Source organism: Bos indicus x Bos taurus, chromosome 27, assembly GCF_003369695.1.
Source record: "Bos indicus x Bos taurus breed Angus x Brahman F1 hybrid chromosome 27, Bos_hybrid_MaternalHap_v2.0, whole genome shotgun sequence".
Lineage (NCBI taxonomy): Eukaryota > Metazoa > Chordata > Mammalia > Artiodactyla > Bovidae > Bos > Bos indicus x Bos taurus.
In genome coordinates this window covers 35,680,682-35,750,897 of record NC_040102.1, presented here as the reverse complement: position 1 = coordinate 35,750,897, position 70,216 = coordinate 35,680,682, and the positions used below count along the sequence as shown (strand labels likewise).

The 70,216-nt window shown below is 51.8% G+C and overlaps 1 protein-coding gene and 1 long non-coding RNA gene across 2 annotated transcripts; both read left to right on the top strand.

Moving 5' to 3' along the window:
* The first annotated feature begins 852 nt into the window (after nt 1-852).
* LOC113884991 lies at nt 853-3,580 on the top strand. The gene is made up of 3 exons (XR_003509088.1): nt 853-1,595; nt 1,701-2,050; nt 3,541-3,580. It is a non-coding gene; the product is annotated as an uncharacterized LOC113884991 (long non-coding RNA).
* Nucleotides 3,581-24,667: 21,087 nt separating this feature from the next.
* Nucleotides 24,668-68,243, top strand: SFRP1 (secreted frizzled related protein 1). The gene is made up of 3 exons (XM_027529841.1): nt 24,668-25,424; nt 30,454-30,531; nt 64,825-68,243. Exons 1-3 carry the CDS (start codon nt 24,899-24,901, stop codon nt 65,145-65,147), a joined length of 927 nt encoding a protein of 308 aa, XP_027385642.1. The 5' UTR covers nt 24,668-24,898; the 3' UTR covers nt 65,148-68,243.
* Nucleotides 68,244-70,216: the final 1,973 nt, after the last annotated feature.

Sequence of the window (70,216 nt, the reverse complement as noted above, 5' to 3'; positions counted from 1 at the left end):
CAGGCACGTGGCCGGGCTCTTGGAGAAGGTCATGGGGCTGGGGTTTGGTTTGTACCTGGGGATCCTGGGGAGAGCTTGAACAGATGGGGTCTCACTACCTCTTAAGCCATCATGAGGGTATGGCCATTCAGGCCTCCTCTGTGTGTCTGGCGCTGACCTTTGAGCTGGGGCAGCAGAAAAGTCACAGGCTTTGCAGTCAGATGAATCTGATTTGGCCCCTTACAAGCTCTGTGCCTTACAGTTTCACTTCATGCCTCTGGACCTCAGTATTTCGCATCTGGATAGGAAAGTATCTCATCTAATAGGAAAAGTAAACCTTTTCCTAGCAAGTGTGGGCTTGCTGTGAGAATTGGAAAGAATAAATGAAAAGTAGTTACCCAGGGTGGGTCCCTGCCAAAGGCAGTTCTGGGATGAGGGGGTCGTCCTGCCTGAAGCCTTGGGGACACAGGGTGCCCCCAGGCTCAGGGCTGCAGGCTTGGCTCTGGAGTCAGACCCCGTGGGCTCCAAGGCTGGTTCCAACACTTATGAGATGTGTGACTTTGAGAAAGCTACTTTTCTGGGCCCTGGTTTCCTTATCTGTAAGGGGACAATGTCAGTCCTTAAGTCATAGGGATTAAGTAAGGGATCTCGGAGTATGATGGAGCTGGCACTGTACCAGGCTAGAAGCATAGTTTGAGGGGGCTGGGGGAGGACTTCACAGGCTGCCCGTTTTGTCTCCTCTCTCTCAGTTCTGTCTCTCGCCAGTGGCGGGGTCACTGCTGGGGCAGAGGCACTGGGGAGCAAGCTGTGGGGCGCGGGGGGCTCAGGGTGGAGGTGCCTGCCCCATACTGCAGAGGGCAGGGGTTCTCAGGGTGTGACGGATCAGAGCATCTCACCTTAAGAGGCCCGGAGAGCTGCAGACAGAACTTTCTGGGAGGGACAGCCTGGGGCCTGGGGTGTGAGAGGTTTGGCATGCAGGTGGAAGGGGAAAAAAATTCAGCTCTTTTTTTAGCTCCTGGGTGTGTTAGAGCATTATTAATATACTAATACATTATCTCCATTAGTCTTTGTGGATTCCCGAAGGTATGTTATTGCGTTTTTAAAATTCTTTTTTGGCTGTGTCATGTGGCATATGGGATCTTAGTTCCCTGACCAGGGATCAAACCCATGCCTCTGCAATAGAAGTGCGGAGTCCTAGCCACAGGGGAAGTCTTGGGTATATTATTATCACCCCGCTTTGCAGACAGGGAACCTAAGGCAGACTGGTTTCTATCTGCTGAGGTCACATGGAGAGTGGCTGAAGGGAGAGGGACTAAGCCAGGTGTTTGCTGGGCTCCAGAGCTCCTCCTGGGCAGAGGCTGGGCCGCGGCCCCAGTGGCTTCGGCATGATCCGTGGATCCTCCAGTTACCAATGAGGCCAAAGCGAGCTGTGTGACTAGGGTTCAGCTAGATCCTTGGGGTGTGGCTCCGCGAATTGGTCAATCAACAGACACAGGCAGACTCCAGCTTCTAACGCAGGCTCGGGGCAGCAGGGGAAGGAGACCTGCTGAGCTTGCCGACTTGGAGCGGAGTCACCAGCTCGGCGTTTGCTGAAATCACCTCTGAAACTCTGGATGGTAAGGCATCACAAACCCTCCCTTTTTCTCTTCTCCTGAAACTGTTCTTGACCACAATTTCTACTGTCCGTTTGTTTTGTTGGGTTGTTTCTCTTTCTCCTGCAGAAAGGACACTCAGATTGAAAAGACAAGACAAACAAAAGCCTCAGTGAGATAAGAATTGCGGCTGATGGAGTTCTGGCTAACTGAAGCATCCTGCGGAAGGCAGCTTTTATCCCTGTCACTCAGCATCGGTTTAGTGTGTATCTGCCGTCGCCACTGACAACCAGCGAGTCCTGTGTGTGGTCACGTTACCTTCTGGGGTGTGTCCGTACCAGGGGATAAAGGGGCCCAGCAGATGGGTCTGTCCCTCCCTGATCTCCTGTAGGGTCAGTGGCCCTTGGAGAGGAAGAGGACCTCATGGGGCCGAGCCAGCCCTGCTCTGCCTTTGCATGTTTTCTGCGCAGTGATCCCAGGTCTGTGTGATGGATGCGGCTGAAATGGGTACCAGGTGCGGGGAGGGGAGGGAGGGAGCCATTGAGAGAAGGGCTGCATGTCTGGCATCTTCAGTGGGCGAGGCCTCTCTGGTTAGGAGCTGGCTGTCCCCAGGGCCTTTTGTTTATCGTTCATTCCTGTGTCTTCCTTCCTCCTTTCTCCTTTCCCCTTTTTCCATCCACCCATCCATGACACTCTGTAAGAGATGTGGGATGACATGTATAAGACGAGGTCCCTGCCCTTTAAGAGCCTCCAATCTAGGAAGATGGGTGTGTGTGATAAAGACACACACAAAGCAAAGCAGGAAAACAACAGCAGGGCTGTAGAACAGAGCATAACGGGCTTTCAGGGCAGAGGTCTTGCTGATGCGGTCAGGAAGAGAGGTGAGCGAGTTGAGCCTGGAGGGGTAGGTGACGGGGTTTCAACTGATGGAGGGAACAGGATCAGCCTGTCAGGGATCAGAAAGAGCAAAGGTCAAGGTGGGAGGGTGGGAAGCCTGTGGGTGTCCAGGGAAAGGGGAGCTGTTTGGTTTGGCCTTGGAGGAGGATGAGCGAAGATAAAGATGGGGGAAGTTTGGAGCCAAGTTGCAGAGGGCCCTGACTTTAGGCTTTGCTGGGAGAGGCAGTCAGGATCCACACAGGGTTTCTGGCTGGTGGGTGCCTGTCCTGAGCGGTGTTGACACATAGCTGGCAGGGACTGCAACACCAGAAAGGGCTTTCCGTGGCTCTTCTTGGATGCCCGGGGGCGAGTCCACACCCACTGTTGCTCCCTGACCCAGAGGTGCCTGCCATGACTTGCCCGGTCACTCCTCCCCTGTCCCAGCACTGCAAGCCGCTCCCATTAAGGTGAGGATCCACAGAGGAAGCCCCGCCAGACTTGACTAGATGACTAAGTGATGGGTCACCCTTATGGAAGGAAAACATTGACCAGAAGAACCTGTCCAAGGGAGGCAGAGTTTGATACAATTAAACTTTGTCAGAGACAGAGAGGCATCGCTTGGTAGATGTACATGTCCCAGCCATGACCGGAGAAGGCAATGGCACCCACTCCAGTACTATTGCCTGGGAAATCCCATGGGTGGAGGAGCCTGGTGGGCTGCAGTCCATGGGGTTGCTAAGAGTCGGACACGACTGAGTGACTTCACTTTCACTTTTCACTTTCATGCACTGGAGAAGGAAATGGCAACCCACTCCAGTGTTCTTGCCTGGAGAATCCCAGGGATGGGGGAGCCTGGTGGGCTGCCGTCTATGGGGTCGCACAGAGTTGGACACGACTGATGTGACTTAGCAGCAGCAGCAGCAGCAGCCGTGAGGGTCCTTTTTTTTAAAAATGCATTTTATCAAAGTATAGTTGTTTTACATTGTGTTAACCTCTGCTGTACAGCAAAATGATTTCAGTTATGTATAGTTATATACAAATATGCACACATTGAGTTATATATATGTATACTTACATAGCTATGGTTTTTCAGAATTGAACCATAAAGAAGGCTGAGTGTTGAAGAATTGATGCTTTGGAATTGTGATACTGGAGAAGACTCTTGAGAGTTCCTTGGACAGCAAGGAGATCAAAGCAGTCAATCCTAAAGGAAATCAACCCTGAATATTCACTGGAAGGACTGATGCTGAAGCTAAAACTCCAATACTTTGCCACCTGATGCGAAGAATCGACTCATTGGAAAAGACCCTGATGCTGGGAAAGATTGAAGGCAAGAGAAGGGGACAACAGGGAATATGCTGGTTGAATGGCATCACCGACTGAATGGATATGAATTTGAGCAAAGTACCGGAAATAGTGAAGAATAGGGAAGCCTGGTGTGCTAGAGTGCATGGGATTACAGAGCTGGACACGAATGAGTGACTGAACAACAGTATATATACAGATATATATATACACATATACGCATTCTTTTTCATGTTCTTTTCCATTCTGGTTTATTACAGGATATTGACTCTACTTCCCTGTGCTGTAGAGTAGGACCTTGCTGTATCCATTCTCTCCATTTGATAGTCTGCATCCGCTAACCCCAAACTTCCACTCCATCCCTCCCCCACACTTCCTTGGGAACCACAAGTCATGATTGTCCTTTTGAATGAGAGGTGAGCTTAGTTCTTACAAAACTTTAAAGAGTGTGAAAAGGTATTTTGTCCACAATAATTATCTGTCCCCCACCACTGCCCTAGGCCTTGGGCACCATTAGGCCTTCTTCTGGTTCAAGGACTACACGGCCCCCAGTGTATAAACACTTACCTGGGAAGGGGAACCCACAGAGCTCTGGGGTCCTGACACCTCAGGATGAATGGACTCCTCAGGACAGCAAATCTGTATGCTGCCAGCTTCCGAGGACCAGCACCCAGGACTGGGTGGATGCAGAGTATTTTTAACAAACACTGAACAAGCATCTACTTGTTAAGTGTGCCAGCGTCTACATCGGAGCTGGGACTGGGGAAATAAAGATGAATACATCTCAGTCGCTTGCAGTAGCTGTTCAGAGGATCCTGCAATCTGGTGAAGAAGAAGCATCGCTAACGTTCTGCAGGGGATGAGGACTGTTGACAGGTGTTGTTAGCTTCTCCATGCGTTACCTCCTCTAAATGCATTAATGCACCCTTGTAAGAAGCTACTAGGATTGTTACTATTTTAGGCTGAGGAAAAATGCTCAAAAGCAGGTATACATCGTGTTAAAATCAAATGAGGGAGAGCTGGGGGGGTGGGCAGGGGTTGGCGCGCGACCGGGTGCGGACTTAGCCAGATTCCAGCATCCACGCTGAGTCTGCAGGGTTAACAGATAGGAAGGCTGTTCTAAAACCCGACCTCCATGGTGAGGTCAGGAGGAGAGAAGCCAGCCAGACCCTGGGGCAGGAGAACAGAGCCGGGGGGAGGCAGGGCAGGCCCTGAGGTGGCCCAGGGTGGGTGGCACCCTGGGCCCACATGGTGCTTGGTGCGTGAGAAGCACTTGGTCAAGGCTGGAGGAATTTGCTCTTTTTCTCTCATCAGTGAATTCTGGGGGCAGGATCAAAGGAAGGATGGTGGGAGGCCTGCCACCCCACTGTGGGGTTGACTCAAGTGGCCAGAACCCAGGTCCTCTTCTCACGGAACCTGCCAGCCTGCAGATTTACGAGAGAATCAATGTAATCCCTTCACTCAGAGGCCATGGTAAACTTTGATGCAACCCTAAAACTACGTGGAGAATAAAAGCTTCCCCTGGTGGATCCTGGGAGGATGCGTGTGTGTGTGTGTGTGTGTGTGAGTGTGTGTGTGCGTGCACTCAACCAAGCTCCCTCAGTTCCATGCAAACATGCGGGCTCCCTTTTCTTGGAGGAGGTCAGTGACAGCCCAGCCTCCCATTCACAGGTTGGAAAAAGGGCATTAATCTTCTTGACGTGGCAGGGGGGTGAGGGCTTGGGGGCCGGAATCCCTCAAACTGGGACATCCCTGGGAGCAGAGAGACCCTTGTCTCCTTCGACTGTGAGAATAAGCTTTGGTTCATAAGCCCAGGACATAAAGTTGGGGGGCTTGAAGAAAATCAAGTAGCATTACAAAAAGTAAATACCGTCTCCCCTCTTTCTTCTTATTGCCTTTTTTAGGGAGGTAAATAAGGGCAGACAGGGTTTCCCTGCTGGCTCAGATGGTAAAGAATCTGCCTGCAAAGCAGGAAACCTGGGTTTGATCCCTGGATTGAGAAGACCCCTCGGAGAAGGAAATGGCAACCCGCTCCAGGAATTGCCTGGAGAATCCCCATGGACACAGGAGCCTGGCGGGCTACAGTCCGTGGGGGTCGCAAAGAGTCAGGTACAACTGAGTGGCTAACACTTTCAGTTTCACTTCAAGGGCAGACAGGGAGTGGGCTCTGTGCCCTTGGAGGAATTCTGCAGTGTTTTCTGAGAACAGACATCCGTGTCATCAGCAGGAGGGGCAGAAAAGGCAGGCCTGACGCAGTCTGAACTTGTGTGCGGAGCATAATTCATATGGCCAACGGCTTGTGCAAACTGCTGGCAAGCTGGCGAGGCCTCACCTTTCTCGAATGGAGTCCTTTACCTGGATGTTGCTACCTCCCTGAATCCTCTCTGTTCACCTGGGCTCTGCAGCCACAGCGGGGACTTGGGTCCCGTCCATGTGGGACGAGAGCGGCAGGATTGGGAGTGAGGCGCGGAGTGGGTGGTCAAGCACCTACATCCATCAGGTACAGTTACCCTGTGCCCGCACCCTCCTGACTCAGGCCTGGGGGCTTCTTTTCCTGCCCCATCCTTGCCCCAAGTCCAATCTTCCCTCCCGTGGACCACCTAGACCCCTCTCCCTCTAGCCCCGACTTAACCCAACATAGATTCTGCCTCTTTCTCAGCCCCACACCATGAAATACTGGCTGGGCCTTCATTGTTTCACTCGAGGTCCTGGGGGCTTTGCCCCTGGCGGGGACGTTGGAACTGTCCTGCTCCAGCTCTCCAGGGAAATGTCACTTCTCCCAGCCTTTCAGACGGAACCCTCCTGCTTGGTTCTTTTCCCCACAGCACCTCCCACTTTCTTAACGTCCTGCTTCCTGGCATGTTGGTTCCTTCCTTGTCTCTCTCCACTGGAAAGTCGGGCAAGAAGGCAACTGGTCGCTTTGCTCACCACGGCAGCCCCAGTGCCTCGAACGATGCCTGTCTGCCTAAGGACTAGAGATGCTTGGGGTTGCTCAGTGGGAAGAACGAAGCCCGGAGCCAGCCGTGCAGACCTAGGACTTGGCTTGTGTCCTCTCCTCCACACCCTGGGTGATTGCGGGCGGGTCCAACAGCTTCCCTGGGGCGGCATGACGGCAGCCCTTCCTCCCGTGACACCAGGGCCCTGGAGCGGGGCACGTTAGGGACTCTCAGGCTTGGCTGGCCAGCCTGCCTTGGCAGCCAGTGCCCTGCACACAGGGGAGATGCTTGGGTGCGCCCGGGGCTGCAAAGTTCTTTATGGAGCCACCGGAGCAGGCTTCGTTAGTGAGGAGAGGAACAAGAAACAAAGAATGACCTTCCCAATTATTAATAAGGCAGCAACCCCATCCATCTTAATGAGACAGGGCGGGAAAACCCAGCGGCCCGGCAGCGGGCACACAATGGGGCACAATAGAGACCTTGCTCTCCTTTTAGAAAGGAGGAAAGAGAGAGAGACAGACAGAAGGGAAAAGCAGCACAGACTGGAAAGCCAGTCCAAACGTCCACCTCCATGGCCCTCGTAGAAGGTGTCCCCCATGGGCCGTGGCCACAGATGTCGGAAAAGTACCAAGGCTGCCGTGGTCCTCTGCTGGGCGGGCTGGGGCTGTTTCTTCGGTGGGTGGGGGATGGAGTGGTGCTAGGCCAAGTGAGAACTTTTGATTCCTGGGTGCAGATCTAGCAGCACAGGACTTGGTACCCGAGAAGGGATTTCAAAAAGTTCTGTTAACCTTTTCAGCTGGCAGCTCCCCTCCCCCCACCCTGCCACCACCACGTGTGTCAAAGACTTTCCGAGTCCTGGATCTGGGTCCTTCTACTGGTCCGCTGAGTGACTTTGGGCAAAGCGTTTAGGGTCTCAGCCTCCATTTCTTCAGCACGAATTCACCTCCCGAATTTGCTGAGGTTCTGCCAAGCTCATCAATGCACCAACGAGCCTCTAAGCATCTGACACAGAGGAGGGATTCCGCAAACCCTCCTTGGATCAGAGTCTGAACCTCATCTCAGCTGGCAGAAGGCACACAAGGGCTCTAGGCTGCGGCTGGGCTACCTTGATGGCGGGTCTGCCTCGTGTCTGCCCTGATCGCCATCCCCTGGACCCCCTGAGGGCCCGGCACGGAGTAGCTGAGTGGATGACAGAAAGTCCAGGGCTCCAATAAAGTTCTCAAGACAAGATGCTGATCAAGTGTTGGTCCTGCCCTGCAAGGTGAGAAATCGTCCCTCCTTCTGGAGAAAGTTCCCTGAAACATGGAAACCCCATCAGCCTTGAGGGTCCTTCCCTCCACCCCCTACAGGTCCCCCAGGCTGCAAGCTCCAGCTGGGAGCACCAGCCGTGCTCCTCTTCTTCCGGTTGCAATTCTCCATCTGCAGGAGATGGTGGAAGGACGGACGGAGGGAAGCAGCACACCTGGGCATTGGAACCCCGAGAGGTGGGGGCACAGAGAGGGAGTGGCCTGGAGCCCAGAGTACTCCAGTGGGGTGACAGCACTTGGACACGCCGTTCTCATCTCCAGCGGGGTGACGGCCCTCGGACATGCCGGTCTCATCTCCAGCGGGGTGACCGTCCCTCGGACACGCCGTTCTCATCTCCAGCGGGGTGACGGCCCTCAGACACTCTGGTCTCATCTCCAGCGGGGTGACCGTCCCTCGGACATGCCAGTCTCTTCCCCAGTGGGGTGACGGCCCTCGGACACGCCGTTCTCATTTCTAGCAGGGTGACGGCCCTCGGACACGCCGTTCTCATCTCCAGTGGGGTGGCCGGCCCTTGGACACACCGGTTTCTTCTCCAGCGGGCTGACCAGTCCTCAGACAAGCTGGCCACAACTAGCTAGGTCCAGGTGTCCTGTGTGGGCTATGGAAGGCATCTCAATGTGGGGGAAGGGGAGGGAAGAGGGGTAGTTGGGGAGGTGGGGGGACACGCTGCAGGGCGCCCAGGGCGTGTGCCCTCCCAGGGGTCCGGAGGCGGGGCAGGAAGTTTCTGAGGTGGAGGGCCCTGCTCCCAGGCACTGCCGCCCTCCAGAGGAGGCAGGGCTGGATCCCAATTAGAGCTAACGTTGCCTGCCAGTGATGGCTGCACGCTGCCAGCACCCTCATTAGCTTGGCAGGAAATCCCTGCTGCCTCGCTGGATCCCGCCACAGGCCCAGACACGCTCCTGGGGGGTTCCAGCCCCGAGCTCTCTGCCTCCCTGCTCTTGGTGGGTGACACCTCTCTGGTCCAGCATTTCCTGAGAGCCAACACCCCCAGGGCTCTGCAGGAAACACGGGCCCTCCTTGCGGTGCGCAGGGACAGGGTTCTCACTGGCCTCCCCATCCTGGGACACAGTCCAGTCCAAGCGGGAGAGGTGTGTTTCGTGTGGCAAGTTATTAGAGGACGAATTCCTGCCACTGAGAAAGGTGGCCGCCAAGCTCTCCCCTGACATGATAGACATATGACCTTCCACGGCTCCCCTCTCAGCCCCTTCCCGTGGGAGTGTCATCCAGCAATGTCCAGGGGGATGGAAGGGACCCAGGCAAGTTTGCTGGGAGGCAGCTCAGAGGCATCACCAGGGACCACTGCCCCCCCACCCCTTGCTCAGAGTTGGAGCAGGTGGACCAAGCTCAGTGTCTCTCCCTTAAGGGATGCAGGATGCAACGGACGGACGACCAGACTGGACCTGGGGTGCCCCGGGAGGGCAGGCAGCCCAAGGAGAGCAGATGGGGGTGGTGGAGGTATCAGGGGGCAGTGAGGAGGCCACATACCCAAGAGTGAGCAACGAGGCACAGCAAGAGCCTTGCATGTAGTAGGAGCTCATTAAATGCCTGTTGACGGATTGACGGCGAGCGAGCTCTCACTCCAAGCTTCGCTTCTGTGTGGTCTGGAAATGCAGATATGATTCTATAGGCAGTGTGAACTGGACAATGAGGGCAGTTATCCAGAAAATGTGAGCCATCACTCACCCCCTCCCACACGAAGGCTTTTGCAATAATTACCTGATGCTTCAAATGAGGCAGGATTTTTAAGAACCTATGTCACTGGGGCTAATATTAGAGACTCACCGTGTTCTTTCTGCTGAGAAAAATGGTTATGGTGTTCTCTTTACCCAACCTCTTTTCTTTAGCAGTAATATTTATTCTCTTACCCTTTCCCCGCCAAAGTGACTTATGGCCATTGTAGACATTTTAGAAAATGAAAAAAAAGCCAAAAGAGTAAAGTTTAAACTGCCTGTGATTCCCAAAACCAGAGGCTGTGAACACTTCAGTGTTCCTATTTTCAAATATTTAGTTATCTTTTCCCTTCTTTCCTTCCTTCCTTCTTTCCCGCCTTTCATTTTTGTTTTACTTATTGTATATATATTTTTAATGTTTTATTTTACTTATTTTTTTGTCTACGTGACATGCGGGATCTTAGTTCCTCAACCAGGAATCCAACCTGGGCCCCTTGCATTGGAAGCATGGAGTCTTAACCACTGGACCACCAGGGAAGTCCCTCTCCTTTCTTTTTTTAAATTGAAGCATGCATGTGTGCATGCTAAGCCGCTTCTGTTATGTCTGACTCTCTGCGACCCTGTGGACTGTAGCCCACCAGGCTTCTCTGTCCATGGGATTCTCCAGGCAAGAATACTGGAATGGGTTGCCATGCCCTCCTCCAGGGGATCTTCCAGACCCAGGGATCAAACCTGTGTCTCTTATGTCTTCTGCATTGGCAAGTGAGTTTTTTACCACTACTGCTAATGCCACCTGGTAAGCCCAAATTGAGGTATAGTTGACTTACAGTATTATGTTAATTTCAGATGTACAGCAAGTGATTCCTTTTTCTTCATATTATTATCCATTATTTCCTGGGCTCTACAGTAAATCTTTGCTGCTTCTCTATTTTATGCACAGTATTTTGTATCACTTCCTTCTTTCTCTTCCTTCTATTCTTTCTGCAAAATTTGCATCATACTACATGTATGTTTGTATCCTATATTCTCCACATTCATTCATCATTAGTTCATTCATCAAACAGCAAGTGTTTCTGTATTAAGTGTTTTCTAGGCACCAAGGCACTGTTCTATGGGATGCAGTTGTGAACAAAACTGATATAAATCTCTGCCTTTGAGAAGCGGTGGTGGCGGTATAAAGCGAGACAGACAATAAAATAAATTAGAAAAATATGTGGGTGTTAGAAGATCACAAGAGGTGGGTAGGAAAATCAAACAGGAAAAAAGAAAAACAACAAAAAAACAGGCCAAGGGGTTGGTTTTGGTAGAAAGGCCAGGTACATTTTGAAATAGAAAAGACCTCCCCCTGAGCAGGTGACGTCACTGGCAAGAGAGCATTCCCATCTGAGATGCCTCATGTTCAATAGCTGGGTGCTTGGGATGACTTTCTTAGGTACACAAAAAATCTAGGCAGAATTCTTGTGTTTGCCATATTGATAATGCAATAGTAAAGAAGGAAAATGCAAAGAGAAGAGCTAAAAGCTGTCTCTCTCCAGGGCGGGATCACAGCACATCCATGGCAGAGAAGAGAACCAGCTGGGAGAAGGCCAGGTCGGTGGGGGCGACGTTGTAGCACCTGCTTCTCTGCCAACGGGGGGTACTCTTGTCTCTCCAGCTTGACACAGTCGTTACAGGAACGACAAAAAATCGCATCCGAACAGCCATATTTTTGGTGATGGCTTGGCTTGTTTCACACTGGTCTTTGCCAAAGGTTATAATCATCACTAACACTTGTACTGGGCTCTTGAGTTTCCTGGTGTTTGGGGAGTTTCTAATGCAGTATGAGATGTAAAGGAAAGGACGTATGGCCAGAATTTTCTTTCTACATAAAATGTCAAGGTTTGAAATGGCCTAGAGCTTGTGTAGGCTGTGTGTGTGTGTGTGTGTGTGTGTGTCTCTGTGTGTGTGTCTCTGTGTGTGTGTCTGTGTGTTAGTCGCTCAGTTGTGTCCAACTCTTTGCAACCCCATGGACTGTAGCCTGCCAGGCTCCTCTGTCCATGGAATTCTCCAGGCAGGAATGCTGGAGTGGGTTGCCGACTTCCTCCCAAATTAAGGCCCTGAGGCTCAGAGAGGACAAGAAATAGGTCCCCTGGTTTGCTCAGGCAGGGAAACCAGACTCTTCCCATCACAGAGCTGATGGCTGATGTTATTACAGCACTGTTTCCTCCCAGAAGCCGAGCTGGTTTTTCCTAAATAAAACTCCCAACACGAAAGGTTGTTCTGGGGTTAACCACTGGTACCAGGCCTCGCAAATTAAACACAGAACCTGCCTTGCCTGCGTCCAGGGCAGCGCACGGTCGCTAATCTCAGGGGCAGCTGGCCCTGACCAGATGGTGTCTGCCTCCCGGCTCTTTTCTGGGTGCTGGGACGTTTGGAGTGTGGGGCCCAGGAAGTAGCCCGGGCTGGTGCCCCCGTGCCCATTAGCCACCCCCTTCGGAAGCCCTGAATATGGACTTTGTCTGGCGGCCTCCATTCTGCTCCGAATGGACTAAAGCCAGTCATTTGGCAAAAATCAGCTCAGTTGCCGCCATTGTTCGTAAAGAGGCAGAGCTGAAAAGGCTGCGGGACTAATGTATTCTATTGTGCCCTGCGCGGCCTCTGAGCGTGGGGAGGGGGCTGCATTCCACAGACGCCCCCGCCCTCAGTGCTGGAGCTATGGAGCCAGCCTTTGGGGGTTGGGGGTGCCTCACCTCCCAGGGAGAGTCCCAGAAAATCAGGTGGGGGAGGCACTCCATCTGGAAGCCCCTCAGAGGAAAGAAAGGGTCTTGAGAGCAGCCAGGAGCCCAGTCCGAGAGCCAGGGATGGAGTGGAAAGTGGGGAGCTTCGGCGCAACCAGGAGCATCGCGCTGGTGGGTCCAGCCCTGCCTCCCTCACCCCCACCCCCTCCGCCCACCGCTCTGCAGGGCACAGCCACCAATCAAGCAGCCCCTTTCCCCTGCAATCCATTCCCCATCAAGAACATTCCATCTCCGAGGACAAGAAGGGTCACGGGATTTGTTTGGAGCTGCCTGCAGATCTCTGGTTCCAGGGTCAGTTATGCCCGAACCGAGAGAAATATGATGTGTGAGAGATAAGGGGAGAGGGCCTGGCGACAGGGCGCCTGGGCGGACACATTCATCATATGCGCCCTTTCGGCGCAGAGAAGCGGTTTTGTGAGTAGTCTTGGCAGACAATGTCTGGTTCCCTGTGTTTTTGCAAAACTGGACCTCCATCTGGGGCTTCCCCTCACCTTGGAGGGCTAGAGGGGACCTAAGCCAGGGCAGGAGGGAGGGAAGGCCTGGTGTGGCCCGCTGGTGCAGGACTTTCCAGCATGACAGAGGCGTGGAAGTGTGATTCCTTTGGACTTCAGGATGCCCTGCTTCTTCCTGCCAGCCACCCCCTTTAATCTGTTACAACTGCACTTAACTCTTGTGACAACAACTACCCAACCTTTGGGGGCAGTATCAGAAGGCTGAGAGCCTCCTTGTTAGTTAGCTAGTTAAGGGAATGGACAGAATGATGGGGGGGAAGAGAGAGCGATTCCTAGACGATAGAAGGATGGGTCTGAGATTGAATACGGGGTCTCTGCATGCTGAACGCCACAGTGGGGGTGAGCCCCTCTCTCCAGCTTTGCTCTGCCTACACCAGCCCCCTGAGTCATCTCTGATGGGTCTTTCTTTCCCATCTCTACACTCGTAAGGGTCTGGGGACACATCTTAGATGCCTGCTTCCCCACAGGACCCAGCTCAGACAAAGCTTGTGTCAGGAGAAAATGGAGGATGGAATCAACCCTCAGTCTGAAATCCCCACTGATTATGAGGCAGCACCTTCCTTGCAGTGGAGCCAGAAATAGAACCCCCAAAGCTGCGTTAAAATCATGCAGGGTGCAGAGCATGTCATCTTCCAGAAAGGATAGTTTATCCTCCGGTCAAGGTGCCAATGATGATGGCCGTAAAAGAAGACGCAAGTGATGGCGGTAAGGACTACGTGACGCCTCAGGAAGTGGTTGGTTACCTATTTACGGATGAAAATGGCTGTTAAACTTCTCACACCCAAGAAGCTCATGCAGAACTGGGAAAGCACTCCAAGGCTGAGAGGTTCTACTTGGGAAGTTGTTACTGATGGGGCTTATACCGTGTATTCAGCAGTTTGGTTAATAGACTGCAGTTGAAAGTCGAAAACAAAGGGGTCAGATGGACACGCTGTGCTTTCCTGAGGGCTGGGGATTATGGCTTTCTTGTAATGCTGTAAATGTTAAAAGGATCCATAAAAGGGCAGGCTTATCTAGGGACAGATACTAAATAATATAGACTCTGAACCTGCTGGAAGATTACAGAAGTCTCCAGATACACAACTGCTTATTCTGCAGTGAGTGGGGGAGAAAGTGCGGTCTCTTTGCTCCTGGCTGGTGCGGTCAGCCTTGGAGGGACCAAAGGCCAGCCCTTCTGTGCTGCCTGCTCTTTGCTTTGTAGTAGTCCTGAGCTGTTTCCTTAAGAAAAGAGAGTCTCCTGTCCACCCTTCTGTCTTGTGAACTTGGATTCATTGCTAAAGGTCTGTCTGAATGCTCTATCCTTGAAGTGGCTGGTAAGCTTCTCTGTGACTCAGTCTCCTCTTCTGATAAGTAGGGGTCCATAAGCCCCTTCCAGTGGATTGCTAACCAAGGAATACAGAGCAATGAGGGTGCTTATGCATGACAAATGCACTGACACCTAGATAGAGGATTCTTTTGCAGCTATAGGCATCGAAACAGAAGAAAGAAGAGTTTCTTAGGATGGTACTTCTCAATCTTAAATATGCATAACATGCATGTAAGATTCTTGTTAAAATGCAAATTCTGATTGAATATGTCTGGGATGGGGCCTGAGATTCTGCATTTCTGACAAGATCCCAGAAGCTACTGATGCTGCTGGTCTGGGGACCAGACTATGAATAGTAATATCCCAGGAGGCAGTAAAAATTAGAATGTTCAGGCCTCCCTTTTCCTGTCTGCTGTGAGAATTTCTAAATCAGAGACTTGGGTCACTTTGGTTTGTTTCTAGCTGTTTGAAAGAAAACCAGAATGACTTTGAATTTCAACAAGTGAAGCAGAGACTGCAGGTCTGGCCCAACGGAATTCTGGGGTAAGCCACTGAAGTCACTACTTATAATCCAGGTTCTTCCCATCTTTCTGTTCCTACATTCTAGTATGTGAGCCTTTATCTGCATGCTTGTGGTCCTCATGGTTGCAAGATGGCTGCTGTACCTCTTGGCATCACATCTGAATTCCAGGCCAGCAGAAGAGTGGAGAGAAGGTCAAGCTGCTTGCCTTCTAAGGCAGCTTTTTTTTTTTTTTAACTTGCTGTGCAGCTTGTGAGATCTTAATTTCTGAGTAGGTACTGAAACTGGATCCTCAGCAGAGGAATCAAGGAGTCCCAGCTGCCAATCCGCCAGGGAATTCCCTAAGGCTGTCTGTTTTAAAATGCTTTCCAGGGTGTCCCACTTAACTTCTGACTGCACAGAGCTGGGTCATAGGACCTGTCTCACTCAGGGATCCCATGTTATGACATGGCAGGCAGGAGGCTAAGTACGGAAAATGCAAGGACGAAAAGGATACAGCTTCTGGCTTCAAGGAACTTCTGGAGGAGCTCCAGACATGCAGACAAGCAAAGAGCGTTTGAGGAGGGCTGCCTGGATAGCTGTGGTACACAAGGGCAGACAGGGGACCACCCTGGTCTTGCAGGGAGAGCCTGGGGAGTGGCCAGACATGAAAAAATGGGGAGCTGAATCTTGGGTACCGGCTGGGAGGTCAGTGGGCCTGCAGGGGCAGTGTGGTGCATTCTGGGAACGGCGCATCCTCTTGCTCCTCCATGGGAACTGCGTGGTGCTGGGATGCAGCGGCACACCTGCACGACTCCATAGGAGCTTCCTGCCTGGCATACGACCTGATTGGTCGTGCCATACTGGTTTTTAAATATTTTTAATATTCCCCCTGGGAAGACCATGCAACCTTGTAACTCTCAAGATGTTCAGGCCCTGGAGAGGACTGTGGACAGGTCTTCTGCCTTACATCATGGACCAGCTCTGGTCTAGCCCTCTCTTTCTCTCTCTCCCCGGTGTAGCGAGCTCTCCCTCTTTGCATGGTTTGCAGTCTTTTCTCTCCTGGAGCTTTACTTCTGGGCACCCACATGACGGAAGGTCGGCTGCACGTGTTTCATTGCAGCTGCAGGCTCAGAGCGTTATAGTCCCCTTGGCAACCCAGGACCCCCGAGTCCCTTTTCCTGGCAGCAGTCCCCACACCCCACTTCTGACCACCGCAGGCATCTGCAACTCCTTCCTGCTGTCCTGTGGGGAGACGATGGGTGGGTGTCCATCAGGTGTGGTGACCGTCCTGGCACTCTGAAGCCAACCACCCTCCGATCTCCATCCGCAGCTGGGGGCCCCTCTCCCAGTCTCCCTCTGCCTGGATAATGCATCCCGTCTTAGAGGTCACGCTTACCTGAATTCAGGCACTCTGCTCCCCATCCCCAGGACCCTCAGGAAGGGACCTCCTGCACTTGCCCCTGCTTCAGACCCATCTCACCATCCCGCCCTCTTTCAAGACCATTGCTTCCTTCTAGCTGGTCTCTGGGAAGAACTTGATAAATGAACGCACGATAAGATGTCAATGCCAGCAAAGGCTCTCTGGGTTTCTCTCCCCAGAGACGGGCATTTCACATAGGCAATTAAGCCGAGTCAACAGGATTGGAATCCAAGATGGGCTTTCCTGACTTGAGTCTGTCCAGCACCGAGCGCAGTAATGGCTGGACTGCCAGTAAGGGTCCCACCACTCTGAGCCTCTGGGTCTTCTGTTCAAGGGGAATAACGAATTGCTCCACCTGCTCAGAGGCTTTTGTGAGGCCCAAAGGGGATAATGCAGGTGGAGTGAGACCTAGGAAAGCCTGCAGAGGTGCAGTCACTACTGGGGATGGGGGATGGGTGGAGAAGAGCGCCTGAGCTCAGGTGAGGGCCGCCTCTAAGACCGGATGCATTCCTCAGGCAGAGGGAGACTGGGAGAGGGGACCGCCAGCTGCAGATGGAAATCAGGGGGTGGGTGCTTTCAAAGCACAAGCGTGGTCACCGTACCTGATGGACACGCGCCCATTCTCTCCCGGTGCCTCGTTTATATCAAACCCCCGAGAAGGGAAGGGCGCGGGGTTCCTCCTCACACTCCCCGCTGGCCGCCCATCCCGCCTCGGGGAGCCGTCTCAGCAGATTTATGGGTCCCTATGATGGAAGCCTGTGCCATTTCACTTTCACTGCTGGGATCGCCAGAGGGGAGGGATTCCTAAGGATTCACTTTCCCTGCTCTGTGATGGCCAAGCAGAGCCCGGAGCTCAGAGCCACGACCTGGCACCGGGTCTCACCACTGCCAAGCCTCTTCCAGCTTCTCTTGACCCTCCTCCTCTCTCAGGCGCTGTCAGAGGCTCCCAGGATCCCGGGCCTTTTGGGTTCCAGATGCCGAGTTTTTAACAGGCTTGTATTAGCATTTGGGGGTCAGGGTCCACACAGGATTTACAGGAAGTTCAGTTCTTCTTCTCCAGGAATCGTCCAGGGCATTCACCAACTCCCCCACGGCCCATGTCCACTGGCTACTGAGCAGCCTACTTGGTGCAGGCCCCCTGGGAGAGGTGAGTTGGATGGGCTTCTGCCCACAAGGTTCACTCTGAGGGTTAGAGGGATGCAGGGGGAAGGCCCAACCTGCCACTGTTGGCTCTGAAGATGGAGGAGGGGGCCAGGAGCCAAGGAATGAGGGCAGCATAGGAAGCTGGAAAAGACAGAAAAAGTCCCAGAGTTTCCAGAAGAAACACAGCCCTGCCAACAGCTTGACTGTAGCCCAGGGAGGCGCTGACCTCTCGAGCTGTAAGAAGACAGTACATCAGTACCTCTTACAACACGTCTTACGAAAGCCCCACGCTGTTTGCTGTTGTTTACTCACTCAGTCGTGTCCCACTCTTTGTGACCCCACGGACTGCAGCACACCAGGCTTCCCTGTCCTTCACTATCTCCTGGAATTTGCTCAAACTCATGTCCTTGAGTCGGTGATGCCATCCAGTTATCTCATTCTCTGTCTTCCTCTTCTCCTCCTGCCTTCAATCTTTGCCAGCACCAGGGTCTTTTCTAATGAGTTGGCTCTTCACATCAGGTGGCCAAAGTATTGGGGCTTCAGCTTCAGCATAGTCCTTCCAATGAATATTCAGGACTGATTTCCTTTAGGAATCACTGTTTGAACACTCTGTTCACAGTATAAGGTGCTGAGGATCAGTTCCTCTGCAGTCAAAGAGAACTCTGTGAGTTATTCATGCTGACTTATTGCCTTAGTTCTCAGGAAACAGTGCAAAATTGATGTTTGAGGATATACCTCTCTTAGCCTGGATCCTTCCCATATCTGCCTCCTTCTACTACATATTTATGCATTTACTGGGGCTGCAGAGACTTTCTGAGCACTTACTGTATGCCTGGCACCATGCCGGATGCTAAGGTTATAAGGATAAGTGAGACAAAATAAGACAAGATCCTGGCTCTCCAAGAGTTCCCGGTCACGTAGAAGACCCCTGAAAGCAAGCAGTTATAAACCAAGAGTGTGGTAATGAAGTGTACACAGATGCTCTGGGGGGCAGAGAAGAGGAAGTTAATCCCACTAGGGGTGGAGAAGGAAGGTGATGGGCCGAGAGGGGAATCAGGCAAGGCTGCTGGAAGGAGGCAGTGCTGGAGGGATGAACAGGTGGGTTTGCCACGTAAAATACAGGATGTCCAGTTCAATTTAAATTTCACATAAACAGGAATGAGGTGTAGTATTAGTATATCCTATGCAATATTTGGGACATACTTATACTAAAAAAAACTTGTTCATCTGAAATTCAAATTTTACCAGGCATCCTATATCTTCATTTGTTAAATCTGGGAAGTCTATGAGTTGGACTTTGTACAAAGGTGGAGGGTATTACTGACAAAATGACATGTGTGATCTAGAGGGTACAGGTGGGGTACTGGAAGGACGTTGGAGGACAAGATCTTGATTTGTTCTGAATTCTGGGCTTTTCCCTGTGGACAGTCAAAAAGTCTATGAGGGTTTTAACAGAGAAACAACCCATTAGAGATTTTTTTAATGTTAAGTTAAAAATATGGGTATTCACTAGATACTCATACTTAAAGCTTTGGAAGAACTTTTAGCTTAGAGCTCTTGAGTTATTTAGGCTGCCCTAGACTGTTTTATGGGAGAAGGCAATGGCAGCCCACTCCAGTGCTTTTGCCTGGGAAATCCCATGGACGGAGGAGCCTGGTGGGCTGCAGTCCATGGGGTCGCAAAGAGTCGGACCCGACTGAGCGACTTCACTTTCACTTTTCACTTCCATGCATTGGAGAAGGAAATGGCAACCCACTCCAGTGTTCTTGCCTGGAGAATCCCAGGGACGGGGGAGCCTGGTGGGCTGCTGTCTATGGGGTCGCACAGAGTCAGACACGACTGATGCAACTCAGCAGCAGCAGCAGCAGCAGCAGACTGTTTATGTATTTAACTTTTTATTGAAATATATATATATGCAGAGAAGAATTCATATTCTGTGTATTCAGTTTTTTTTTTTTGTAAATTGTGGTATATTCTGAATTTTGTTAGTTTTTCTTCCTTCATTTATCTGGACGATCCTATGATCATCTCATTTGTTCTATTAATGCAGTAAATTAAATAGATTAATTTTTGAACTTAAAAAACATGTGTCTTAATCCCCCCTCTTTTCTGGAAGACAGTATAGAAATTCTACAATGTATATATTTATAAATAAGGTGAAGTGAAGTGAAGTCGTTCAGTCGTGTCCGACTCTTTGCGACCCCATGGACGGTAGCCTACCAGGCTCCACGGTCCATGGGATTTTCCAGGCAAGGGTACCAGAGTGGGCTGCCATTTTCTTCTCTAGGGGATCTTCCCAACCCAGGGATCGAACCCCGGTCTCCTGCGTTGCAGACAGACGCTTTACCGTCTGAGCCACTAAATAAGGTAGTTACATGAATACAAAGGGCCAAGCACAGTTTGACAAGGACTCGTCTGGAGAGTGAGAGGGTAGGTCTGTCTGAGTGCTGGGGCAGGGAGTGTGTGACTGTGACCTTGAGGTTCAGGGCAGGTCCACTGCAGCTAGCGTGGCCTGGGGAGCAGAAATTACAGGGAACACAGTCTCCCTTCAGGAAAGGAAGGACATTCTACTGACGTTGCCTGAGCCTAGTGGCTGTGTCCCCAAGAAGCAAAAGGAGCCAGTGGTGGCAGCTTGGGGCTCAGCCAGCCCCATCAAGTGTGGTGCAGAGGTTCACCAGTCCTGTCCTGGATGCGTAAGAATGCATTTGGAGGGACTTCCCTGGTGGTCCAGGGGCTGAGACTTTGAGCTCCCAATGCAGGGGGCTCTGGTTCGATCCCAGGTCAGGGAGCTAGATCCTGCATCGTGCAACTAAGAGTTTTCAAGCCACAACGAAGCCTGAAGATCCTGCATGCCACAGTTAAGACCCAGTGGTGACTCAGTGGTAAAGAATCCGCCTGACAATGCAGGAGACATGAGTTCGATCCCTGGGCCGGAAAGATCCCCTGGAGAAAGAAATGGCAACCCGCTCCAGTATTCTTGCCTGGAAAATTCCATAGACAGAGGAGCTTGGGGGAGGGGGGTGGGTACAGTCCAAGGGGTCGCAAAGAGTTGGACGCAACTCAGCGTGCACACAGCCAAATATATAAATAAATAAAAGAATGCATCTGGAGGGCAGCTCTCATCTTACATGTTCTTAGGACAATAGAAAGTGAATAAAAAGAAAGATGCAGAGGGATATTTGCCTGGGAGGAGATGGGGCTGTGCCTTTAACTCCAAGTGTTTATGGTTCTTCCCAGACAGTCCCAAGCCCCAGACAGCAAGTCAGGCCAGTTCTTGAGTCAGAGGGACTTGGGAACCACAGGGCATTTGTACCTCCATGGAGGCAGAGTGGAAAAGATGCTTATCCAAGCGAGAACATTACTGTGCTTGATGTTGTCTTGTGTGGAATGCTACTTTATTTATGTGCTTATTGGTCACGAGGCACGTGGGATCTTAGTCACCTGACCAGGTGCATTGGATCCCACGCCCCTCATGCGTTGGAAGCTGAGTCTGAACCACTGGCTTAGCAGGGAAGTCCGTGGAATGCTTCTTTAAACGTTGCAGACCTTAGAAGCCTAACTGTGAACCTCAGTGACACTGGACACTGAGAATGCACAGATGGTACCTCCTGAGGGAGCAGGGCAGGCATTAACTGCTGCGATTTACAGATGAGCACTCAGCCCAGGGAGTTGAGTGCAAGTCGCCCAGCCACAAGAAGCAGAACTGGAGCCACACCCTGTGTTTCTTGACTCTGGGTCAGGATGCTTTTCTCCACATGGCCACAGACCCATCAGCGCCCAGCCACAGGCAGGACACCCTCCCCTCCGCCCTGGTGTCCCACTTCTGGCTGACTGAGAGGACGCCGAGTGTAGTTCTGGGGAGTGTGTGGTTAAGAATCTGCCTTGCAATGCAGGGGACGCAGGTTCGATTCCCAGTCAGGGAACTAAGATCCCATGTGCTGCCGGGCAACGAAGCCTGTGTGCCACAACTAGAAGACCTGACACAAATAAATAAATACATAAAATAAAATAAAATATATATATATATATATAAAGAACAAAACCTCCCGGGAAGTTTTCCCCACCTTCTTGTTTTTCTTCTTTTTTTTTTTTCTGGCTGTAACATGTAGCATGGAATCTTAGTTCCCAGACCAGGGACCAGGATTGAACCCTCGCCCCCTACAGTTGAAGCGGGAAGTCTTAACCACCAGATCACCAGGGAGGTCCCAACTGCTGTTTTTCTGGCAAAGGGCAGGGAGGATCTCTGGGTGTAGGTGCTGGGAGGCCCCACAGTGATCCTGCTTGGCCTGACCGTCGGCTTCAGGCGATGGGGAGGCTGAAGAATGCCTCCTTAAGCTGGGGACTTGAGGCAACAGGGGACGTACTTCTGATGTTCTTGTACAGGCATCTGGTAGGGTAGGAAAAAAAAGAACTTTTTTGAAATGAAAAACACAAATGTGAAGGTATATTTTTGTTCATTCAAGAAGGAAAGGTGTGTCTCCTGGTTCCTGATCCCATTCTGGAGACCCCTGGTTTCTGAGATCTCTGTCATGTCAATAACGTGTTTAAAGAATCTTTGCTCTAGAACTTTCTCCTCTACACACACACACACACACACAAATTCTTGCCTAGGGGAAGGGAGACTGGGCTTTGAAGTGCAAAATTTTGACAACATGATAAAGGACAACTCCCCCTCCCCCGCCCCTCGCAAAACCCCAACAACTGCATTCACCTCTAAAATACGGAGTGTTTAGGACTGCCTGGTGCTGTCTTACAGTATGAGAACTGACTGGGGCTGGCAGTCATTCTCCAGAATCCTGTGCAGTGCTTAGTCACTCAGTCATGTCTGACTCTTTGCAACCCCATGGACTGCAGCCTGCCAGGCTCCTCTGTCCATGGGGATTCTCCAGGCCAGAATACTGGAGTGGGCTGCCATGCCCTCCTCCAGGGGATCTTCCCAACCCAGGGATGGAACCAAGGTCTCCCACATTGAAGGCAGATTCTGAACCACCAGGGACGTCCATGGAAGACTCTAAGCACTGCAGACCGTAGAAGCCTAGCCTCGGTGTGGGTTCAAGTCTGTCAGTGGGACTGAGACTTGAGCCCTGCCTTTCCAGCTGGGATTTGGGAGGAGCCAGAAATGCACTGAGTTTAAGATTCTGGCGGCTTAGTTGCTCTCATACCCCCTGTATTTCTTGGGACAGTCATGTCCCTGGGTGCCCCAAAAGCCCTCTCACTGAGACCGATTGGGGGTGATCAATCGGAAAAAACCAGACCTAGGCTAGGCCCTCCCATGAATGGAACTGTGACATTTACTGCTGCCTCGAGACCCCCAAGCACTGGTGGAGGAGCAGTCCCCTGAACTAATTTCCCGAATTTTCATATGGGACAGACAGGCCCTTCCACCATCTGGGGAAACGGTCCAGACAGGAGTGAGGGCAGGGCGAAGCCTGCATGCAGAGCTGACAGGATGTTATCTGCTAACACAACTCTTTGCAGGGAGTGAGTAAACAGACACATTTGCCTGGGGACCGAGGGCCTGCCTCGAGGAGAGAAAAGGACCCCTACCAAACTGCATTTTTCTCTAACTGCCCCTTGAATTGAGACACAGTTGCCTGGTTTCCTGTGGTCTCTTCTCTGTCTGTGAGGAATGTCTTCCCCAGCTTCTGGGCTGAGCATTCCCAATTGTTTAGGGATTAACCCTTTGCCACCCGAAGGAGCCTTGCTCTCCCCCATCTCTTTCCCTCCGCATCGCCCCCTTGCTTTAGCGCACCTTTCATCAGCTTAGAGGTGATGGAGAAGTTGACCAGCGGCACAGCTCCCTGGGTGCACAGGGGCATCACTGTATCTTTAGGCGCAGGACTGCTTTAAGAGCCTCTCTTCATCGAAAAACTCCAGTCGTTTGACTTGGAATCTGTCCATCAAGAAATTTGGTCTGCAGGGTCCAAAGTCAGCTTCCCCCAGCAAGGCAGCGCCTCCTCTGGTGTCTGCCTTCAGCTCTGGGCTCTGTGGCCCATTTGCCACCTGGAGTAGTGCCACGCCACTCAGTTGTGATCTGTAGCCTTCTCTGCGCCCCCTCTCCACCCCAAATTTTGGGACACAAGCAGTGTGGAGACCCAGCCAACCTCAGGGACAGCTGTTGCTCTTGCCTGTCCCTGGAGTTGGTCGTGGTCACACTACTAGCTCTCTGGAGCTTGGGCCTCATTACAAAGAATCCCCAGGGACTCTGAGGCGGAGGGTGGCAGGGGGACCACCCTCTGTTCTGGGGTGGTGGAGGGGGGGTGTGGGGAGTGGGCTGGATGGGAAGAATGGGCTGTTTCTGCTGGGACTTTTCTCTCGCCTCTGTCTGAACAGGAACCCTTGGTTTTTGACTTGAGGTTCCTGGGCCGGCTCTGAGTGTAGCATGTGTGCCTGAGTGATGGACTTGATATTTACACAAGCCACGCTGATAAGTGCACATGTGTTTTTAATGTTTTGGCTTTCTAGACCACAAACATGTCAATGTGCATATGCGTGCACACACAGACGTGCTGTCGGGCTGGGCCTTGAGCGGGGCTCTTTTTTCTCTTCTTCTTTTTCTTAAAAACAACAACAACAACAACAAAAAAACCCCAAAAAACCAAAACAAAAAAAAAACCCCAACTGTCCTCCCCAAATCAACACCTTTGTGCGCACCCTTCCCTTCCACACTGCCTCGGGACTGTAGGAGGGCCATCATCTGGTTGTCTCACCTGGAAACGCAGCTGCCTTTTAAAGCCAGCAAACAGCCGGACTCCACCTTCCCCGGGTCTTCGCGGGAGCCGAGCCCCACCGGCCGGGGATGGAAAGGCAGACCTCCCTCGCTACAGCCTTCCTGAGCCCCGGTCCGTCGGCAACGGCCGCTTTCCGTATTGCAGCCACAGAGAACAACACCGAGAAAGCAGTCTGCTGCTGCGTTAAGTTAGGGAGAAGTGACACACAAAAAAGAAGTCTTGATTAGCTCTTGGACTTGCAAGTACTGTTAAGCGTCCTTGCTTTCCTGAGATCTGACTCAAGCTAGCTGCAGCGTTGCGCATCCTTTTTATCCTCCGCACGCTTCTCTCTATCCCCTCTCTCTCTTCCTTTTTTCTTTCTTTCTTTTTTGTCTTTTCCTCGTTTTCCCTCCCTTCTTCCCTCTTTTATTTATTTTTTTGGTTTTGTTTTTAAGGGGTGTTGACCTGCGCTGAGTTCTGGGGAGCCGAGCCCTCCCGCCCGCGAGCCGATTGGCCGGCGGCGCGGGTGACTGACGGGCGGGCCCGGAGCGCTCCCGACGGCCGGCGCTGATTGGCCGGCGCGGCTCGGAGGGCTCGGCCGCGGGAGCGCCGGGCACTCGGGTCCCGCCGCCTCGGGCGCCTGGGCCGCACTCGGGCCGCGCGCTCGCCTCCCCGCGCAGCTCTCCTGGGCTGCCCCGCCAGCGCCGGGCAGGAGCGCGCGGCCGCCCAGTTGCGCGCGGGTGCGGACGGCGCCTTTTGTCCCCGGAGCCGTGGGGCGGGTGGGGTCCTGCAAGTTCGCGGCGGGACGCGCGCGGGGAGACCACCGAGGACGCCCCGCGTCGCGGGGGCCGGGGCGCCGAGCATGGGCGGCGGGCGCTGGGCCGCGGCGGGCGCGCTGCTGGCGCTGGCCGCCGGGCTCCTGGCCGCGGGCTCGGCCAGCGAGTACGACTACGTGAGCTTCCAGTCGGACATCGGCGCCTACCAGAGCGGGCGCTTCTACACCAAGCCACCGCAGTGCGTGGACATCCCGGCAGACCTGCGGCTGTGCCACAACGTGGGCTACAAGAGGATGGTGCTGCCCAACCTGCTGGAGCACGAGACCATGGCCGAGGTGAAGCAGCAGGCCAGCAGCTGGGTGCCCCTGCTCAACAAGAACTGCCACATCGGCACCCAGGTCTTCCTGTGCTCGCTCTTCGCGCCCGTCTGCCTGGACCGGCCCATCTACCCGTGCCGCTGGCTCTGCGAGGCCGTGCGCGACTCGTGCGAGCCGGTCATGCAGTTCTTCGGCTTCTACTGGCCCGAGATGCTCAAGTGCGACAAGTTTCCCGAGGGCGACGTCTGCATCGCCATGACCCCGCCCAACGCCACCGAGGCCTCCAAGCCCCAAGGTGAGGCGAGGGTCCCCCGGGCTACGCCCCGGGCCTGGGGGACGTGCCTTCGGCCCTGCCCGACGGCCTCGAGACGTCCGAGGTGGTGCCCGGCTGGGCAGCCCCGCGCGCGCACCCGCTGCGGGTCGTGGAGCCGCTGCCCTGGGAATCCAGTTTCCAGGAAACAAAGCTTTAGCTCAGGGTCCCAGGAGAGCGCTTTTCTCCCCTGGGAGGGAACCGAGTCCCCATCGGAGCTTTGAACCCCGTAGACGAGATGCCCCCGGGGCTGGGGGCGGGAAACACAACCCAAACTCTAAATCTGGGAAGCTCTGGAGGGCCGAGCAAATGCTAAGGTGCAGCTTTGTTTATATTCTTAGGTTCGAGGAGGATTTTTTTTTTAATCGCTTTTCTTAGCTAGTCATTCAGCCAAGTAGCTCCCGGACTGGTGCAAAAGAAGCCGAGAAAAAAAGTTTAGAAAGTGCAAGGCTGTTTCCTCCTTTCAGGTAACAGCTTCGGGAGACTTGAGGGAGGGGGGTGGTTGGAAAGACTTGTCCCCATTCTTGCATACCCCCTGCTTCTCTCATTCACACAAATCCTCAGGTAATTAGGAAGATAAAATTGTCATTAGCTCATTGTTCCGCTCTCCTTGGGGAGCGGGACCGCAAATTGAAGACTTTCCTAACAGCCCCGGAGAAGGGCAGGAGGTTGTTCTCAGAACCCCCTCCCTCTTAAAGGGCAGCTCTTGATGGGGGAAGAAGGCACGTCACCCCGCCACCCCCCACCCCCAGGCCACAAGACAGAGCAAAACAAGTTAACAAGCCAAAAAAAAAAAAGAAAAGAAAATCTCCAATAAATCAACACCCCAGCAGCCTCGCCTGACTTTGAGAGGAATGAATTCAACCCCGACTTCTTCGGAAGCAGAGTTGAGGCTCAAAGAGCTGCCAGTGATCAGAGGTGGGGAGCCGTGTGCCCAGGGCACCCAGCACAGGGCCCGCGTCTCTAGGGCTTTTGGAGGAAAGGGCTTAAGGTGTGTGTGGGGGTGTGGGGGTGGGGGGCCGGGGGTGGAAAAAAAAAAAAACCTGTTGCTTGCTGACTCAGCTTATCTCCAAGTGATGCCGGAGGAGGAATGTCTCCTGTGGGGCAGGCTCCCCAGAGTGAGGGTGGGGTAGTCCGGGGAAGGGCACCCTGAAATTTGAATGCCTTTGCTTATTTCAGGGAGGGCGGAGATAAGCCCAGAGTGGGGGATGTGGAGATGGGCTCGGTGGGTGGAGGGGGCAACAGCCCGTCTGGGCCCCATGCTCGCCCTTTCTGGAGGTCTGCACAGGGTTCACCTTCAAGGGAGATGCTGCTGGTACCTGGAGCAGACTAAGCCCTTGGTGTTCTGTCTGGATAGAACCCATGGGATTTTCCTTCTCCCCTCCTGGGAGAGAAGCCCAACCCTACCCCCAGAGACCTCAGCCAGCTCTGCTGGGGCAGAGCCCACCCCCAACTGCTCCTATCTGGTACAAGCGGCGACAGAAACCTTCCGAGGGGGACTGGCAGGTGGGGGGACTGGCTGGGGTGCCGTTATGCACGGACAAGAATCCTTTTGGCTCGACATCCACCCCCCTCCCCCCACCCCGCCACCCAGAGGCAGGGGTGGTTGAGGGAAGGGAGACCAAAATCCATGCTGTCTTCTTGGAGCCATTTACTCCTTGGCTGCTGTCCCCCTTGGCCCCCTCCCAAAGTCTCCCCTTTGCACCATCTCCCCTCCCCTCTCCATCCCAGAAGTGCTCAGGTAGCCCACTCTGGACCAGCCACACAGCAGTGAAGGGACCAGTCTGGGGTGGAACTTGGGACCTGGTTCTCCCCACCGTGTTTCTGGTGACAGGTTCTACAGGAGGCACTGCTCCTACCTGGGACTGCAGCCCCCTCAGTGGGAGGAACCCCCAAAAGGCGTCCCCTGGGGTTGCGTGTCCCCTGCTGTCAGCTGAGCCTGGAAGTGGGAGGGACGTGTGTGTGTGCACACAGGTCGGGGGGGAGAGACCAGACTCCTGGTCCTCATCCCTTATGGTTCGTGCCTCCAGAATAAGAACTGGTACTTTTGGAGGCGACCAAGTCCACATGCCCAACTTTTATTCTTTATTTTTTTTTATTGTGTAAAATTAAAATGGGATTTTCAAAGCAGTGACATGTCTCCGAATGCCGGCTGGCTGGCTTCTGTTCACATACGGGGGCAAGTACTGTTTAGGGTACTGGGGCCGGCCTTTGGGGCCACACATCATTTAAGATCAACTTGATAATGAGATGAGTCAAAGGAGGCTCCCCTGCACCCCCAAGAAGCCAAGGCTCAAGCTGCTTCAGCATTGATTATGGGAGAGGCACTTTTTTTTTTTTTCCCAGAAAAGTTATTTCTCAATCTTGCACTTGCGTTAGACCCATGCACTCTCAGGCCGATACACTGTCATTCCTCCTCCCTGCCAGGTTTTACTGATTCAAGCTCCGTGAGCCAGCACATACTTTTAGTTTTATTTTGTTGTTGTTTAGGCATGTTGTGCGTTCAGTCAGCCTGACTTTCAGGCACAGATTTTGCAGAGGTCACGGTGCCTCATTCTTCCTTAGGGTCCCTCCCTGTGTTGAGGAGCTGGCCAGGGAAGACCTGCTGTGTGTGTGTGTGTGTGTGTGTGTGTGTGTGTGTGTGTACTGTGTGCATGCGTGTGCATTGATTAAAAACAAAACCTACGTGTTTCTGATTCCAGTGTTGCACTCCTCTTACCCTTAAATATTGATGAAACACAACACCTTTTGGTTTTTGCTTCTTTCACTTGAAACATTTTAAATGCATCTAAAAACAGCCATTTCGTCCTGCCTCTCTGATGGATGACTGGGTGGGTTTGATTTTTTGTGCTCAGGCTGCCTGCTGCCCCCCCCCGCCCCCCTCCCGCACCCCCGCAACCCCTGCCCCGGCACAGTCCAGAGAGGCCACAGATTAATATTGCCCTTCAGAGCTGGCTGTGAGAAAAGTTGAGGCGGGCTGGGGAAAATACACTGAGCTCATCCCAGCCACCTCCTGCCCCCCGGGGGACGCTGAGGGCCAGACGTGGCGATGGGACTGAGAACAATGCCCAGTGGTGTGCAGAGCCCTGGGCTGCAGTCAAGTCGGGGAACTCAGGGCGTCCAGACCAGGTGGTGTGAGTGAGCCGAGGGCACCCCGTGTTTGCATTCGGACAGTCCTGCCCTGCCGCTTGTTTGGCCAGATTATAGTCATTGAACTTTGCCCTGTGATAACTTCCATTAAAAAATTTTTTAACCCGAACAAGGAAAGCCCCCCAGCACAGTCCACACTCCCCAGGCAGGTACCATGGTCCTTCCTATATACGGTGGGACTTCCTTTCCATTTTTCTCCCCATGGAAGCCAGAATCAGAATGTACAATTCCGGGAAAGCGTTTCCCTTTTGTCAGAAACACGATTTCTGGAATCTGATCTTAAGTTCCGGCTGAGAAGCACAGTTCCAGGCTCTGGGTCCAAAGATAGTCCTCCCGTCTTCTGCTTGGAGTGCAGCAGTGGTTCCTGCTGCCGAAGGAGTCTGGACAGCGCGTGGCCCTGGGCCCAGCGTCAAGGTGGGAGAGGGGTCTGCCAGCAAAGACGAAAGCGTATGGCCTCTGCTGGGCCTCACAGGGACCCTGCCTGGAAGCGGGGCGTGGTCAGGCACCCCCTCCCAGGCGCTGGGGACCAGCTGCGTCCCGGGGGTGCTTTAGCTGACTCCCTGTCTGCTGTGGGAGGCTCTGCCCATCTCTCTGGACCACAGAAGTGCTCCAAGGCGAAGGAGATGCTGCCTTGGAGACAGAGAGGGAGGGGGAGGAAGAAGAGCCTTAATGGGAGTGGAGGTGCTCAGCATACCGTCCCCCTTTGTGACTTTCCCAAAGCTCATGGCCTCTGCTGCTATGCTGGATGGAAGCTCCTTAAGATGTGCCCGAGCTTTCCTACATCCTGGATAGATGTCTGATAGATGATGGAAGCGATGCTGATGCTGACGGTGGGATAGTGGTGGTGGGGGCGGTGACAAGCCACCTCCCCTTCTGGCGATTCCACTGGGTGGCTTTCTCCCAGCTCTTCCACAGGAGGCCGTTTACCAGCGGAGGGGCCCCTCCAGCATCTGCAGCATTTGGCCGGGAGGATCCGCTGGCCCTGGCTTCCAAAGCCTCCTCCCCCTGGGGCCTAGTCGCCTCCAGTTCCCCCCATGCCTGCGGCACACACACCTCCTCTTCAAAGTACTTCACGGTGTGAAAACACCAACAGAGGGTCTCCCTGTCCCACTCGGTCCTTCCATTTGGCAGCAGGGCTGGTGATGCCCCCCCAGCCCCCCCCGCCAGCTCCTCCTGCTCCCCGCCCTGCAGGATCTCGCTGCAGCAGCCCTTCTGGACAGGGGCGTTCAGAGCCTTGGTTGGACTTTGTGAATTTGGCTGATTTTCTTTCTTGGCTCATGGAGAGCTGGTCAGATGGATCGGGGAGTTTGGGAACACGAATAGGGCAGGAATCAGGCAGGTATTTCAAGGGGAGAGGAGAAAACAGGAAACAAACAAACAAACTCTGGTAGAAGTGTTTGGTTACAAGTCAGCTTTTCCCAGGGACCCACCACCTCAAGACACGATTCACAGGACCCGCCCCATTCAGCCCCAAATAACGTTGATCTGAATAGCTGTACTATATTCAGTAGCTCTGCTGCTGCTGCTAAGTCGCTTCAGTCGTGTGAAGTAGTGTCGACTCTGTGCGACCCCGTAGACGGCAGCCCACCAGGCTCCCCCGTCCCTGGGATTCTCTAGGCAAGAACACTGGAGTGGGTTGCCATTTCCTTCTTCAGTAGCTCTAGTCCCTGAATTTTCAAGGAACTCGATGTCTGCCTGGGTTTCCGGTACTCGTCTTTTCTGGGATTGCCTTTCAGAAATCCCAGAAGACCGTCACCCCCTTCCAGCCTGGTCCCGAGGCTGATCTCTGTCTGCCCCGGGGGCAGCTCCTCCAGCATCCTTGCCCCGCATCACTCAGCTCCTGTCCCCCCCTTTCCTTTCCTAGGCACGACCGTGTGTCCTCCATGTGACAACGAGCTGAAGTCTGAAGCCATCATTGAGCATCTCTGTGCCAGCGAGTTTGGTAAGAAAGCAGCCGTGGTGCCTCCGGGAGGTTGGGCGTCCCTGGCTCCTCCTGGTCTGCATCCCTGGAGCAGAGCCTTTCGGAGCTTCCTTTTGGGGATACGTGTTCTCCCTCCATCCTCCCCAGACAGCTGCTTTTCTCAGGCTGATGGGAGACTAGATAGGGTGGGGAACTGGCTTCTTTTTATGAAAAGTCAAACTTGGCTTCTGCCTTTCCGTGTGTGGGATCACTGGATGGGTTTGGGGGGACCTTCTCTGGGCGTAGAGGGAGGCAGATTTGGGGCGAGCTGGGGAAAAACCAGGCTGCTGGGCTGGCTTCCCGCATGGCTGTTTTTCCATCCACCCCTAGGTGTCAGCACCATGCCGCCCAGGATCCGGGAGGGGGGTCATTGGTGTTTAGGGCCCTGGGGGCAGGGGCTCTCAGGAACTTCCTGGCAAGTAAAATGACATCCCCACAGTGGGGGGAATCTCCCTCCCTTCTTCCCAAATCTTTCTGGGTTAAAAGGGAATTCTGGGTCCACATTTGCAGCCCCAGGAAGAGGGCTGGATGTGGGCTCAGGGCCTGATCTCAGGTGACCTTTCAAGGGTGGTCCCTGTCTTCTGCGCCTCAGAAGACGGAGCCTCAGACACCTCGGAAGTGTGTCCTCTGGAAAAGAAGACATGAACGGCATCCTTTTGAAGGGTCGGCTCCCTTCAGCCTGCCACTATTTTGTATGGAGCTGACGTATAAAATAGAGGTGGCCGGGGCTGTTTTGCTAAGGACAGGTTCTCACGATTCCAGCTGTGGTGTCCCTGAGGCTGGATTTGTTACAGAATTCCTCCCAGGAAACATGTAATGGGCTTCCCTGGTGGCTCAGACAGTAAAGAGTGTCTGCAGTGCAGGAGACCTGGGTTCGATCCCTGGGTTGGGAAGATTCCCTGGAGGAGGGCATGGCAACCCATTCCAGTATCCTTGCCTGGAGAATTCCATGGACATAGGAGCCTGGTGAGTTACAGTCCATGGGGTCACAAAGAGTCAGACATGACTGAGTGACTTAATACTCAGGGCTGTTTTGCTAAGGACAGGTTCTCAAAATCCCAGCCATGGTGTCCCTGAGGCTGGATCTCTTACAGAATTCCTCCCAGGAAAAGTGTAAATGATAGGTAAAAGAAATCTTTATGTCCATTTAGGGCTACCTATTGTGGGTTTTCATTAACCATGTGTAGTAATGCACATAAATGGGCCTTACGCTGACAAAGTGCCATTGGAGAGGTGCACACACATAAAGCTGAAGGAAAGGGTACATGTGACACTTGTAGTCTCAGGGTACTTGTCACTGTGACTGCAGGCAGGAGTTGGCCCGGAGAGCTGCTTGAGAATGCACACGTTTTTCATGCCCTATTTCTGCGTTAAGTATTTCTACCTGCCTCTTTGGTTCTTGGTGGACGAGCTCTAGGAAGGTTTATCTGCCCTGCCTTCTGCTGCTTGTATTTGAGTCACATCCTTTTTTCTGTTTGCCATTTTAAATGAATTTCAAATAAATTGCAAGAGAGCACTCGCAGCAGTGTTTGCAAACTCTGATGACCCTCCTTCTGCCCAACCAGGGTGACACTTGCTTCCTGAGGCTCACATTCTTACTCCATCAAGGGGACCCCAATGCCTATGAGGCTGGTGGGTCTGCATGGCCCTAACCTGCCTGAGTGACAAGGTTTCCTTCCACAGATGGCGCAAGATTCCTTCCCAAAGAGGCATTTGGGCATTGAGTAAAAGGCCATAAATAAAATCTCTCAGAAGTCCTCACCAGAAACCTTTTGCTGCAAAGGGTAGGGGGGAGGGACAGGAAGAATCAGCTTGCATGTGGCCGTGATCCCAAAGCATCCTTCCTTGGGCGGGGGTGGGTGGGGGGTGCGTGGGAGTGGGTGGGGATGGCGCGGAGGGGTTGGATAATACTCAGCTGCTGCATTTAGATTTCACCGACCCCCTTCTGATAGTGTAAATCACCACACTCTGAGAAGTTGACTCCCTGATGTTTCAGCAAATCCGGGGAATCCTATTAGAGCCATCTCTGAAAGGTGGTGTATGAGCGGATGCTTGACGCTGGTATCCCATCTCCCGGGACCCAGTGTGTGAAGGAAGCAGTGTCCGGTCACTGATTCATGCGTCCAGTTGGTCATTCAGCATTTCTCGAGCTCAGAGCTCTATGCTAGACTACATGTACCCAAACATGGATCTAGCATAGCTGAAGATTTAATTTTAAAAAATTTCATTTTTAACTCTGACCACACATGAAATTGGTCATTTCCTAGAGAATCATGGAGTCATATAACTCGCCGCCTGAAAGGGGCGCTGTTGGCGATGCAGGGTAAAGGATGTTCTGGTGCTTTGGGAAGAGAATTGGTTGTCTTTCTGCTCTGATTCCCTGGAACTCGCCAACCTGAGTTTGTTGAGGGACTTTGTGGCAGCTCGTTAATCTAGAGTCATTCCCTAGGCGTAGGCTGAAGAGGCAAACCTTGGGAAAGAATGTGAATGTGAAAGCTGATCTTTGAGTGAAGGGCAAGGGTCTCAGGGGGCTGGGGTAACCCACCTGGGGAGATGAATCCTCCCCACGCTGCAGTGGGTGCCAGTAGGTCCCTGCTGGGTCGGCTGGCCACCTGCTCCCTGCAGTGTGCAGGCACCAGGAGTGTCTCTTAATAACCAGTCTGGGCTTGGCCAATCTGATTAGCAGTTTCAGACTGTGTTCCTTTCTCCCAAAGATGGTTTCCTTCTTGAGTGCCTAGAACTTTGGAGTTCTCCTGGGTCCTCTGGGTCATCCTATCAAGTCCACTTATTTCACAAAGAAGGAATCTGAACTGCTCCCCTGGTGTTCTCTTTCTGACACGCTGCCTTTCCCACTTAAGATGAACAGCGTCGGGGCTGGATGCCAGGCTTCCCTATCTGGATGCAGGAGAGACTTTTATGGTTTGTGTGTGTGTGTGTGTGTGTATTGTATTCTCATAAGGCAATAGAGAGGATTTTTTTCTCTCTCTCTTTCTCTGCAGGGGCTGAGTTCAGCTCTGCCCTTCTCAGCACCCTGGAGAATGCAGCCTTGTTGAGAAACTTGTTTCCTAGCTCAGTTCATTTCAAGTGAGGGAGGCAGTCAGCCACGCTGATGGGATTCAGTTAGGAGACAAAGAAATGCAGCGAGGCAAGCTGATACACAGCCGAGAAGAAAAAGAATGCTTTACTCCCCACTCGAGGGATCAAACTTTGCATTAAACGGCCTTGACATCCCTGGTGGGAAGGCATCAGCTTGTTGGAAGGCTCTTTGGGAGCTCGGGGAACAAGGGATCCATTCCTTCGGGGTCAGCACTCCCAAGCCCTCTCCTGCCAGCGGTCATCCTTAGACTCCTTACCCGGCCTATTACCACCTCCCCGGGAGGTGCGATTGTAACTCTCTGGCAGCTCTGCCTGCCCACTGGTTCTCTCCACCCCTACACTGTACCTCTGCAGTTAAGAGTACATTCCCCCCCACCTTACCAACAGGGAAAAGCCTCAGTAGAAACACCTGTGGGCTGATGCTCAGGAATGCAGCTGGATCAGCCTGGATCAAGTCCCAGATGTGTGACAGCCCAAAGTTAGCCGGGGAAGAGGTTCTGAATTCAGCTTGGCGGCCAGGGTGCCTGCTGGGCTCCATTCAGGACGCCTGGCCCCTGCCGCTTGCTCTGGCTCTGCTTTTCCTGCTCCGTAACAACAGGGTGCCGCTGTTTTCTCTTCGACGGGGTCAATATATTATTTGCGAGCTGCCACACTTAGTAATCCTGCTGTTAACAACTCAGGGCCCATAACCATCTTTCCTTCAGCCCAGCTTATCCCAGGGGATAGGAGGGTCTGATTTATGATGGGGGGCTAGGACCTCCCCTCCGCCCCCCTCGCCCCACCCCCATCCCCGCTCTGGCCACTCTCTCGAGCTTCTGGATCCGTAAACACCCTTAAGCTTTTCTGGTCGAAATGGGCAGAAAGCATCGTATACTTCTGCTAAGATAGTTCACAGCTTCCTCTTGTGCTGGCTTCTTCTCTGAGATTTCAGGTGGCTGCTTTGTTAGTCCAGTATTTTCTGGCTGTGGAAAAAGATTTCTTGGCCCCCCTAGAAATTTTTCTTGCCTTCTGAACATTTTTTTTTTCATTTATATGTTTCCTCATAAAGAGTAAAACTGTACATTGCAACACTAAACTGAGTCAAAGAGGAAAGGAAAAAAAAAGGCTCTCACCGTTAGCATTTGGGAGTATTTCCTAGAAGAACATTCTCGGCGGTTCCTGGACCTTCATCAATTTGTTCTCACTCTGCCTCATTCTGCTTTCAAGGTGTCTTGGCTGGGCTACTGTTTGAAGGTGCAAAGTTTTCCTCGGAATGTTTGATTACTTGCAAAAAGTAGGCTCAGCCTTTCCAAGCCAAACCTTGGGTTTCCTCCTGCAGAGGAGGAGATGTAGCTGCCAGCAGGGTAACTGCAGCGTCTGTAAGCTGCTTGAGAGCAGGGTCTGTCTCTGGTACCATATTTTACCTACTGTAAGACACCCATTGATAGCGAGATGCGCCATCCATCACCTGTGCGATGCCTTGCCTACAGGGGACACATCCTTCGTGTTAAAATGTGAAAAGAATCTGTGTCTTAGAATGAACAAAACAAGGCCTGTGTGTACTTAGATCGGTGACTGCACAGTTCCACGGTAGGCATAAAATAAAAGTTCGTTGGACTCATGAATGGATGACACGATATGACTGGGAGATGGAAACTGGCCTTTTTTTTTTTTTAAAGTGGTTTAATTTCCAGCTTATTTTCTGTTAAGTAACTACAACTTGATTCTAGGATGCATCATCTGAAAATCCACCAAGATAGATGAATATAGGAATTTTTAACTCCAAAAATATTATGAGAGGAAGTACACATCTGAGTATAAATCCTAGATTTTCTACAGTGTGCATAAAGTGCCTTTCCTGAACATTCACAATTGTTAAATGGGCACAAGTACCTTTAAATCGTAAGATTGGGCTGTATTTAAGTGAGCAAAACAATGTTAAAATTATTTAATATTAAAATATCCCCAGATGAATACAAATTGGGATAATTTAGACTTACATTTCAACTCATTGTACAGGGTGGCCTTTTTTTTTTTCCTTGACCTAACCATTGTCTATCCTCGTTTTTGGCTGTTATTAGATTCTACTAGTTCTTATGGAAACTTGGAGAATAGACAAATGATATTGTTCTGCCAGTAAGTGCACCTTGTAGGCAAAAAACGGAGCATTGGTTTTGTTTTTCAGTTTTCTTCTTTTTTAAAAAAAGAAGTGTAGCTGATTTACCGTGTTGTGTTAATTTCCCCTGGAGAAGGCGATGGCACCCCACTCCAGTACTCTTGCCTGGCAAATCCCATGGACGGAGGGGCCTGATAGGCTGCAGTCCATGGGGTCGCTAGGAGTCAGACACGACTGAGCGACTTCACTTTATTTTTTCACTTTCATGCATTGGAGAAAGAAATGGCAACCCACTCCAGTGTTCTTGCCTGGAGAATCCCAGGGACGGGGGAGCCTGGTGGGCTGCCGTCTATGGGGTCGCACAGAGTCTGACATGACTGAAGTGACTTAGCAGCAGCAGTTAATTTCCCCTTTACAGAAAAGTGATTCATATATAAACTATATTGTATATACTTTATATACATAAGTATACATATATACACTTTTATATATACATGTATATATATTTTCCATATTCTTTTCCATTATGGTTTATGTGCTACGTGGTAGGACCTTGTTGTTTATGGCCCTTTTTTTTTATATAAGGAGAAAGCTCCTTTCCAAACGAGTATGTGCATTTGTTTATTAAGTTTGAGGGAAAGTACATGCCCTGTTTTGGGTAACTGAGTGTATATGTCAAAACCAAAACAAAACCCTAATATCCAAAAATCTAGTTCAGTTGATTTATCATTACTCAGTTGAAGTAAAATTAAATAGCACACAGATGATGGCAAGATAACCCCGGGGTGGAGTTATTGGGCTGAAAGCAACTGGTTTTCGTTGTCCCTGAAAGTCTCTAAAATACACAGCCCATCCACAGATCTGGTAATAGTTGGAAGGAGTTGTGTGGCGTTCCGTGTTCAAGGAAACACAGAGTCAGCCCTTTAAGTGCCCTGGCAAGGCAACTCTCAGCCTGCGGTCCATCCTGAGTCCTCCAGGGACTCAGGGGGTGGCTTGTTCTGTGCAGAGACCATGGCTGAACCCTTGAGCACCATTTTTTTTTTTTTTTCGAGCACCCTTCAATGGGCCTGGTGGGTCGTGATGGTGAGTCCCTGCTCACCCATGGATCCGAGTGGAGAGCTAGGGGCCTGACTGGGGGCGTCAGTCCCTGGGCAGATGGGTACCACTCTGCGCTCTGAAGCCATGTCAAGGAGCTGTGAGCAGAAGCTGGGAAAGGAGCCGACTTTCCCCTCTGTGCGCACCCCTTCTGCACATCTCATTGTCTCCTGGCAGGAAATACTTAGATGAGGCGGAAGTCCATAGCAACACTTTTCTTTAGCACGTTCGACCCTGAGGACGCATACTGAACTTAGAGACTCAAAAGCCAGGATCCACAGGTTGGGGTGGCACCCTGGGAGCTGAGTTCGTTTCTCCTTCTGCCCCAGTTCATACACCTGGTAATGCTGGGAAGTCTCGGAACCTCTCCAGGCCTCAGTTCCCCACGAAGTGGCAGCTGATACCCCAGGATGGGTTTTCAGGAGCAGATGAGCTGGTGTACGGAACCCAGGCCTGGGCCCCCACACCAGCCAGACTCACTGACTGTCCATCCCGGTGGTCCTGCGAAGAGTGGAGTAGCCCAACCCAGCCCAGCCCTCTGTCCCCAACAGGCGAGGCCTTCCTTCACCAGAGAAGCTGGGGCTGCAGCTCACAGGCTCTGGGTTGAAACCTCTCCAGAACCAAGCACTGTTTCCAGCTAGCTCTCCCGTGGCTGGCATCCTGCTGGGTTGGTGCTCTAGGTGGGGGCACTGTTGGTTCAGGACGTGACGGCTTCCCCTCTTTAGTGATGAGTGCAGCTCCAACGAGGTCATTTCTTGGGACAGTCAGTTGCCAAACTGCATGGTTTGGGCACCGCTGGATGTGGTTTTCAACCTTCCATCCCGTGATTCTCCTGTTGAGCGGCTCCAATCCACTGCCTTGCTCTCCTTAAAAAACAAAACTGCATTGTGATAAAATATACATAACATAAAATGCACCCTTTTCATCATGTTTGGGTGTACAGTTAGTTCAGTGGCATCAAAAGGGTTCACACTGTGATACAGGCAGCACCGTCCCTCTTTGGATATTTTTCTTCAACTCGAACTGAAACTGTACCCAGGCACTGACCACCGCGCCCTGCCCCCGCCTCGCCCCAGGTCTCGGAGCCCCCCACTCTATGTTCTGTCTCTAGGACTCTGACGATTTCAGGTGCTGCATGTAAGTGGAAGCCTGACTGTTTGTCCTTTTACGGGTCTGGCTTATTTCACTTCGCATCGTGTCCTCCTTATCATTCGATGTGTATATAAACAGTCGTGGAAAAGTAGGGGGGCAAGGGAAGGGTTTACCCTCGAGTTCACCTGTGTTCCCTGGAGCCTTCTGGGGGTGGGTACAGAAGGCGGGGGTAAGGGATGAGCTGAGGTGAGGCGGGCTGCCCACCCATTTGCTCGGGTGCTGTCTTGCTCCTCCTCCGTACCCCTGTGCCATTGTGAAGATCTGATGGGCTGGGTGGGACCTCAGAGACCAGCCCTTCCAGGGCTGTCAGCTTACAGATGGAGGGAAATAAGACTCAGATAAAGGCGTTACTCATCAGATGGCCCAAGGCCACTCCACCTGGCATCCCTTGCCGTTTTTATTCCCAGCAGCTCTTAGCTGGGTAGCCGGTTCGGATTCCACACCCATCTACCTTCATGTTCCCTCATGCCCATTGCGTTCCCATTCTGCCGGGAATGGGAGAGGAAGCTTTCCGGGAAGGGACACTGGGTGCTTTCAGAGTCTGCCCGTATAAATGGACCGATGTCTGTGCCTGACACAGGGAAGGGGCTCCATAATCCATTGTTTCTTTATCATGAGGTGGGCCGTGCCGTCCAGGAGAAAGAACATAGACTTTGCGCCAGACAGACTGGCATGAAGTCCCACCTTTGTATGCGGAGTGACCGCGAGGAAGTCACTTAGCCTCTCTGAGCCTGTCTCCATCATCTGTGGGTGGTGGTTCCTGTGTGGTTGTGTTGGGAAGGGAATTGGGTCAGTCAAGTGGATTCAGTTCCTGGACCACGGCAGTGGCTCCAGCCATGACCAGTATTATCTCTTCCTATTGGAAAGAATTATTTCAGGGTGGAAACTGGCCTCTGTAGGAGGACTGGAGCACTAATAAAATCAGCTTGCTTGGCACGAAGTGTTAGGAAATGGAATGGAATGTCCTGATGGATTTCTGGTTAGTAGAGGATTAAACCGGAGAGACCTTGCACAAAACCCATTTAGGAGAACTTTTAAAAGCTTGACATGGCTTCAAGGTGCTAAAGTTCACATAACCAAAACCAAACCAAAACCCAGACAAACCAAACAAAAAGCAACCCTATACATACTAGAAGTTAGGCAGTCCGGGCTTTAATTAAATGACACCCTAAAGTCACTGTAAGACTGAAGTCATCAGACAATGATGACCGCGGGGCACAAGGAGCTTGGAATGAGTTTTTGCTAATCCCAGGACACGCCCACAGAACTTTGTTCTTTTGTTCTGGGGTGATTTTTAGAAATCTTATTCCTGATAAGGGTTTTTCTGCTCATAATGTATTGAGTCTAAGGGAGCTCTTTCGGCCCTTGGTGTGTCTACTTTTCCCAAGCACTGTCTCTGCGTAGTTTTTCACATTTTTGCCCCCAGCAGTTGTGATACTTGTGAAATACACAGCCGTTAGCAAAAACATAGGCCATATTCAGAAGCAAATGAGCATTTAAATATTGGCTAATTTCTTCCAGTTTTGCAGAAATGAGCCAGAAGCTCCCATCCGTATTTATTTTTCAAAGGAGAGCAAGTGGCCAAAGAGACGTCAGGCCCTCGCCCTGCCCCAGCCTGCTTGGAGCAGCCAATTAAACATGCATTAGCTTTGGAAGGCTGCTCAAAGGCCTATAGATTGCACTTGAAATCTTTGTTTAGTCTTTCAGGAACACTGTCACATGGATGATTTATCAAAGAAAGTTGTTTATCTGGCAGTAAAATAAACTCCGGGCCTGTTCAGACGAAGGTTTCCCGTGAATTTCTACCAAGGTAAACACTGGTAACTGGCAAATTCCGTGTGAAAGCCAGATGCACACGATAAATATTTGAGCTACAGCTCTGCGGTGTCCGAGGCCCGGCCTGTCACTGGCTCTGTCACTCTCGCCACAGCCTGGAGGCCCTGGCCTTGCAGCCTGGCTGGTGGGGCCGCCGGAGTCCACGTGTGTGCCAGAGCTGCCCCCACATCGTGGGCCTCCCGGGGCTCGAGTGCCACTTAGCGCTAGCACCGCGGCCTCCCTGGCTCGGAGCAGGCCAGCCTCCAGCCCCTCCCGCCTGCCTTGCACTCACAGCCCGTCCAGAAGTGGCCAGTTTAGGCTTCCCTGCAAATAGAGACCTGTTGAACCCAACTGGCAGGAGGCTGGGTGTGTTGAAGGATTTGGGAGCTGGGGCGTGGTGGTCGGGGGTGGTGCCTGGTGGATTCTGCTGAGCTAGAAGTAGGGTCTCAGAAGGCTGAGATGCTTCCCAGGGGTCTCTGGCTGTGCTCCTTGGGGGTTGGGGGGCTTCATTTGGGATTAAGGAAGGGGCAGGTCCAGCCCTGTGAGGGTGGTGTGTGTGCCTGGGACCTGTCTGAGCGAGGGAGGGAATGAACGGATGAATGGGGATGATGGAGCAGGGGGAAGCCAGGCCTTGTGGGTCTTCCTGAGCCGATGTTTATAGTGACCTTTCAGGGAGGGGCTGAGTTATCAGCTGCTTGTTCTCAGCCCCAGAGGCTGGAGGTTTTGGATCACCCTGGTCTTGATTGGGGTCCTCGTGGCATGGCTGAGTTGGAAAGTGTCTGTGGGCACCACCTGTGACCCAGGCTCTGTCCTGGATCCTGCCAACCCTGATTTCCCTGGTGGGTCAGGGAGGAGAAGCAAGGACCCGAGAAGAGACGATGTTTGTTCACCTGCAAGGGCTTTCGGGTGGGGGTCTGCGCTCACGACTGAGTCTTGAGAAGATGGCATTGGTTTTTCACCCCTCGCCTTTGGAGGGCCTGTGGGTGTGGGAGGCTGGCTGCTTCAACAACTCTTCAGGGATTGCTGTGCGGGAAATGAAATCTTCCAGGCCTGCAGATACTTAGGGGAATAAAGGAGTATTTCTTTAGGGCAGGAATTAATGGGAATCATCCACCACAGATTCTGAAAGGATGTGTGTGAGCTGGAGAGAGATTCCAAAACAGTACTTTGGCAGTGGGGAAAAATCAGGAAGCAGCTTCCCTAAACCAGGCTTGCTCTCATTCAGGCGGGATTACCAGAGGGATTTTTCTCTCTCCTGTTTTCTTTAGCTCTTCTATGAGCGGTTTCCCTGGGACGTTTCCTCCCGGGGGTCCCTCAGATGTGTTCTCTGTGCTCTCTGAGCCCTCGGAAAATGAGTTCATCAACTGGTGTGTCTTCCACCACAAATCCAGTTGGCTTCTGGAGCTGGCTTTAGGGCTGAAAGTGAAAGAAAGTGAAAGTGAAGTTGCTCATTCACGTCCGACTCTTTGCGACTCCGTGGACTGTAGCCTACAAGGCTCCTCAGTCCAGTGGATTCTCCAGGCAAGAATACTGGAGCCAGTTGCCATTTCCTTCTCCAGGGGATCTTCCCAAACCAGGGGTTGAACCTGGGTCTCCTGTATTGCAGGCAGACGCTTTACCTTCTGAGCCACCAGGGAAGCGAGCCATTGGGAAAGCCCTTAGGGTTAGGGCTGAAGGAAATCCCTACTTCTGTGTCTGTGGCTGCAGAGCTACACACGGGACCTGGAATAAGCATTTGAAACCCTCAGCAGCTGCTGGACGGCCCTCTGTGGAGCAAGTCCCCTCCTGCAGGCTCCACGGGGGCCTCTCGGACCTCGGTTTGTGTCTGTGTCTTGCTACGGTCTCAGCACCCTATCCGGTCAGCAGATCCAAGGACCTGGAGGATGAGATAGGCCAGGGCCAGGCTCGTCTGTCTGTTTTCTCACTTTGGTGCCAGGTTCTAACTTGCAGGCCTATGGGAGGGGCAGGGTCTACAGGGGAGCTAGATACATCCAGAGTGTTTCTCTGGAGGAAATGAAGATGACTGCAGACAGTCCTTGGCTCAGACCTGGTAAAGAATCCACCTGCCATGCAGGAGACCTGGGTTTGATCCCTGGGTCAGGAAGATCCCCTAGGGAAGGGCATGGCAACCCACTCTGGTATTCTTGCCTGGAGAATCCCCATGGACAGAGGAGCCAGGTGGGCTACAGTCCATGGGGTCACAAAGAGTCACACGTGACTGACCGACTAAGCACAGCGCAGTACAGCAGACAGTGAAGAAAGGCATCCTGATGTCAGGAGAGGACAGTGGGAAAGGAGTTAGGACTCAAAACAAATATTGAAAGTGAAAAGGGTTAGTCACTCAGTTGTGTCTGACTCTTGTGCAACCCTATGGACTGCAGCCCATCAGGATCCTCTGTCCATGGAATTCTCCAGGCAAGAATACCGGAGCGGGTTGTCATTTCCTTCTCTAAGGGATCTTCCTGACCCAGGTCTCCTGCATTGCAGGCAGATTACCGTCTGAGCACCAGGGAAGCCCAAAACAAATATTAATAGTACTTAAAATTTCCAGGATGCTTGCTCCTTGGAAGAAAAGCTATGACAAAACTAGACAGCATATTAAAAAGCAGAGACAACACTTTGCCATCAAAGGTCTATCTAGTCAAAGCTATGGTTTTTCCAGTAGTCATGTACAGATGTGAGAGTTGGACCATAAAAAAGGCTGAGTGCTGAAGAATTGATGCTTTCAAACTGATGTTGGAGAAGACTCTTGAGAGTCCCTTGGACAGCAAGGAGATCAAACCAGTCAGTCCTAGAAGAAATCAACCCTGAATATTCACTGGAAGGATTGACGGATGCTGAAGCTGAATCTCTAAAACTTTGACCACTTGATGCAAAGAGCTGACTCATTGGAAAAGACCCTGAGGTTGGGAAAGATTGAAGGCAGGAGGAGCAGGGGGTGACAGAGGATGAGATGGTTGGATGGCATCACCGACTCAATGGACATTAGTTTGAGCAAACTCTGGGAGATGGTGAAAGACAGGGAAGCCTGGTATGCTGCAGTCCAGGGGGTCACAAAGAGCTGGACGCGACTGAACAAATTTTTTTTAAAGAAGTTACTTTATTGAAATATAGCTAATTTACAATGTTGTGTTAGCTTTCACTATACAGCAAAGTCATTCAGTTATACATATATATACATTCTTTTTCATTATGGTTTATTCTAGGATATTGAATACACTTCTCTGTATTCTACAATAAGACCTTGTTGTCTATCCAGTCTCTATGTAATAGTTGCTCATCCCAGCCTCCCAATTCATCCCTCCCCACCCTCCATCCCCCTTGGCAATGATAAGTCTGTTCTCTATGTCCAGGAATCTGTTTCTGTTTCATAGATAAATTCATTAGTGTCATATTTTATATTCCACATATAAGTCATATCATATGGTGTCAAATAGTATTTTGTAAGTTGACAAAACCTGATTCAGGTAAATCACGGGTGGAGAAGGTCTTCTGTGTTTTGGCAGCTGATTCAGTATCCTGTTAGGGCTCGCATTGGCCAAAACTCAGGGGGGCTCAAGGGCTGAGTTGAGGCGTGAGGAAGAAGGTAGTCCCTTCCAGCACCCACCCAGGAAGCGTGCTGGGATCCCAGAGGGAGCAGGATTTGGAGTGAGCAGGTGTGTTACAGGAGTGACCCACCCAGCGTGGCCGTGGGCCAGAGGCAAGAGGCCCCACCGACCCGGGGAGTGAGGTGGTCTGCTGTGCGCCACTGAGCCTGTGAGGGCAGCCTCCAGACCACGTGCAGCCGCCTCCGTGACAAGGAGGGGCTGACCGGAGAGTCACAGGTTGGCCTCGGTTCTGAGATGGAGGCTCAAAATGGAGGCTCAGATGCCCACCATGTGCCAGGTGCCAGTGAGCACCCAGCCTCTAGGACGACAGCTCCTTCCTTTACTCTTAGCTTGCGTTCATTTAAAGACAGGGGTGTGATGTGCGCCCGTGTTTTCCTTTAAAAACTCGAACGATCCGCCGAAGGCACGCACTCTTGCACGGATGTCATCCAACAGATGAGTGTTGGGCTTCTGCTGAGGACATGGCCCTGCTGATACCCTCCCTGCCTCTGCTGGCTTTGGGATCTGCAGACATCCAGAAACACAAGTGTTTATTATCGTTTCTTCCCAGAGTCTGGGAGGAGGGGAGTCCCCTGACAGTCAAAGCCAGAGACAGCAGCTGTCTCCTCCCTGCGGGTGCTCTGCGCTTGGCAAGGATGGTCAGACCTCAGCCAGAAGGTAGCTTTTGCCAGCACACAGGTGCTTTTTAGTGGGGGCAGCTCCACCCATGTTTTCGTGTGCAGCTTTTCAAGTTGCATTCTCAGTGAGGAGGCCTGGGGCTTCCCAGGCGGCACTAGTGGTAAAGAACCCCTGCCAATGCAGGAGGTGTAAGAGACATCAAAGGGTCAAACATCCAGGGTTTGATCCCTGGGTGGGGAAGATCTCCTGGAGGAGGGCACGGCAACCCACTCCTGTGCTCTTGCCTGGAGAATCCCACGGACAGAGGAGCCTGGTGGGCTACAGTCATGGGGTCGCAAAGATTCAGTCCTTAGCACACCCACACGAACTACCTCTTGGAGGTGAGCAGCCCGTGTTCTCAGGCCTCAGTCGAGCTGGTGGGAGCTGGTGAATGTGGAGGTGAACTAGGGGCGGGGTGGAGTGTTGCGGGGGCGCGGTGTGTCTCCAGATGAGCTCGTAAGAGGACCAGGACACCTCCCCCTCTTTCTTCTCGGAGCCAGCTTGAGGCCAGAGCTTCGTTTGGGGGTGGGGGGCTCCACCAAGGGGCTCATATACTGCCTCTCAGGGGCCTGGCACCCAGCCCCTCTGTGCCAGTTGGTGCGGCGTTCCTGCCCTCAGGAGGGAAATGGGTCATGGAACCAGCCATGTGCTCGAGTTAGTCTAAGGCAAATTGAATTGAATGGAGGCTGTGTCTGGTGCAGACTCAGGACTGGTGATGCGCGGTGGGGCAGGATGACTGGGGTGTGGTTCCTGCCTTCAGATGGTTGACCATCTAGAAGGGACGGAGGGGAGAAAAGAGACAAACATCAGATCATGTCATCAATGCTGAGATCCCTGTAGGAGGGAAGCCCTGGGGCTGCGGGTGCCCAGAGGAGGGAGCAGGTCTTCCTGGGGAGGAGGTGGGGGATGGGGGCGGCTCCAGAGAGAGGACACCGTGTACTGTCCTCCAAGGAGCTGCTCGAAGCTCGGTAGGCTGAAACGGTGGACGTCGGAAGAATATTCCAAGGGGAGGCCTCTGCCTCGACCAGGGCTCAGAGGCGTGATGTCACCCGGGTGCCAGGGATGGTGAACCTCTGTGGTCAGCTTGTAAGGCGTATGGGGGCGAGTGTCTAGAAATGAGACGCCTGGTGTCAGGGAAGGTCAGCTTGGGGCCTTGGATGCTGAGAGGAAGGAAGGAACTTTTTGTCTTGTTGGCTGTCCTGGGTGTGGGGAGCCCGTTTTAAAGTGAAGGCCTGGGGTGGGGAGCAGGGAGAAGAGGAGAAAGGAGGAGGAGGAAGGTGAAGGGGGAGCTCTGGCATCCACAGCAGTGATGCAAACCTCAGGGCTCAGGGCATCTCTGGCGGGGCCGGGCCACCCACTGGAAGGAACCCCTATCGGGCTGTTCAGATGAGCTCAGCATGCGGCCAGGGCAGCCAGGCAGGGCCCTCTGCTGTGGTCAGGACCCCGGGAGACCTCTGGGCACAGCGGGGCAGGAGCTGGAGTTCACCGTCGGCGCGCACGCGGGGCAGTGCAGCGTGGGGTAGTGCAGCGTGGGGTCATTATGAGCCGTCGTAAACACCCTGTTTCTCTGCAGGCCTCTTTAGCGGCGGACACACGGCGCTGGGCAAGCCGGCTGGGAACTGCAGGGCTGCGGGGCTGCATCGGCCCAGGTGTCTGGGGCCTCCCAAGGGGGGAGGCAAGGGGCTGCAGCCCCGGGACCAAGGGGCAGCCTGGGACGGGGTGCGAGCACGATGTATGCGCGTGGACTCACATTTGAGTCTGTGTGGGCGGGTCTGAGGGTGGGTGTAGCTGTGCGCTGTACACGCATGTGTGGGTCTGTGCACAGTATGACTGCCTGGCGAGCATGCGTGCTAGCCACCCCTCCAGGGGCTGAGCCTCCACGGGTGAACATCAGAGGCCTTCTCCCCCTCTTCCCCCTTCCCATCTCCAGAGGGGCGCCTTCCATAACCTGCCAACGATTCCCCCTACCCCGGACCCGGGAAGACTCTGGAGCCCGTGAGGGACTCCTGGGCAGCTGGCCTCCGGGCACGCCCAACAGCCGTCTCTGCGGTCCAGTCCCCCGTGTTTTGTTTATTCCTCCAGATGCTAGCCAGGCCGATTTTGTTAGGTTTCAGTGTTTGCAGCAAGTCCATTTAGAACTGCTGGTTCTCTGGGCGAGAGCCACTTCCTTGGCGGATTCCAGCGGTTCGCAGGGATTGTCGTAAAGGGCACTGGTGTAGTCCCTGGGACAGAGAAAAACAGTCCATCAGGAGGAACAAGCAGGGCCTGCTGCATCGGACGGACCTGAGTTCAAGGCCTGGTCCTACCTACTGTGTCAGCTCGGGCCAGCCGCTTCACCACCCTGAGACTCAAGTTTGCCCCCGCTGGAGACAAACTATCCACTCAACCGTAAAACAAAACTAAAGGCTTCTGGGCTTCCCTGGTGGCTCAGCGGTAAAGAATCCGCCTGCCCGTGCAGGAGATACAGGTTGGATCCCTGACCCGGGGAGGATCCCACAAGGCACGGAGCAACTAAGCCCGTGTGCCACGACTACTAAGCCTGAGCTCTAGAGCCCGGGAACTGCAACTACTGACCCCCCATGTGGCAACGACGGAAATCCGCGTGCCCTGGAGCCCGAGCTCCGCAACAAGGGAAGCCTGCGCAGCCCAACTAGAGAGTAGTTCCGGCTCCCCGCACCTGGGGAACAAGCAGCAGCGAAGACCCAGCCCAGCCCAAAGTAAGTAAAGGAAATTATTAAAACCCCCAACGTTCTGTGCGAGATGACGTGGGATGTGACAGACCGTGATCCGGATCCTGGAGGCCCTGTGCGCTGGTTTCCTGTGCTGATGCCGCCGAGCGGGGCGAGCGCTCAGCATCCCTTAGGAGGTGGCAGCCGATTTCCGGTGTTGTGCGTAAGCAGGAGCTGTGAAACGTCCGCCCGTAGGCTGCAGGGATCATTGTTTGATGCCATGGGGTCAAGGTTGGGTGTTTCCCTCTTTCCTTGGGTCCTGGAGATTATCTTCCTATATCCTCTTTAAAATGACGAGGCTGCATTTGCCCCTCAGAACAAGGGTCAGGGGGATGGTGGTTAAGAGCTGGGACCTGCTTGCTCCGCCAAGGGGAGTCATGTGCTGTGTCACTTAGATAGAACCCGGCTTGTTGAGGCAACAAAATCTTGACCCACAAGGTGGTGGGGTCCCCACCCCATGCACTGTTGACCGGTTGGATGGCCTCTTGCCTGCACTGGGCAGGAGGCGGGAGACACAACCCTATGATCCCTTCCAGCCCTGTGGAGTCCAGGGCTCCGGGGTCCTCGGGGCACCTGCTGGCTGAGCTCCTGTGGACAGGCTTCGCTGGGGAGGGTGGGGGTGAACCTTCCTTCTCAGGAGGACTTCGCGTGGTTTTCTGGAGGTCAGTGGAGGAGCTGCTGGGGCTCCCAGCTCACTGGGGCCCTCAGCAACCTGGGGTACCAGCCTTGAGTCCAACCTCATACATAGACCCTTCAGGAGGGCACCCCGGTAGGCACCACGGAGACTTGAAGCCGTCTGGAGATGTGCGTATTTGTGATGAAGGCCAGAGGGCTTGGAGCGCCTGACTCCTAGGACTGGTCCTCCGATTGCCAGGGAGGAGGCTGATGGGGCTTGAATGGAGGTGCTGGTGGGCCTCCCTCCTGCCCTTTGCTCCTTGCAGGCGGGACCATTTGGTACCCCCTGCTCCGGGAACAGCTTTCCCGGGGCTTGGCCTTTCCAGTTGTATAACTGGGTGTGCAGAGCAGGGAGGCCGTGGAGCCCGGCCGGCTGCTTTGGAAGCAGGCGGCGTGGTGGCTGACAGGGGTTTGCGGGTGACGGACAGCTCTTCGCCTGCAGCCTTCTCTCGTTATGGACCTAATGTGTCTTCTGGCAGGTTTCCTTGCTCTGATTATCAGACCCCGCGGAGCACCAGCACTTTCCTCTGCTTCTGTTCACATCCCCATCCCAGTCCCCCCTCCCCCAGTGGGTCGGTGGGTGGAATCCCACCCCAGTGCCCCCTTCCCCAGTGGGTCGGTGGGTGGAATCCCATCCCAGTGCCCCCTTTCCCAGTGGGTCAGTGGGTGGAATCTGGTCTGGACCAGCTGAAAACTGTGCTCCTTCCTTGGGCCCAGGGGCCTTAGCATGTGGAGCCCCGGCCAGAGCTGAGAATCTGCCTGTTCTTCCCAGGGAGCCCTGAGTATGGAAATTCCAGGGGGGCCCACACCCCAAAACTCTGACACAGACACTGACACGCAGCTACTCATGTAGTGGCTTTTGGGGTTGCTGGCATCCTCCTGGGTGTGGTCATCAGGGGTGTGAGATCCAACAGCCCATTTCTCGGGGGGGGGGGTCACTCTAGTGAGGGGAGGCATAGGAGCACTTCCCTCTGTTCAAGCCCCTGCCTCACCCCAAAAGGCCCCCAGAGGAAGGCAGGTTGGGGACTCACCCGGGCAGGCCCCAGGATTGCTCAGCAAGGGTGTCCTGGGCTGGGGAGACATGGGGTGCCAGGCCTCAGCCCGCTGTTCTGTCTGGTGGGTGGTCCTGGGCCAGAGGGAGGGGCTAAGCTCTCCTTGAAGGGGTGGGGGGCTGGCAGAGCGACCTCTGCTCCGGTCTCCTCCTTCACTGCAGCCACGGCTTCTTGCAGGAAGTGCCAGATCTGAGAGAGAGAGAGCTGGGGTTGTACTTGTTTAGCAGCTCGGTTTTCTGGCTTGGGACATTTTGTCCTGGCCTCTGGGAGGGGCAGGATTGCTTGCATTTGGAGAGGAGGGGTCGGGCCTGCGTGATCACGTGGGGTAGGAGCCCGTGGGGCTGGGGTCCTCTTTCTGAGCCAGAGTGTGTGTTGGAGGCAGTGATTGGGATCGAGGGGAGAGGGCAGCGGGGGCCTGGGTTCCAGCTCCCGATCAGCTGTGGGCGGTTGAGACCAGGGTCCTCTCAGCCCCTGTTCACTGATCTCTGGAACACAGCTTGGCCGGGTGGCCTCTCTGACCCCACGTTGCTCTCAGACTGTGCTTCTGTGAGCCTGCTCTGTGTCCTTTAAACACACCCATGCCACGAAGCAGAACCTTTCTTCAAAGGAAATCTTACCCTGCCCTCCATCGTAGAAACGGGTCCACGAAGACCTCTGGGCTGGAGGAGGGGGCCCTGGACCCGGGTGGACTTGGCCACTTCTTATTCCCGGAGCCCGACTGACACTTACTCTTTCTAGAGGTTCCTGGGCATGTGGAAGGATGTCTGACTTCCAGGAAGAAGGGCTGCGCTTATCCGATGAGATACGTGTCCTGTATTTTCTTCCTGATGGACACTGGGGCCTCCACCCAGGGTGCCCTGTGGGTACGGACAATACCAGCCTTTTCTTGCTGGTGTCCACCTGCTCGCCAGAGGTGGCGGGTACTCTCTGCGGGAGATTCTAGCTGTGTCTGCAGCAGGCTTGAGTTCGGCTTGTAAGACTTTGCTAGGGCCGAGGTGACGTTGACCGCCGGGGCGGTTAGACAACATAGATGTATTCTCTCCCTGTCTAGGAGGTCAGAGGTGCGATTAAGGCTCCTGCTGGAGTCTGTGCTCCGCACCCACCCCTCCTGGCTGGGGGTCCCTCTGGGCCCACTTGACCCTGAGGGCAGCAGTTTCCACATCCACAGGCAAGTCTGGTGATGATGTATTTATTTATTTTTTTTAAATCTCTTTGATAAGGGCTTCCTAAGTGGCCCTAGTGGTAAAGAATCCGCCTGCGATGCAGGAGACCCAGGAGATGGGGGTTCGATCCCTGGGTTGGAAAGATCCCTGGAGGAGAGCACGACAATCCACTCCAGTAATCTTGCCTGGAGAATCGCATGGACAGAAAAGCCTGGTGGGCTACTGTCCATAGGGTCGCAAAGAGCCGGACAGGACTGACGTGACTTAGCACGCATGCTCTTTTTAAGAAGTGGCTTTCCTGGAGACGCAGAAAGGAGCCCTGAGTGGGGCTCCTCATCCTGTTGCTCTTTTCCCCTCGCACATGTTCCCCCCAGGCTCTCAGGACCCAGATCTGCCCCCCTTACCTGTGTGTGAGGCTCCCGGTGGGTGGAGAGAAAGAAGAGAGACTCAGTGAAGGATTAGAGGATCTGGAAGCAGGAGCCAGTATATACCCAGCTTGGGGCTGATTCCACCAGCCACTGGGAGTGCCCACCCTCTGAGCTCGGCAGGAGCTGGGACCCTTGACAGTGGAGAAGAGGCCAGCTCTCTATATTTTATCTATTGCTTTATACAACTTATAGTTACTAAAAATTCTTGGCTATATTCCCCGTGTTGTACCTACATCCTTGAGCCTGTCTTACCCCAGTTGTTTATAACACCCACTCCTCAACGCTTATCATGCACCCACCACTGGTTACCTCTAGTTTGTTCCTGTATCTGTGAGTATGCTCTATTTTTTCTGTTATGTTCACCAGTTGCATTTTTTAGACTTTAGTGATATCATATGGTATCTGTCTTCCTCTGTCTGACCTACTTCAGTTAGCATAACGGCCTCCACGTCCATCCATGCTGCTACAAATGGCAAAATCTCGTTCTTTTTCATGGCCGAGTAATATTCCATTGTATATATGTACAGCATCTTTATCCATTCATCCATGGGTGGAGATTTAGGTTGCTTCCATGTCTTGGCTATCATAAACAATGCTTCTATGAACCCTGGGAGGGGGGTGGGCACATATCTTTTTGAATTAGTGTTTTGGGTTTTGGAGGGATATATGCCCAGGAGTGGGAGTGGTGTGTCATGGTAGTTCTGTCTTTAGTTTTTGGAGAAACCTCCATGCTGTTCTGCACAGTGGCTGCACCTCTGCACCTGCCTGGCAGCTCTGGGAGCCAGGAGAAGGAGAAGGGACTCCATCCTTTCCTTCCCACCAGGCCTGTCCCCACCACCTCCACTCCAGCCACATCTGTGAAACATGCATCTCCCCTTCACACATGGGCCACCTCTTTGTTAGGGCGGCCACTTATCCTCCTTGCCCAGGACCATCCCAGTTTATTCCTGTTGTCCCAGCGTCTCTTTCTGTCTCTGAAGTGTTCTGTTTTGCAGGCTCCATTGTAGAGCTCTCGCCTCCCCACCCCATGACCTGGGCTTTGCCCTGCTGGACACCCCAGCAAACTTCACGGGATGACAGGGAATCGAAAAATTTTTTTGGATGGAAAATCTGGTTGAATGCACCCTGGGCTGATTGATGTTTAATTTAGTGTCTTGTGGGCTCGCTGTGGAGCCTTGCTTCTGCTCCTGAGGCAGCAGCACCTCTTAAAGGACAGAAAGCAGCCTCTGAACACCCACAGGAGGAGTCATGAACTGTAGGCTGTGAGCATTGTATTTGCTCAAAGTGAGAAATGATTTCCCAGGTGGCTCAGAGGTAAAGAATCCATCTGCCAATGCAGGAGACATAAGAGATATTGATTCAGTACTTGGGTTGGGAAGATCCCCTGGAGGAGGGCATGGCAACCCACTCCAGTAATCTTGCCTGGAGAATCCCATGGACAGAGGAACCTGGTAGGCTACAGTCCATAGGATCACAAAGAGTCGGACGTGACTGAATGACCAAGCGCGCATGTGCACGTGCACACACACGCACAAGATGCAGTGGCCGCCTGCCCAGCCTGCACACAAGGTTGGTTCACCTGGACCTTAGCTGAGCACCATCTGTGCTTCAGGTGGGGAACGGTGCCGGCCAAGGCCCCACTCCTCCTGGCATAGTTAATTTCCCCTTGAGATTATTTATGAGTTGGACTCCCAGGAATCAAACCCCAGCTCTGCCATTGGCCCGTGGGACCTCGGCCAGCTTCTCAAGTCATCCCCCTTCACTGATCCCTCCCGGTCAGTAAGATCAGAAGCGTCTGCCCCATGCGGTGGCTGAGGGTTCGGCGAGTTAACGTGTGAAAGAGCTTAGACCAGGGCCTGGCCTGCCGAGTGTATCTGTTGGTCGATGTTGTTGCCGCTGAAGCCGGGGTTTCTGTGATTAACACCAGTCTGACCAGTGAGGCCGTGACCTTCGGGACAGCCTGTGCTGTTTACATCTTGGTTCATCGGTGTATCCCGTCAGTGTTAGCCGAGCTCTGGGGCGTGTGGGGCACCCCCTAGTCGATGGATGGGTCTGCGTGAGCTCACGTCGGGGTGCGGGAAGGCACGCTCATGGCCACGCCTACCTGAGCCGGGTCACCGTGCAGACGGTGGGGGGCGGGCGCGAAGGTCAAGGCTGGACCGGGTCGGGGAGGCTTCTGGAAGAAGATGGCCTGGAGCTTGCCTGGAAGGATGCCTGGGAAAAGCAGTTTTCCCTGGAGCACACCCTCTGCCTGCAGAGGGATCAGCTAGGAAAACGATGAAGGGCTGAGGTATGCCTCTCACGGGCTCTCAGTGGTGAAAGTCGTAGCCCATCCGGGGATCTCCCAGCTGAGGGGTCAGGGCCTCTCCTCGTATCCGTGAGATGGGATTCTGTGAAGCCCTGCCTGCCACCAAGCTGGGACATGCTCTGCTGGGGCTGTCTCTTGAGTTTAGACCATGCCATAGCCATCGCTGGACTCTTGAGCCATTGTGTTCCCTGTGGGCTGACCTGTGACCACTGTCAGCGGGGTCCCCGGACACTGAGCAAGCTAGAGCAGCTCGTCCCACCCGAGATGGAGGGTTCTTTTCCTCGGAGGATCTATGCTGGATTTCAAGACAGAGAAAGGAGACGTGAAGGTTTAGACAGATGGCCAGTGCTGGAATGGAAATCGATAGGAACTGGTCCAAGTGGCTCCATGAAGACCCAGAGAAGTGATTGATACAGAGGTTAGTGGTGGAGTCCCAACCAGAGGCTGGAGTCGGCTGATTCTGGGCTTAGAGTCCTTTCCTCTGAAATGTGCTGCCTCTTGCTGTCAAAGCCTTGGTTTTCCTGACTTTGCAAGATTCCACTCCTGCAGGGTAGCAGCCCCCGAGACCTCAGTGATTCTGAAAATGGCACTAGACCCGCTTGCTTGAGGTCAGCCCGGTCTTGGACATGCCCATGCGGACTTCAGCCTGAGCTTTAATGCGTTTGGAGGGCTGTCCTGGGCCTCCAGAAAGTTCAAACACCATCCAAAAAAGAGTCCTCAGAGTGCAACAGTATGAATAACCAAGGTGATCGACCAAACAGCCCGCCCAATCCCCACCCTCCCACCCTTTGAACCGGTGGTTCTCAAGTGTGGTCCCAAGACCAGCAACATCAGCATCGCCTGGGAACAGGTTAGAACTGCAGGTTCTTGGGCCCCATCCCAGTGCCGCTGTGGGGGCTTCTGGGAAATCTGCATTTTAACCAGCCCTCCCCCTGAAGATCCTGAGGACCCCTCTCTGGAGCATCTTTCAGAGTCTGGACTGGCTCACATTTTCCTTGTCCTGTTTCTGAAACCCAGTCCCCATCTTTTTCTGTCCAAGAGACCATTGCACACTCCAGCATGCCATGTGGGCGAACCCTGGGGGGTGGAATGCAGGGGAAGGAAAAACCACTGACCCCTCTGGGAGGAGGACTGTTTGCCTTGGCCAGTTGGCCCGAACTTGGAGCCAAGATTCCATCAATCCTCATGATTGACTTTATTTAAGCGAGTCTCCTATTCTCCTCTGCCTCCTGCTTGGGGACGCAGTCCTCCTGGGAAGGTGAGGGGCCCGGGCCCCTGCTGCCTGGGCCGCCAGTGCACACGCTGTCCCAAATAAAACCACGCCAGGCAGCCCTTTGCTCTCATAGTGGGGCTTGCATTTTGCACCATTAGCTTCAATCAGTGGGGATTTAACATAACCATGAAATCAAGCAATTAGGCAGTGGGATTCTGGATGGCTGACATGGACGCTGCACGCCCGGCTGTGTGTGTGAGGGCTTTGTGAGTGTGTCGGCGCTGAGGGTATAAAGTTCTGAAATCCACTCTCCTGCCTTAACTTACTCCCCCCCACCAACTCCCCAAGGTATCTGGGATCCAGAAAACAGGACAATTTCAGTGAAATAATTTGCCCCAAATAAATTGCTCAGGAACATTTTCTACGTCTGCTGGTTTTTTTTTTTTTTTTGTAAATGAGAGAAAAAGAAAATCTGCTTTCAATAATTTTTTTGTTTGTTTTCTTTGGGTTTTTCTTTCTTTTTTTTGTAGCATCTGTCCTGTAGTCAGGAGATGCATGTAAATCTGCCACGTGTGGTTTGTGGTCGGGGAGAGAGTCTGCGTTACTGTGACCAAGCACAAGCCCCTTTGCTTTGCTCAAGGAATTAATGATGCAAACCCTGGCCCCTGCTGGGAACGGAGGTCTGTGGAGCAGCCTTTGCAGGGCTTTTTCAGCAGGACTCATTTGGACCTGTTGCTGCAGCCCGGACCCTCTGCTGAGGGTTGGAAGGAGCCTCAGCTTCTCGGGGCCCCGCCCTTACCCAGCGGGTGATGGAACCTCATTTGCACAGTCGGCTTTGGGGATGGCACTTGCTGCCTCAGGGTTGCCCACCCAAGAGACTCGTGAAGGCCCAGAATGTAGAAAATCTGGTCGTCTCTGTCTTACTGCACAGTGAGGTCCTCTCTCTGAACAGGTTTTTTTTTCTCCCCCCACCGGGAGGCTGGGTGGGATGGGGGAGGGGAACTGTGGTCCCTTCCTGGTCCTGGGGGCAGGGAACGAACAGGACACTGGGGAAGAGCTAGTCGGTCTTGTCATCCCCACCCCAGCTGCTCAGAGCGTCTGTTTGGGAACTTCAGCCCTGTCTGCCAGAGAAAGGAATTGAGGAGAGCAAGTCACTAGGAGTCGGGTGATGTCAGGGGTTACTTGCCCAGGAGTTTTTTATTAGCATCTCTTGGAGACAGTGTATCTGATGGCTTTGCCAGTGGTCCCCAGAATCTGCAGGGCCCCCATGCCGTCCTCCTCCTTGCTGGGAGGCCCTGTGACCTCAAGTAACGAGGTCTGACTGAGATGCAGGGAACAGGGTTCCCAGCAGAGCTTGTGAGTACCTTCAGCCTTGGGCAGGCAATTCAGCTGAACCAGGTTGAATATCCCGTCCTGTTCAAAGTAAATCCAAATGCTAACGTAACTGGTTTTTTTTTTTTTTTTTATCTGAAAAATGATCGGTTGACAAATCCTGTAGGCTACCTCCTCCTCTCAGATGAATGGTGGAAAAAGTAGAATTCCTACTCAAACAAAACCCTTCCTGAGAAGCCCCGAGTGAAGCTAAGCTGCTCTAGTTGAATAGGGATTGAAGGGCCTGGAATTGTAATCTTTGTGTTTCTTTTAAAAGCTCCCATTTTGTGATTCATTGACATTTTATATACATTTCAGCTCTTTACTAGACAGCAAGCTTTTTTTTTTAAATCTAAGTTTTTTTACTTCAGAATAAATGCAATTTAAAATGTCAAATAGTATTAAAAGGCTTTTAACAAAAAACTGCAGGCCTCTGCCCAATGCCTTCCAACCACTGATTCCCACAACCCAGAGGAAGTAATTTTCAGCTATTTTAGCTGGTTTTTTTTTTTTTGATAGTTAGCAAAATGGAGTAAATAAAGACCATACTTAATTTTTTAAAATTTATTTTTAATTGGAGGATAAATGCTTTACAGTATTATGCTGGCTTCTACCATACAACGGATATCAGCTATAAGTACACATGTCCCCTCCCTCTTGAACTTCCCCCCAACCTCCCACTGCATCCCATCCTGCCAGGTGGTCACAGAGCACCAGGTTTGAGCTCCTTGTGTTATACAGCAGCCTCCCATTGGCTGTCTGTTTACACATGGTAATGTATATGTTTCAGTGCTGCTCTCTCACACTGTCCCACCCTCTCCTCCCCTGCTGTGTCCAAAGTCTGTTCTCTACGTCTGCGCCTTTATTCCTTCCCTGCAAATAGGTTTGTCAGTACCGTTCTTCTAGATTCCATATATATGTGTTAGTGTGCTATATTTGTTTTCCCGTTTCTGACTTTCTTCACTCTATAACAGGCTCTAGGTTCATCCACCTCACTAGAACTGACTCAATTGCATTCCTTTTATGGCTGAGTAATATTCCATTGTAATGTATGTACAACTTCCTTATCCAGTCATCAGTCTGTGGACATCTAGGTTGCTTCCATGCCCTAGCTATTGTAAATAGTGGGCTTCCCTGGTGGCTCAGATGGTAAAGAATCCAGGGGACTCGGGTTCAATCCCTGGGTTGGGAGGATTCCCTGGAGGAGGGAATGGCTACCCACTCCAGTATTCTAGCCTGGAAAATCCCGTGGACAGAGGATCCTGGTGGCCTACAGTCCATGGGGTCGCAAAGAGTCAGACATGACTGAGCAACATAGCGGAAACATTGGGGTACGTGTATTTTTTTCAATTATGTTTTTCTCAGGGTATATGGCCAGTAGTGGGATTGCTGGGTCATATGGCAGTTTTATTCCTGGTTTTTAAGAAATCTCCATACTGTTCTCCCTAGTAGCTGTATCCATGTACGTTCCCACCGACAGTGCAAGGGGGTTCCCTCTTCCCCGCATCTTCTGTAGTATTTATTGTTTGCAGATTTTTTTGATGAGGGCCATTCTGACAGGTATGAGGTGATACCTCATTGAGGTTTTGACTTGCATTTCTCTAATAATGAGTGTTTAGCATCTTTTCATGTGTTTGTTGGTCATCTGTATGTCTTTTTTGAAGAAATATCTTTTTCGGTCTTCCGCCCACTTTTTGATTTGGGTTGTTTGGTTTTTTTTTGTTATTTAGCTGCATGAGCTGCTTGTAAATTTTGGAGATGAATCCTTTGTCAGTTGTTTCATTTGCAAACCATATTTAATTTTAACTTAATTTTTAGACATTACTTATTGATGCTCTACGATTGAAGACAAAGATTTATCTTTTGCTTAATTTTCATTTTTAAACAATTGTTAGTTTTTAATCAAATTCTTAATTTTTAGACACTATTGATTTTCTGTTATTGATAATGTCTATCTTATAGTCTATTCCCTCTTCTTCCCATTCTTTTCAATTTAACATTTTTGGTTAAATTGATATTCACTGTTTAATTTGTTGTCATTATGTAAGTATAATTAACAGTTGAGCCCTGTGTGTACTGCATGTATATTTCCTTTCTTATGCACTGTTTCCCTGAGATGGTAGTTGCCTCATTTTATTTACCTGGTTCCTTATGAATTCAGCCCCAAACATTCCTGCAGGTTTTCATCCAATCTGCCTGGCCCTTCTTTCCTCCTGTTTCTATCTGCACTGGTTGAGACTTAAGCCCATCACACAGTTGTCCTGGAAAACCATTCTAAGGCTTCCATTGCTTTTATCTTACATTAGATTTTTAGTTTCCTGATCCTGGGTTGTATTCTGCATTTTTAGAGCAGTTTCCCAAGAAGAGATATACGGAAGACTTTTTATTTATATCATTGAATGTCTGAAGTTGTCTTTCTTCTCCTCACCCCCACTGAGTTTGGCTCAGTACTGAATTTTTTTAAAAACCATTTATTTTATATTGGAGTATAGACAATTAACAATATTGTGATAGTGTCAGGTAAATGGCAAAGGGACTCTGCCGTACATAGACATGTATCCATTCTCCCCCAAACTTCCCTCCCACCCAGGCTGCCATGTAACATTGGGCAGAGTTCCCTGTGCTACACAGTAGATTCTTGTTGATTATCCATTTTAAGTATAGCAGTGTGTACCTGTTGATCCCAAACATCCTAACTATTTTTTCTTCCCTGAATTTGGGAATTTTAAAAGCATGGCTCCATTATCTTTCCGCTTCTAGTGTTGCTGTGGACGAATCCTATGCTATTCTGATGCCTGGCGCTTTGCAGTAGATGTATCCTGTCTTTTTCTCTGGAGGATTCTTGTATATTCTCTTTATCCCTGGTGTTTCTAGATGTCATGATTCATTGACCTGTGTGTGCTCAGTCACTCAGTCATATCTCTTTTTGATCCAATGGACTGTAGCTGCTAGGCTCCTCTGTTCATGGGATTCTCCAGGCAAGAATACTGGAGCAGGTTGCCATTTCCTTCTCCAGGGTATCGAACTTATGTCTCTTGAGTTTCCTGCTTTGCAGGTGGATTCTTTACCGCTAAGCTTCTTGGGAAAACCCATTCATTGACCTATGCGTGCGTACTAAGTTGATTCAGTCATTTCTGATTCTGTGTGACCCTACGGACTGTAGCCCACCAGGCTCCTCTGTCCATGGGGATTCTCCAGGCAAGAATACTGGAGTGGATTGCCATGCCCTCCTCCAGGGGATCTTCCTGATGTGGGCACTGTTTAATCTGAGAGCTTGTATTCTTCCTTCCTGGAAATTTTTCTTGTATTATTTCTTTGGTATTTTCTTGGTTCTCTGTTATTTGTTTTCTTGATTCAGACATTGGGCCTCCTGGACTGAGCCTTTCTTTTATCTTTCTTTCTCTTGTTTCCATCTCTTTGTCATTTTGTTCAGCTTTCCAGGAAATATTTCCACCCTTATCTTAAAGCACATGCGTTTCATTCTTTATTTCTGCTCTTACCTTTTGAAATTTCAAATACTTTTCGGGTTCTCTGAACATTCCTCTCCACAGAATTCTGTTCTCATTTCGTGAATACAGTATCCTGTTATCTTTGTAAAACAGTTTCTTCTGCAGCCTACCATGTCTCTGTCATCTCTGATTTCTTTTTTTTTTCTGTGTGTTTTGTATGTTTTAGTCTCTTGTTCACATTTAGAGGCTTGCCTTTAAATGCCTGCCGATCCTTTTGAGTTTAAGAGTAAATCACTAAGTTGGAATTCTGTGTGTATGCGTGTCCTGTGAGTTTTGAGCCTCATTTTGGAATTTCGTTGGAGGGAGCTGTGGGTCTTCTCTTTGGGGTTGCTAGTTTTTTCAGATAGAACCCTCCGTGATCCTCTGATTGGGGCTGTCGCTCAGAGTCTCACTCTTCGCTGCAGCCTCTCACTGAACCCTTAGCCGTCAGGGCTGCTGTTCCTTCCCACCGCATCTTCCTGTGTGTCAGGTGTACCCAAGCCCAGTCTGTCTGGATAGAACTTTCTGTACAGAATAAACCTCTTGGCTGCTTCTGGAGTGGGTGAGGGGTGGTCATCTGGACTCACGGCCCGGCTCGTGGATCTGGGTTCGTCGATGCAGGCTTATCAATTCCTATATTTAATAGAGTCTCCATAACCCCATTCAGAAGCACCCAGTGGCCCCTAGCTCGCGGGCATTTCTGGGTCCTGCCATGTGAATCAGTGGCTTTCTTGCTCTCAGCCCCCTCTGTCAGCAGCTGGGTTTCTACTTCTCTTCGTCAAGTCGGGATCCACCATCCATTTGCTTTCTGTTACACTAGATGTGATGTCCTCGTTTCTGTACCATTTTCTTGCATATGTTTATAACTTTTTTTAAACTGTAAGTTTAGAGAAGTGGAAATGATCGGATGCCCAATCTTTGGCAAGATGTTTGGCAAGAAGTGGCCAGGGGTAACGCCTCACAAACATTCCGGATGCTTGGTGGTTGAGGATGCAAAACCTTCTGTCTTTCCGTCCCATTGGTTTTAAGCTCTCTGGGATTCTCCCTCGACCCCTCTGGTTCTGGCTCCCACAGGTCATCAGCAGCACCCAGCCCCACGCACCCCCACCATTGCCAATGCCAGTGCTCCGGTCCCACACTCATCTTTAAACTGAACAGCACGGGCGATCAAGGAGCGTTGCTTCCATGTGAAAAGCACCTTCTCCAAGAGACACCGGGCTGCCTGGTTTTCCATCCATGCTTCCGATGACTTTGCAGGAACTTCCCAGGGAAGGTCCCTCCGTCTCTCCTGTTCTCTGTACTTCACTCTTCACTGCAATGATTATCATCAGTGATCAGATGAGTCACAAAGCTAGGGACTGACTCGGCCCCCTCCCCACCTACCCCCTCGGGGCCCTTTCTTGCATTCCTGCCGCAGTTCCTCACAGTGGATCCTGTAAATGCCTGGCCCTTGGCCAACTGTGGCCTCTCATCCAGGCTTCCTGTCCGGGTGATTGGAAGGATGGCGGCCTCATTAGCATAAGCAGGTCAGGAGCAAGAGACGGCTTTGAAGCCAGTGTGGGTTTGGGATGAGTGTAATGAACTTCCATTGCTCATTTCAGCCTCAGAAAATGTCCAGGCCTTGTGGGGAGGCTACCGAGAGGGGATCAGTTGTGAGCAAAAAAATATGGTTTTGGTGACTGCACATGGAATGAAGCTTTCAAAGTCTATCTGAATAGAAGGGGATTGTGTTTGTTTTTAATTTTTTTTTTTATTGGAGTATAACTGCTTTCCAATGTTGTGTTCTATTTGGCTGTACAACAGCGTGAATCAGCTGTATGTACACATATAACCCCGCCTTCTCGAGTCTCCCTCCCGTCCCCCCATGCCCATTCCACCCCTCTAGGTCATCACAGAGCATCGTGCACTGAGCTCTCTGTTGGAAGGGGTTATTTAATTTTAAGGCTGTGGATAAAGAGGGCCCTAATTGTAACCTTAAGTTTAGGGTTTTCATAGTATCTGGTCTCTGAATTCTTGCTGGCAGTGACCAGCAAGGTGAGAGGCAGGAGTCCTATTCTACTGTCCGAGGATATTTAGTTGTTGCTAAAAAAAAAAAAAAAACCCAAAGAAGGGTTTTGTTTTTGTTTGTTTCGCTTTAGCTCAGGGAAGCTGAGATCAAGGGCCCGAGGCAGATGTGGACTCATCACCAGGGGAGACAGCCCCGGGAGGAGACAGAGAAGCACAGGGACGGGGTGGGAGCTGTGGTGCCGGGGGTGGGTGTCGCTGTCAGCCCAGGACCACCCAGCACGGCCTTCCGGATGGTCACCCTGCCGGGCCCGCAGGCAGATGGAAAATGCAGACCCTGGGAGCTCGAAACCAGCTTCTGTGGTTGAACATGGAACGCAGTTTGAACCCAGGACCGGGGACTCCAGCGGCGTCCCAGCTGTAAGCCCAGCCGCTCCATCCTCGGGCTTCTACCTGCGCACCAGCACCGTATGTGACGCAAACACAGTCCACGGGCGAAGTCTGGGGCTCCGGGCTGTCCCCGCCGTAGAGGCAGGGTAGGGGGAGGAGAAGGGGTGAGGGTCAGTCCCCCATCCCCCGGCCCCCAACCCAGCAGCCCCCGGTTGTGGCATGGTGGGGGGCTGCACCCATAGCCACAAGGCAGGGGGAAATCAACCTGGGACGGCTAATCGCCTATCCAAACATCGTTGGTAATCTGCATCGCTAAAATAAACCCCTGGAAGATGGAAAAGATGGTAGTAATTTCTGGCCACATGTGCCTCCTCTTTCCCACCTCAAAAAAAGAAAGTGAGCCAAACGGCAAGAAGCGGAGAGTCTAATGCAAAACACATTTCCATCACTGGCCTCTCCCTCCCCTCTCCCCACCTATGTAAACCAAATTCCTTGACACGGTCATGGCAAAGGAACATTAATTTTTTGATTTGAGTTGTGATTAAAAGCAACACAATCAAAAGAAGGAAATAGTTTCCACTGGAGCACTAGCATTTGAAACCCCGTCATGGTGTAGTGGGAACCAGCGTGCTCTTCGGGGTCAGGTGTGGGTTCGAGTCCCAAGTCTCTTCTTACAGAGCCTGGCCTCAGTTGTCCCCCTGAGTCCTTCGTCTTGATTGTCATCAGTAAGAACGATGGTTGATGTGCATGATGTCGGAGCCACATAGAGAGTGACTGTCCTGGGGGTTCTTTCCCCCAGATGATGGCTCGCTTCTCTGCAGATAAAGAGGTGCCCAGTTGGCCCCGGAAATGCACTCATTCCTTGCCCCCCCGCCGACTCCTGCAGTGATGTCATTGATCACTCCTACAGCAACACTGGGATCGTGGCTTTAGACCTTGGGAAGTAGTCCAGGGTCATCTGACATGCATCCCCATCGCCTCGCCTCCCTGAAGTCCTGGTTGCTTTCCTTGGGTCAGTGGGCCCTTGCAGTGCAGTGGGTGGGCAGAAATGGAGCCGGACTCGCCAAGCCTGGCAGGGAGTCTCTTGGGCTCGTCCCCAGGAGAACTTTCTTGTTCAGTGAGCTACTGACTCACACAGGTGAAGTCTTTTCTTAGGTGACCCACCAGGTACAAGGATTATAAACCAACCAGGGGAGCGAGCCGGGTGGGCCTGTTTGGGCAGACATTGGGGCTTCCCTGGTAGCTCAGCTGGTAAAGAATCCGCCTGCAATGCAGGAGACCCTGGTGCGATTCCTGCCTCAGGAAGATCCCCTGGAGAAAGGATAGGCTACCCACTCCAGTATTCTTGGCCTTCCCTGATGGCTGAGTCAGTAAAGAATCCGCCTGCAATGCGGGGGACCTGGGTTTGGTCCCTGGGTTGGGAAGATCCCCCTGGAGGATGGAAAGGCTACCCACTGTGGTATTCTTGCCTGGAGAATCCCCATGAACAGAGGAGCCTGGTAGGCTATACAGTCCACGGGATCGCAAAGTGTTGGACACGAGTGAGCGGGCAGAGGTCCCAGACGGTGATCTGTGCTGCTTCCTATTTGATGCTCTCCCACCTGCGGGTCCTCCTGCCTCGTCCTCAGGGTCCGGGTGGGTAGGGGAGTCAAGTGGAATCAGAAGGGCTGGGCAGTGACTGGTTCGGCGGGGGGTGGTGAAGGGTAAAGCCAGGAGCTCCTTGGGAGACTGTGCTCAGCACACTCCTGTGTACGCAGGTCTGTCCAGCCTCCGGGGTGAGGGCTAGCCCTCTGCTGCTTGGACTAGTCCCCAAAACTTATGCTGCCCTTGGGACTGAAGTCTCATCCAGGCTGAGGGCCTGGGGTGTTACATGGGGCCCAGAGGCTGGAGATCTAGAACCCTTTCCGTAAGGGAAGGTGATGGGAGCACATTTAATTTCCTGACTTTGACACATCCCCTGAAGATTTGTTCTAGGATTTCTCCCTCCTCCTAATTCTTGGGTTGGCCAAGAATGTGCTTTTACTCAACTAAACATTAAATAATAAAGCCATCACGCATGCAGTGTTACCTTGGCCGGAATAGCTCCTTTCAACCGGGAGGAACTCTTACCATTTCATTAAGTAAAAGCCATTTTGAAATGTGGCTGAACCTGGGAAGAGAGCCCTAACTGTTTTCCCTTATTTTCTTGGTCCATTTAATCAATGCTTGAAATGTCAGCTTCATTATAAAGAATGTTGGAATTCAGCCTGCACAGCACGGTAATTACAAGTGGACACTCAGTCCATGAGTTTAAGTTTAGGATCAATGACTCTGGGCAAGTAAAGGTAACCCTGACACCTCAGTTTTCTCATCTGTTAAATGGGGGGAATAATTGCGCCTTCTGTGTGGAGTTATTAGGTTTCATGGAAGAGGTGCCTGGAGAATACTCAACACACTTGCTGACATCCAGATGCTTTCCTAATCACTAGCTACTGTTCTGTAGCTCAGATTCAAGTCTTTCCTCATGGAGTGTGGGTGGAAGCTTGGAGCTATTTAAAAGAGAGGGCTTGGTGATTTGGAATTCAGAGGAGTTTGGAGGATGGACATAGCATCTGGTGACCAGGATCTAGAAATGGTTTCCAGCTCCTTTGGGGCGATCCCTGGCCAGCCAGTTTCTGAGAGGAGCTGATTGTTATGGGGATGATGTTCGTGTTCTTGGTGCATTTCCAATTACAGGACGTCTCCACGCTAATTTACCCTCCCCAGTTAACCCTGTGTAGCTAGCACGGGAGTGTGTTGTCCACATGGTAACACCCAAGCACTGTCGGCTTGGGCTCCGTAGAGACAGAAAGATGAGAAGGTGGACTTGGCCAAAGGATTGGCTTTCCCTCTCTGCAGGGAGTCAGGCTGAGAATGGAAGAAGGCCAGGTACCATGTTGGAACTGAGGAACCGCCACCTGGATTTATCCATCAGACCCCACCAGGACTCTCTCCAGTGGGTTGAAAGGTCCAGGTCGAGTTTGGTTCTGTGGGTCTACACTGTGGATAGGATAGCCCATTAGTGGCGCCATCTAGTGGTTGATGAGTGGTGGACAGCCTGTCCGTGGTACCTGCGTCTGAACTTCCTGGAGGCACCGTGGTTGGGACCACAGTCCTGATGCTGAAGTCGGACACTGATGTTTGATGCGGTTAGCTTTCCCTTGCTGTCAGCACACACATAGGTCTTGTCTGTGTTATTTCCAGAGCCTGAATTTTAGGTCCTTTGGATGTTAAAAAAAAAAAAACAACTAAACCAATAACTTGCTCCTAAAAAAAACAAAACAACAAACTTGGGGTAAGTTTTTCCTTTGAGTGCTGAGGTCTGAACCATTAGATTATATGGCCTTGATTGGTTTAGAGGGTCCCCTTCTCTTGAAGCATTATATGACCGTCTGAGTCCCAGAGTTTTTAAAAAGAAACACATGATTTGGTTTTGAACATCTGTTTAAGCCACTCATGACATCCTGTGGCAACTATTAAGATACCATCAAATACACCAAAAATAAGGGGCAGAATCTGTGTGTGAAGGTCACCTGAGACCTTGGTCCTTATCTATAGAATAGATACATACAGCCTCCCTCTTTGAGGTGCTCTTTGCTTTTTATTTCTCCTGCTCTTCAGCCCCCAGGTGGGTTGTGGTTGCGGATAAAAAGCCGTTTTTTTTTTTTTTTTAATTGGAGGATAATTGCTTAACAATGTCATGTTAGTTTCTGCTGTACGACCAAGTGAATCGGCTATATGTGTACATGTATCCCCTCCCTCTGGGACCTCCCTCCCCCCAGCCCCATCCCACCCCTGGAGGTCATCTCAGAGCCCTGAGCTGAGCCCCCCGTGCTATCCAGCAGCTCCCCACTAGCTTTTTGAAAAGCCGTGTTCTAAAACTCTCTCCTCTTCCCCTCCCTGCCCTCGCCCCTCTAGCCCTGAGGATGAAAATCAAAGAAGTGAAAAAGGAAAACGGCGACAAGAAGATTGTCCCCAAGAAGAAGAAGCCCCTGAAGCTGGGGCCCATCAAGAAGAAGGAGCTGAAGAAGCTGGTCCTATACCTGAAGAACGGGGCCGACTGCCCCTGCCACCAGCTGGACAACCTCAGCCACCACTTCCTCATCATGGGCCGCAAGGTCAAGAGCCAGTACCTGCTGACCGCCATCCACAAGTGGGACAAGAAAAACAAGGAGTTCAAGACCTTCATGAAGAAGATGAAGAATCACGAGTGTCCCACTTTCCAGTCGGTCTTCAAGTGATTCTTGGGAGGGGGGGGCGGGTTGGGGAGGGAGCCTGGGGTGAGGGGAGGGGTGAGGGCTGAGCGGACGCCCCTGGACCCCCGGTGGTTCCCCCTCCACCCCCTTTGCTCCTTCGCGGTGGAGGGCGGCGTAACCCAGTTGTTTTGCAGCATCCATGACCCTCCTGCCTTCCCCAGGCTCCAGCCCCTCCACAGGTAGAGCCGATATTTAAAGCCGCACGCCCAGGTGAGAAACCCACTTAGATTAGGAAGCTTCTCAAGACCCACACGTGGAGCAGCACATCCCCGGGGGGGAAAGGGAGATCCAGGCTTGCCGGGTCCACCAGAGATGCAGTCACTAAAAAAGGCAACGCTGCCGGCCCAGAGAGGGGGCTGGCGGCCAGAGCTGGCGAGGGCAGCAGCGCCAGCTTCCGCCACGCTCTCCGTGTCACTGCACACCGTTTATGGACCTACCAGCTAGTCTGTGCCTTTGAAACTAGAAGATTCTAACTCTTGGCAAAATGCTTTCCGTTCCAGAGGAATTTTCTCTTTCTGTCCATTGTTCAGACAGAAACAAACTCACCACCACACTCGCCATGAAGATCAGCTCCAGAGAGTGACCGGTGCGGGGAGGGGGAGCTTGAGAAATAGCCCAAGGGAGTGCAGTGCCTGGTCCCCCGCTCCGTGTGGTCCTTGAGACGGACCAGCCTGTCTCGGATGCCCTGGAGGTGGTTACCATCAGACCCTGCCATGATCTCGCCTCCTGACACGTGGAGGGCAGCACAGGCCTGCCTTGGGTGACAGAGGTGGTGACTCATAGACTGGGAAGGCAATTGTTAGTGGTTTTCAAAAAAAAAAAACAGTTAAAGAAGAAAAACAGAAAAAAGAAAATTTAGAACAGTCCAGCAAATTGCTAGTCTAGGGCGAACTGTCATTGGGTGAAGAGCTTGTTGATCTAATTCCCTTGTTTATTTCACATTGTTTTAAAGCAACCAACAGGCCCACTGACTCTTCACGGTTTTTTTGTTTGTTTGTTTAAAAAAGTCTCCATGGAGCATTTGGAAAGGTGTGGCAAGATGGGGGACTCGGCATGCCTTTGAGGTCACTTTCTAGCTGAGCAGCTGTCTTTCTGGGTATTTTCTGTGGGAGGTGGATTCTCCTAAGCATAGCTGTGGTTCTCCTTCCTGAGGGGTTCTGGGTCACCCTGGGCCCAACACCACGCTAATTTAAACTCACAGTGTGCCCCACTCCCATCTTTCTTGTGACGAATGGATTCCTTTGAACTTGATTGCCTAGAGATCAGAGACAGTCAGAATAGCCTGGCTGCCTGTCCTCCTGCACTTAACAAAATATTTTGTTTTCATTTCTGCCGAGGGAAAGTTAAGCTGCAAAGGTCCCCATTCCAAGGACGGAATTTAGAAAGCAAAGCAACTGCGGTTTTCCCCGAGGGCCCTAAGATAATTCTCACAGCCGTTGTGTTAATAAGGGATGTACATAAACCCATTCATGGAAGCAACTTGACTCCTCTTGTTCAATGTACAGGAAGTAATTCCCCCCCCCAAAAAAAATTAATGTTAATTTCTTCCTCACGTTGGATTCTTAATTCTCTGTAACACCTTGAGGACTTTCGTGATTGTCCCTCTGGGTGAATCTGATGCTGCAGTGGAACTTGGACTCATCAACCCCGTGGCTCCTTCTGTTAACTTCCTAAAGTACAGTCTGAAAACCAGCCTGCCAACCTTGTTACCTACTTGAGGGTTATCCTGACCTAATGAACCCCTGGCAATTAGTGATCCATTGTTTAATACATTTTTTTATTCTCTCTGACCTTTAATCATAAAGTGTTGGGGATTGTATGTGATTTGCCTGTAATTTTGGATAATTTTAAAAAAAAAATGTGTGTATATATATATTAGTGAATTAGAAATATCCTCCTTTCCTATTGTCAACTGAAATTCAGAGCAATTCATGAAAGCCTAGATCTGGGTCTTAGTTTTGATTAATTAACCCAAAAGCTCAGTGTTCTTATGTATCTGCTTGTTTGGACAGAGGGTGTCATGTCACAGGGCCTCTTCAGGGTGGGGGCCTTAGGAAAGCTTCGCGTGGGGCACAGCGGTTACTCTAGAAAGGTTATCAGTGAATAGGTAGACTCTAAATGGGAATTCTCAGGTAGGAAGTGGTGTTTTCAGATGAGAGTTCAGAATACATTGGAAATGTGAATTGCAGCTGCAGGTTTTACCCTGGCCACAGAGCCCCAGGCCTGAGGTTCCCTGTGGACATGGGACAGCCTGAGCTGTGACCCATCAGCCAGTTTAGGGTGAAGGGAGGCTCTGGGTCCAGAGCTGCCGTGGATCACAAACCATTGTTTTTCTCAACAAAGGATATGCTGGAACCAACTTGGAGATTCGTGGGCTTGCTCACTCCTTTCCAGAAGAGCAATGTAGGTGACTTGGTAATCATTGCTAGTGCAATGATTGTCTTCATAAATCATCAGGGTGATTTAACATCATCATCCTGGGTGGAATCCAGTGAGGTCATGGGCAAAACTCAGCTAAATCTAAAATAAGACAGAAAGTGAGGTGAGAATTCCAAGAATATTTTATTTGTAGAGCATCCTGTGTCACCCTTGGCTTTGGGTGGCTGTGAATTAGCACCAAGGGCTCCCTAAGGCATCTTGTCTGTAAATGACAGAGACCCTTGTGCAAACCTAGAATCTGTCTTTTTCAGCAGACTCCAAGTACCCAGTTGCTGTGCCGTAAGTGTGTGGATGTCTTGGGCTTAGGAGCTCTGTTTTAGAAAAGGTTCCCCTGGAACAACGTGCTGGTCCCCTGACCTGTCACCAGCAGATACATAGGACACAGACGAGATTCCTGTTTCCTCTAGTTCCTCCGTGTAGCACCCCTCTTATAGAACCTAAATCTCTTATAAATGCTTTGAATACTGTGAAAATGTTTTACATTCCATTTCATTTGTGTGTGTTTTTTTAAACTGCATTTTACCAGATGTTTTGATGTTATCACTTATGTTAATAGTAATTCCCATATGTGTTCATTTTATTTTCATGCTTTTCCTGCCATGTATCAATATTCACTTGACTAAAATCACTCAATTAATCAGTGGTAATGTGCATGGTGACTTCTTCCCCACCGCGATGGCACACCGTTTGCCCTCCGCCCTCCTCCGCCACACACATATCCCTTCTCTTCAGTTTTTCCAGGGATGTTTTCTGGTCCCCACTCAATACTTTTCAAATGGTAATGGGGCATGGTGGGATGGCAGAGTACCTGGGGGCCCCAAGGCACCAGCACCCCATCCCATGTATACCAACCACCTGGTCCCCTGAATCACTTCCAGAAGTTTCTCCCGGCTGTGTGCTCCAGATCAGAGAGAAGGTTAAATACTTGCTCTCCAAGAATGTATTTTTCAACCCTGCCTGAGTTTCTTTTCTATGTTTTTGGTTTCAGATGCTCTTTCCCCTCCAGAAATTCGATGTTAAAATTCCAACTAAGATTTGAAAACTCTTTGGTATCTGGAGTGAGCCTTAGAGGAAACCATATCTTCCCTGTTAACAGATGAGACGCTCAGATGGGAGATGGCTAAGTTTTCTCAGAGAGTTTGGGGCTTCCAGGTCACTGGTGTTGCTGGAACCAGACCCAGTCCTGGGGGAACCAATCAGAAGGTCTGGGTTCTCCCTCTGGACCCAGGCGGTGCACTTGACAAAGCCCAGCTTGTCTCCTCTAGGCTACAGGTTTCTTGCCTAAGGAGTTCTTTGGTGTGACTTTGTATTCTGTGAGCAATGACAGTGATAACTTCAAATTGTTTCCTGATTAACAAGGCACTTCCAAACCTCAGACAACTGGCAGTTTTGTCCAGAAGTGAACAAATTCTCCCAAGTGACCCCCAGGCCCCACCTAAGCACAGAGACACATCTTTAAGGCTTGGTATGAAGACTCAAAAAATTCCATTAAGTTGTGCTCTAGTAGCAAAGATTTTCCCATACGTACACCAGTCTGACCAAGGAAAAGATTGACATTTCCTTTTTGTTCCCCTCTGGCTGATACGGAAAATCTCTTAAGCTGGGTGTGGGTGTCAATGTCATCCCAGTGGAACCCCACCACTATGATCCATACATTCTCATTGCTCTTGTGAATATTTAAAAATCAGATCAGCAGAAAGATGGTGAAGTGTGTGTACAAAGGCATTCTAGCTTCAGCAGCTGGTGTTGTCCTGGAGTTTGGGGTGTATAAGGGTCAGGACTGCTTGAGCCTCATGTCTAAAAGATGCTCTAACACCAAGAAGAGCAGCTTTGCCCTCAGGGTGCATAGCACTCACACCTCTTGAAGGATCATACAGGTGCTTTTCAACTCGGGCTGAAAGAGATCAAGGATCAACATGTTATCCAAGGTAGGTGGGTCATCTAAGGCAATGATGAAGCCAGAAGTGCTAGCAATTCAGTTTCTCTCCTGAGAAAGAGAAATCTGTACCAACCATCCTACAGTACTCAGAGGAAATAAGGAGACTCATTCTTAAGTCTTAGCGTGTGTCACCGAGGGGAGCTTGCTAACGTGTGATTTCTGCTGTCCAGTCCCAGAAATTTAGATTCGGGAGGTTTTCCCTGGGGCCTTAGGATCTCAGCTTTGAACTAGTGATCCAGGTTTACCAGATGCCAGCAGTCCACGGGATCGTTCTCTCCATAACATCCTGTAGGACATAAGTGGCTTGGGGTTGAGAGGTGGACAATTATTGTGGCTTCTCCTTTCCCTACCTACAGGGCTTCCCAGGTGGGGCAATGGTAAAGGCAGGAGACAGGAGTTTAATCCCTGGGTCAGGAAGATGCCCTGGAGTAGGAAACGGCAACCCGCTCCAGTATTCTTGCCTGGAAAACTCCATGGACAGAGGAGCCTAGTGGGCTACAGTGGCAAAGTGTTCAAGGGGACTGAACGCACACGGCATCCCTCCTTTTTCCTACTCACACGCTTCGGATTGCTTCGGCACAGTCTGAAGTTCTTTTCTTATTAGGTATTAATCAAAAGAGGTACATCAGGGAGGGGATGAACCTGCTGCTGCTGCTGCTGCTAAGTCGCTTCAGTC

Bases quoted from the DNA above. Each gene is read 5' to 3' on its own strand.
- SFRP1 (XM_027529841.1), top strand. From the start codon at position 24,899: ATGGGCGGCGGGCGCTGGGCCGCGGCGGGCGCGCTGCTGGCGCTGGCC. The intron at 25,425-30,453 runs GTGAGGCGAGGG...TTCCTTTCCTAG, and splicing joins CGAGGCCTCCAAGCCCCAAG to GCACGACCGTGTGTCCTCCA. The intron at 30,532-64,824 runs GTAAGAAAGCAG...TCGCCCCTCTAG, and splicing joins TCTCTGTGCCAGCGAGTTTG to CCCTGAGGATGAAAATCAAA.